The sequence below is a fragment of the Rosa chinensis genome, chromosome 2, assembly GCF_002994745.2.
Source record: "Rosa chinensis cultivar Old Blush chromosome 2, RchiOBHm-V2, whole genome shotgun sequence".
Classification (NCBI taxonomy): Eukaryota; Viridiplantae; Streptophyta; class Magnoliopsida; order Rosales; family Rosaceae; genus Rosa; species Rosa chinensis.
In genome coordinates, this window is record NC_037089.1 from 75,107,466 (window position 1) to 75,179,554 (window position 72,089).

Here is a 72,089-nt window from a genome sequence, read left to right on the forward strand (position 1 = left end):
TTTCCTTAGTCACCATTTCCTATACACATTCCTTCATCCATTCCATCTCCTTGTCTCTCCATTTCCTCTCCATATTTCTTTTCCATTCTCTAGTTTTCTTGTTCTTCATTTTCAAGCCAAGAAAAAGAGAAGCCATGCAATACATCAATTTCCCAACCGCCATCCACCCTTGTGTCGTCCCTAGAAGATTGCTTGCTTTCAAGGATCTTCAAGTTCTTCGTCTCAAGGCTTTATCATTCATCTTTCAAGGTGTATTATATCCTTTCTCTTGTTTTCTTTGTTTGATTTTGTAAAACTATGAATTCTAGTTAACAAATAATGTTAAGGGCAAAGTTTAAAGCCCGTTTTTATGTTTTGAGATAAAGTTGTGATTTCTATATGTTGATTTTTATGTTGCTTATGTGGGTTTGTTTAATTAAATTTGCATGATAGAAAACTTTTGTATTTTAATCTTATGTGGTTGCAAACACTTAGGGTTTTGATATAATTGGTGCTAGGTTTAAGAACATGAAATCGACTTTTCGTTTTGTGTAAACTTGAATCAAAGTAGTAAAGGTTTTGTGCAAAGACCGAATTTAATTAAAGAGGATTGCAATTAGGTGGACTTTTCCATACTAAGTTGTACACTTGAGTTGATAGCCTTTCTCTATGTCTAATGCGTTGAACATGTCATGATTGACTAGCTTTCTAGGGCTTGATTGCATGTTTGATAGGATTAATCTAGGTGCTTTCGCTTAGGTTAATTAGCATTGAAAAGTAAAATATGGGAAATCATTTGCTTTCGAATGTTTCACATGATCAACTCTTCTCTCATGACATTTAAAATCAACTATAGGAATTGTAATTGGATTTCTTACATATGGATGTGGTTTTGATCTTTGTTCCTTGCGATCCACCCTTGTATATATGTTTTTACATTTTCTTTATTTTATTTATCTTAATTTTCAATTCTATAATTCTTAAACCCCCCCCCTTTTTATTTTGTTACTTGTATATATTTATATTCTTTATTTTATTTTTGTAAATAATACTTTTCTTTATTTGTTTCACAATGACAGGTGTACCCTCAATCCCCGGAATAGAACGATCCCTACTTACTTATACTACTAACGATATTTTCAGGGTTAAATTATGCGCTTGCTAAGAGCGCATCAATTTTTGGCGCCGTTGCCGGGGATTGAAAAATCACTTGTTAAATTGTGTCATTTATTGTATATAAATTGTTTGAAACATAGTTTAAATTAACTAGGATGTTATTTATATTATTGAACACGAATTTTAATTGTAGGTTGTAAATTGAGAGGAATAGGTGAAGTCTCTTTTGTTAATATTGGCCTAAACCCCTTATTGGTACCTAGCTCAGGTCCCTTAAGGTTGAGGGCGGCCTTTATTAACACTTGTTGAGCTGTCTTCACACTAATGACCTTTCTCATCTTAGTAAGAAAGCCTATGTGAAATGGTGTCTAGGAAGGGGACAACGTTCATGACGGGTTTTTGAATCCAGAAGTGCTTGCAAATGGGCCTAAACCACTATGTGGGAGTAGCTCATGCCAAAATGGATTTTTCCTCTCGTGTTCGTCCTCCCCCACCTGGCCATTTCTGTAAGGTTGCCCAAACGATTTGAAAGGGAGTTTGTGTCTAGGCGACTATACTTGGGCCGCACGTCCACTTGATTTACCGCTTGGAATTTGATTCGATATCAATAATGTTTATAATAAAAGAAATACTTGTGAATACTCTATACGTGTAAATTATTTTGTTGTTTCACACTTCAAACTTGTAAAAATACTTTTCACGTTTTATACTCACTTGTATACTTAACTTGTGTCTTATGTACAATATACTTGTTAATTATACTTGTAGTTTGTAATTAATAGTTATACTTGTTTTTATTTTGTATTTCTTTGTTAATTATAGTTACTAACTTTATTTAATGTAGGTACCGTCTGGCTGCAAGACGTAAAATACAAGCGCTACTTGGGAGGCAACCCAATTCAGAATATAATCAGATTTGCTTTCTCTTTCCCTATTTCTTTTTATTTTTCATTTTTTCTCTATTGTTTTTATTTTAGGATTTGTTTTCGTAAATGTCTTCTATCTATGCTTACTTATTTCATTGCATGCTTTTAATTGATTACATTGAGGATAATGCAATATTTAAGTGTGGGGGAAGGGATTTATATTTTTGTCTTTCATTTTGAGTCCTATATATATTTATATTTGTCTTTTATTTTTTTGAGTCCTTTATAAAAAAAAATAATAATAAAATAAACTGCATTCATTCAGTCTTATTAAATTCAGCTATTTACAAAAAAAAAAAAAAAAAAAAAAAATTTAAAAAAAAAATAATAAAAATACTCTATACTAAGCTATGTCTGCATTTCCGTAGGAGTTGAGGCTGAGCTCAAGGGAAATGCGAGAGCCACCGCCATAACCGCTACCTCCCTCAAAAGTAGTCTTCATGTTGCCAAAGATGTCCTCACCATGCATGGGGAATAGTGGAAGGGTTTCAATCTCCTGGTGATATTCTCCTCGTTGTTCCATGATCGATCCATCAACACCATAGCCGACACGTGACCCAAAGTTTAGATCAATGGATCTACCATCATCAGTAGAACTAGTGGATCCAAAATTGAGATCGAGAGATCCACCAACCGGAACGTTCCGAAATTCCTTCAACTTCTGCCTCTCACGAGCCTTGAGGTTCTGGAACCAAAAGAAGACGTTCTTGTCCTCGATCTGCCCATACTGTTTCAGATGAAGGCAGATCTCTTGAATCTGCTCTGGAGTTGGGTACTTAAAACCCTTATCATAGTAAAGGCCCTTGAGGATTCTTAGTTGAGGCGGTGTGGGAGCCCACCGGTTACTACTCCCAGCTGCTTGGATGCTTCCTCCCTCCTCGGTTGGTTGCTGGGCTTGTAATTCCATTTGTTGCTGGGTTTGTAACCCCATTAATTGCAGAGTTCGTGGTTCCATGTTGATGAAGAAAAGATTTGAGTTTCGAAAGAAAGGCTGAAGGGTTGAGAGAGAAAGGCTGGAACTCGGAAGAATTTTCTTTTGGAGTGAACAGTCGCTCAGAATGCACCTATTTATAGAACGAGTGAGCAGATCTCCACAGTTGGATCGACGATCTCTGAGATTAAATCTACGCGTTGGATTAAAGTCACCCGAAAACACGGAAAAGTTGTTGGCTCGTGAAGGACACGTGGGGGAACCAAACTGATCTCGAGGAGCTGTGACAGATAAGCTACAGCCGAAAGCAGGTATGATTGCCGTAAATTAAGGAAAAGAAAGGACGCGTGGGGGAACCAAACGGTTCTCGAGGAGTTGTGACAGACAAGCTACAGCCGAAAGCAGACCTAATTGCCGTAAATCACGGAAAAGAAAGGAATATTTACGCGTGGGGGAGTTTTTCATGTGCATATGTGTTTCTTGGGCCGTGAACTGTCATAACTCTTCTCCTTCCCGGAGAAGCTTTGTTAAAACCCTGTGCTTGTTGAGATTTCTACCCTATTTTGTGCTTCATATATACATCCTTTTTTGTCTCCTCCAGATTTTACTAAGGTTTGTCTAAACGTGCAGTTTCAAATTCCTTCTACTTCCTCATGGCTCGAACCAAGGTTACCCCTCGCAGGGGCGTCAATCAACGCCGTGTTCTCTCTTTGGAAGAAGAAGGTCGTCAAGCGGCCACTAGAGCTGGGCTTACTCGTCCATGGGACCATCGTCCTATCCGTGAGCGTACCCGCAGTCCCCCTCCTCTGCCTCGTCGCTCTCCCAGACTGCATCCCGGAGAGTCTTCTTCCTCACCAGCTGCTCGTGCTCCTCGGCCTGTGGCCACCCTGGAAAGCTTGTCGGATTCAATTGATGATTTGCGCTCCTCTCTCCGCGATGGTATTATGGTGACAGATTGGAGAGTCAATTGCATGATCGATTACATCTCTGAGATGAACTGCTCTTTGATCCGCTGTCACACTGAAATAAACAAGCTTGCTCAGGAAGTCAATAACTTGCAGAGTTATCCTCCTGGGTTTCCTCGCAAGGACGCTACTGCATCACAACATGAGGACCCGCCTCCGAAGGCTGAAACCAGCAAGAGGGCTGCCACTCGCCCGCATACCGCTCCTCCAAAGGAGTAAATGGAGGTACAAGTCTAGGCTGAAAGACTTTAAACATTAAGCGCTGCATGGGAGGCAACCCATTTCAACTGTAGCTGTGGAGGAGCCATCAAACGCAGATTTGCTTTCTTGAACTCTTCCTTCTATTTTATTTTCATGAATTTTAGGTTGTTTTAGGTTTCGTTGTGTTAATTTTCTCTTCTATGCTTGATTTATGCTTTGCATGATTTATATTTGTTTATACATTGAGGACAATGCATGAATTAAGTATGGGGGACGGATTATTGCTTTATTGTGTTTTTAGTAGTTAGTATATAAAAAAAAAAAAAAAATAGTTGATGTTGGATTGTGTTTTTTGTGTTTTTAATTGATGTTGTGATACACTAAGGTATATTGGATTAAACATAGTCTTGAAAAAGGGTAGCTGTTTCAGTCCCATTGCACATCGAGACTCCCTGTTCCCGTACCTAAGTGTTGAAATTAAATTATTTAAAAAAAAAAAAAAATTTGGTTACTTTTGTTTTTGTTTTTGAGCCTTAGAATGCCCTTTCAACTGTCTAAGATGATTCTATATCTCTAAAATCATGATTAAAAGAGGATCACAAAATTGAGATGATTTTTAAAATGGTATTCTTTGGTTAATTGAGATATATGAAAAATGCATGCATGTGTAGTGGATATGGATTTCGTAACCTTGGTACAGAATATGAGCATGTTAGGATGAGTTTTGATTCATAAAAGCCCATGTGAGATATTTGAGCCATGTCCCTTTTTCTTGGAGTGATAATTGAAAAATATATTCTTAATTTCTTGGCGATGTTTTGATGATCTCATTATTCTTTCATTTGATTGATTGCTTGCCATAGATTAAGTTTGATGGACTAGAAAATGCTAGAATTCGCTCTTGTGCTTGTTGAGACGTTTGTCAATACATGGCCCTGATTCTGGAAGGGATAGAGGCAACCTAGGAATTACCACCATTGCTAAATAAGCATGTGTCCCTATTTGTGCCCGTCGTGGGACTCCCTTAGATAAACCCCTTTGAGCTTACATTAAGCATTTTCTTTCATCACCCTTAAATCCTTAACCCTGAACCTTAGTATAGCTACACTCCTACCCTTTGTTCTAAAAACTTAGCGGAGCTATATTTTGGGACTTTACTTGAGGATTTGGCATTGAGAAAGAAGATTGAGAAGAGGTGAAAGTTCAAGTGTGGGGGTAGACTTGTCCATGAGAAAAAAAAAAAAATTTATGTGAAAGCCGTGAAAAAAAAATGAAAAAAAAAAATTGTGTACGGCTAGAAAAGAAAAGAAAGAAAAATGTTTATGGATTTTAGTCCCCCATACTTAGTGATTTTGGAGTTTACTTTGAACTGAAGGCCCACTACAGAAAAATTTGGCCTTTGTCCAATTCACTAGTTCGAGGGAAGTTTAGAGTGAAGATTTGGCCCAACATGAAGACATTAGGCCCTTTCATAAAACCTCTATGGGATGTGACGTTTTGATATATCTTGGTGGATTTCTAGAAGTCTCTACATCTACATGAGCTCTGCTAGGTTTTTAGGACACTTTGTGAAATTCCTTACCTTTCGTTTCTTAAAACCTTGAGCCTTGGCCCCATTACAACCCTTAATAAGACCTTCTTGATCCTTAAGATGGGACAGCCTTTGATTTGTGGAGATGAGTTACAAGAGTTGAACATATGGCTTGGGTCCATCCGTGCAAGTAGTTGATATCCTTCATGAGATCTTTTCAAAAAAATTATATTCACAAAGTGCTTTTCGTTTCTTATATATGTGAGCTATTTGATTGCCTCAAAATATTTTCTCTCACATATAATTGAGTGATTATAAGCTTTTAAGCATGGTCTTGAATTCTGAGAGAAGAAAGAGTGGATATACCTTGTGAGGATATGAATCATACTTGTTCGAAGCATGCTTAACAGAAACCATCACCATTATTACAACCAAGTCCTACTTGTGTATGTGTGGATTATATGTTTTAATTAACTCTTGAATATCTACATATTGATTCTTGGTTGAGTGCTAATCTTGATGTTGTGAAAGTAGGAGATTTCTGAGACAAAAAGTTGAAGGGCAATAGAGTCATTGTTTTTGTAAAGTCTTTAATTTTCGTTGAGTCTTAGTGTGTGTCTTAGTGTGATTTTGCTAAGGGACTAGCAAAAGCTAAGTGTGGGGGAATTTGATAGGAGCATTTTAATGCGACGTTTTAACTGCATTTCCCTACATTTCTTACGTTATTTCCTTATTAAAATCCTGTTTAGGAAAGTTTCCATTCTTTGATTGGGAAAGTTCCTATTTGTAGAAAGTTTATATTTTTGTAGTTTCTATTTATCATTTTTAGTAAGTTGCCATTTTTCATTTTAGGAAAGTTTCTATTTTTCTTATTAGTTTCTATTTTTAGGACCTCCAAGCAAGTGGAAAATCTTGAGGAGGAAAATCAAAGTTGCAACCAAGTGGAAAATCTTGAGGAGGAAAATCAAAGTTGCAAGCAAGTGGAAAATCTTGAGGAGGAAAATCAAAGTTGCAACCAAGTGGAAAATCTTGAGGAGGAAAATCAATTCAAGTTGAACAAGTGATAAACAAGTGGGAAGATATTTTTTACAAATTTGTCTAACATATCTAGCCCTTCATTTATGTTCATCTCCACCCTCCATTCATCATTTTTTGGGCTATAAATACACTTCTCCTCTCACTCTCAAAATACATTCCTTCATCCATCTCATCTTCTTTGTCTCACCATTTCCTCTCCATTTTCCTTAGTCACCATTTCCTATACACATTCCTTCATCCATTCCATCTCCTTGTCTCTCCATTTCCTCTCCATATTTCTTTTCCATTCTCTAGTTTTCTTGTTCTTCATTTTCAAGCCAAGAAAAAGAGAAGCCATGCAATACATCAATTTCCCAACCGCCATCCACCCTTGTGTCGTCCCTAGAAGATTGCTTGCTTTCAAGGATCTTCAAGTTCTTCGTCTCAAGGCTTTATCATTCATCTTTCAAGGTGTATTATATCATTTCTCTTGTTTTCTTTGTTTGATTTTGTAAAACTATGAATTCTAGTTAACAAATAATGTTAAGGGCAAAGTTTAAAGCCCGTTTTTATGTTTTGAGATAAAGTTGTGATTTCTATATGTTGATTTTTATGTTGCTTATGTGGGTTTGTTTAATTAAATTTGCATGATAGAAAACTTTTGTATTTTAATCTTATGTGGTTGCAAACACTTAGGGTTTTGATATAATTGGTGCTAGGTTTAAGAACATGAAATCGACTTTTCGTTTTGTGTAAACTTGAATCAAAGTAGTAAAGGTTTTGTGCAAAGACCGAATTTAATTAAAGAGGATTGCAATTAGGTGGACTTTTCCATACTAAGTTGTACACTTGAGTTGATAGCCTTTCTCTATGTCTAATGCGTTGAACATGTCATGATTGACTAGCTTTCTAGGGCTTGATTGCATGTTTGATAGGATTAATCTAGGTGCTTTCGCTTAGGTTAATTAGCATTGAAAAGTAAAATATGGGAAATCATTTGCTTTCGAATGTTTCACATGATCAACTCTTCTCTCATGACATTTAAAATCAACTATAGGAATTGTAATTGGATTTCTTACATATGGATGTGGTTTTGATCTTTGTTCCTTGCGATCCACCCTTGTATATATGTTTTTACATTTTCTTTATTTTATTTATCTTAATTTTCAATTCTATAATTCTTAAACCCCCCCCCCCTTTTTATTTTGTTACTTGTATATATTTATATTCTTTATTTTATTTTTGTAAATAATACTTTTCTTTATTTGTTTCACAATGACAGGTGTACCCTCAATCCCCGGAATAGAACGATCCCTACTTACTTATACTACTAACGATATTTTCAGGGTTAAATTATGCGCTTGCTAAGAGCGCATCAGTACACCACTCCGTACACTCCACAACAAAATGGAGTTTCATAAAGAAGGAACATGACCTTGATTAACATGGTTAGAAGTATGATTTTGAGATCGGGTTTGCCAAAATTTCTGTGGGGAGAAGCATTGAAGACTGCTAACTACATTTGTAACAGAACTCTAAGCAAAGCAGTTTCTAAAACACCTTTTGAGTTGTGGTGTGGCTACAAACCAAGCTTGAATCATTTCCATGTATAGGGATGTAAGGCAGAAGCAAGAATGCATAGTGTTGAAGCTGGGAAATTTGATTCTCAAACTTTGAGTTCTTATTTTATTGGTTACTGTGACAAATCCAAAGGCTACAGATTTTATTGTCCAAGAAGAGGGACTAGGATTTTTGAATGTCACAGAGCTATTTTCTTTGATGAGTTGATTGATCAACAAGAAAATGTGGATGATGACATGGATACAACAAGTTTAGTCCATAGCAAATTTGAAGATTGGTTCATATATCCTACTTACTGTGATGATACTGAAAACAACAATATTGCTCAAATGGAATTATTTCCATTGCAAGAAATGCAAAATGATCAAGTCAGCATTGTGGGAGAAGTCCAAGGTGAAAATGCAGAAGTTGCTCAAGTTAATGCAGAACCTGAAATTGTAGAACCACTAATTCTGAGAAGATCAGGGAGAGAAAGAAGGTCAGCAATCCCTGATGACTATCATGTTTATCAAATAGATACAGAACCTGACATAGGAGCAAAAGATAATCCCACATCAGTTAAGCATGCAATGCAATCTGTAAACAGTGTCAAAAGGAGAGAAGCCATGGAGGATGAATTGCAAAGCATGTCAAAGAATGAAGTATGGTCCTTGGTGGATAAAACTGATGCATGTAAACCTATAGGCTGCAAATGGGTTTTCAAGAACAAAAGAGATGCAGATGGGAAAGTTGAACGGTTCAAGGCTAGACTAGTTGCTAAAGGCTATAATTAGAAAGAGAGAGTTGACTACAATGAGCATTGGGTTGCAAGTAAGAAGGTTTTAAGGTATTTGAAGAAAACCATAGATCATATGCTGGTTTACAGGAAAATTGAAGATGAAGTTTTTGAGATAAAAGCATATGCAGATGCTTCATACAAGTCTGATATGGATGATTTAAAATCCACTTCAGGCTATGTTTTTGTTTTGGCTAGAGGTGCAATTTCATGGAAAACTGCCAAGCAAAGTTTGACAGCAACTTCAACATTCCAAGCAGAATATATAGCTATTTTTGAAGCAACTGGTCATGCACTGTGGTTAAGGAATTTTGTATCTCAATTGAAGCTAGTGGAGTCTATTGAGAGACCTATGATCATCTATTGTGACAATGCATCTGCAGTGTTCTTCTCAAAGAACAATAAAAGATCATCTGGATTTAAGAACATAGATGTGAAGTATTTTGCTGTTAGAGAAAGTGTGAGAGATGGTGAAATAGAAGTGGTCAAAATTGGAACAAATGATCAACTAGTAGATCCTTTGACAAAGGCATTACCTGTGTCTGTTTTCATTGAGAACATCAAAACTATGGGAGTTTTGGGAAGGTTGGATGCTGATATGAACTAATCACATTGTATCTAATACTATGTGTTCTGGTTTTATTCATTAAGAGTGAGTGAAATATTGTAGTTCATTTACATTAATGTATTTAATGTGTTGTTTGCTGCAAAATAAAGTTGTACAACTGTGGATGCTGTTAATGTAACAGTATATTTACAGACGAATGATTTTAGTATGAAATAAATTCAGTCTTCAATGTATGTTGAAATTTTGGTAGGACTATATATATATATATGCTTAACTACAGATGATTGCTCAAGTTTAAGCATATATTCACTACTGTATTTTGAGGTAATTCATGTGGTTTTACTTGCTGCATTGTGGCTTTGGAAAGCTGGTGATTTACTAATTCACCAAGACATTCTTTGGTTCATTACAGTTTAAGTATAAATGACAGAATTTTGAGAACAAATTTGTGATGTGAATTGGATTCAAGTGCACACTCTAGGATGCTATGTCATATATATGTATATCTTAGTCTTAAACAATGTCTAGTTTAGTGGGAGATTGTTAGATGTCTTAAGAACAAGACATTGTATTAAGCTGGACATAGACATATATATATATATATATGTGTGTGTGTGTGTGTGTGTGTGACTGGTATGAAATTCAATTATCAAATTGAGATTGCAGACTTAATTAAATCATGTTAGTCCACCTCATTAATCTGTTTTGATTTTAAATTCAAATGAGTACAGTTATTAGGATAAATTTGATCAAGACAAATTTGAAAAAGCAGTTGAAATCGCATGACAGTTTCTTGATTGAAGAAACTGTCATGCATGGCTAAGCTTCATATATAATCAGGTTTTGGTCCCTGCTGATACACGTCCCTTTTCTCATTCATAAAATAGTCCCATCTACTTGTAGAGAATCATAAAGGTGCATGTAATAAGGAGAATATCAAAATGAATGAATCAAGTTCTTCAAGTAAGTATGCAGTTATTCTAGTTTTAATATTTTCTGGAAATCTGGGATTGATGATGCTGTATCTATCCTAGTTCTATTTTGCATAGAAATTTCTATCTACATGTATTCATTTGGATATAGATTTGTATTTATTTTCATGTACAGTTCTAACAATTTGGCTTGAGACGGACTCTAGCTAACACTGTGGTTCACTATTTTCCTTCACATTCTTCCCCTCTTTGTGTTTTTGGCTGTGTTGGGCAAATATTTCTCTTCAAAGGGAGTTTGTCTCTCATGTTTGTCACGACGGCATGTAATAGTTTGGCATATGTTTTGGCAAACTATGGAGCAAATTGTGATGGTTAGTTTTGGCAGACGACCGCGACAAAGATTCATGGCTTCTTTCTTCAGCCACAATCTTGGTTCCATGGCCTCATACAAGTTCTTCTAATGTTTTCCTGTATTATGGTTTGGATAATCTAGATATTTTAATTTTAGTTACCTTAGAAGTTTTTCTTAAAAAATCTGACATCAAGCTAGTGGATTTGAATTGACCATTTTCTTGACCAGAAAAAAGAAAAACACTAATAATTTATTTTCTATTAACGGCTGCAAAACTAGTTTGGAAATGAAGAACTTTTTTTTAACTATTAAGTTATTTTTTTTTTAAAACAGGCATGGGTCTCCCGCTAGGTTGGAGTAGTGGTGCTCCTCCCTATATTATTATTAATAAGAGTTTGAGAGTACATCGACGGGGACATAGAGCCTAGACCTCGTGAGAAAATACATATATCCTCAATTATTAAGTTAATTATACAGTGTAACTTTTCTGAAACATTTCATCGAATAATATATTTTTCCTACAATGGAGATCAAGAATTGAATTCTTACATTTTAGTCAGTAAAACAACAACCACTGAAGCTACAAGTCTTCACACTTCGAGCATCATCCATATATCAAGTACTTACTAAACTCACTGAAGTACTTCGCATACCAGCCTTCCAACATTCTTAGCAATTGAGGGTTCTTGAGTACCTGTTCTTTTTTTTTTTTTTTGATGACATTGAGTACCTGATCCTTACATTCTCCGACTGAATGTAGACGCAATTTAGTCGATATCAGCATCCATTACAGTATTGCTTCCCTCACCATGCATTGACTAGTTGGGCCAAAACGTCTAGCTCGTGGGATTCCTAATTTTCGTGGGTAGTTGAGGATTGGGTTGAAAACGACTTGTTGGTGCCGTTACATTTTACCAACAAATCAAACCTAGTGTGATTCACATCTACGACTCACATCGATTTGGTTGTTTGTGTATAGGGCTGAGATTTTTTAGTCCACAGATGTGGGACGGATCATATATATAGATTATACAGTAACAGAGCAAAAATAAAGGAGAACACTTCATTCTCACAGCCGAAAAGATAAGATGGGTAGTCTGATCAAAGCAGCTCTGGGAGATGCAGTTTTGACCTCCATGTGGGTTTTCAGCGCCCCATCCATGGGGGTTTTCACAACCATCATAGCATCGTTTCTTGGAGTCCAAGCAAGGTCCTTGATAGGCCTTTTCATCACCACCGTACTCGCCACAATTTTGGTATTGACTTTCAGCTTGATTGGCAAGCTCTTGGGTGGTGCCAGCTTCAATCCATCCACCACAGCAAGCTTCTACGCCGCCGGCCTCAGTCCGGCAACCTCCCTGATCTCGATGGCTGTCAGGTTCCCGGCTCAAGCGGCCGGCGGGGTAGGCGGCGCCAAGGCCATCCTGCAGGTGATGCCTGACAAGTTCAAGCATTTTGTCAAAGGGCCTTCTCTGAAAGTGGATGTGAAAAGTGGTGCCGTTGCTGAAGGGTTGTTCACTTTTTCTCTTTGCTTTGCTTTGCTTTGGATTATACTTAGGGGTCCTAAGAATCCAATATTGCAAATCTGGTTACTTTCTATGGCTACTGTGGGATTGGTTGTTGCGGGGAGTGGGTTCACAGGGCCTTCTATGAACCCTGCTAATGCTTATGGCTGGGCTTATGTCAATAACTGGCACAACACTTGGGAGCTTTTCTTTGTTTATTGGATTGGTCCTTTAATTGGAGCAATTTTGGCTGCTAGGGTCTTCAAGGTTTTGTTTCCTCCACCAGAACCAAAGGAGAAGAAAGCCTAAAAAAGATATTTGATTATGTGGCAGATATGTAGCTTAATTGTATCCATCTCTGATCTCTGTGTATCAATTCCTTAATTCAATGTTTTGGATCAAAATTAGATTTGGCCTGCAGAATTGGGAAAGGGTTGAGTTTGGGTTTTATGGTTCATTTGTTGCTACTTTTCTTTATGCAATTGCAGACCCATAACTCGTTGTGTACTGCGTTTGGTCCTTCATAATCATAGGTGCTTTTGCTTCCGATGCGGACCCACGATGGTGGAAACTGAGATCCTAGGTATTTTTTTAAGGAGAGAAACTTACGTACGGCACCGCACTACGTGGCTGTGCAGCGGCCCAATTAGTGCCTAAAGAGGTATTTTTTGTATTTCACATTAAAAATCAGGGGCAGTTTCAGAAAAGAGAAAAAAATTTATTTCTTTTGATTCGAGGCAGCCTCAATGCAAGAATTTCTCTTTCTGAAGTGATACAAGTCAATTAGGTTCTAAAATGAGCGTTATATTTGGCTTCAGTTCACTGTCTTTTCCTCACATTTTTCCCTTGTTCGTTGGCGTCTTAGAGCGGCATGGACACTCCCAAGACATTTGGTGAATACTTTAGTGAACTATGGAGCTAAACAATTAATTTTGGTGGTCGACGGTTATGAGACTCTTGGATTCCTCTTCTGTGCATTCGTGTAGATTCTCCATAGTATTAGTATCTTCTAATACTTTTAATCTTCTATGCAAGAGAAATGTCAAACATAAACTAACAATACTGTTAATTTCATTATATGTGTCATTGCACTCTCTAATTTAATTAATCAATCATGAAGTGAAGCAAACTCTTATAGTACCATATTATCAATCAATAAATAATTTGACGGAGTTAACAGATGAATTAATTGATTAATTTCGAACGTGCAAAACAATATATGATAAAAAAAAAAAGAGTATGTTGATTCCACATGTATGTGGTTGTTTGTTAGTGTAGGAGTGTAGGACGGTTGAGACGTGTGGGACATATCACACATACCAGACAAAGCAGAGCACTGCATTCTGAGAGGCCAGAAAAATAGGATGAAGATAGGTAGTTTGTTCAAAGCAGCTGTAGGAGATGCAATTTTGACTTCCATGTTCGTTTTCATTGGCCCAATCATGCGTGTTTTCACATCCATCATAGCTTCATTTCTTGGTTTCCAAGCTAGGTCCTTGGTTGGCCGTTTCATCACCACCATACATGCCACAGTTCTGGTCCTGATATTCAGCATGGTTGGCAAGCTCTTGGGTGGTGCCAGCTTCAATCCCTCCACCACTGTCAGTTTGTACGCCGCCGGCCTCAACCCGGGAACTTCCCTGATCTCAATGTGTAAATACAAGGATGTATAAACTCCAGATAGAGTGGCAGATTATAATCTCTACATAAACAAGAACAGAGAATATGCATAACACAACAACATTGGTCACGCAGTGAAAACCTCAATTGAGATCAAAAACACTGCGGGGCTCTAACTCTTGAGAACCCAATGATTCACTAATCAAAACAGATTACACATTAACTCTGGGATTGCAATGACTGCTGCAATCCTTACTGGACAGACACACCAGTTGTTTTACAAACTGTTTTCAACATGGAACAAAACAGAGCAACAAAGAGACGACTCTTTTACAACCAAATGATTGAAACTCAAAGCTGTTTCAAAAAAAAAGAAGAACCACAGAACTTGTATATTTATACAAGAAAGAAATCAGCAAGAATGCTTCAGCTTGGTTCAAGTAAGATCACCAGATGTAGATGCACTTACTTTCATCTTAGACAGCAAAGACTTCATGATTGCATCGAGTGGACAGCAAGACGAGATGGGAACCAATTGCTTCCCACTTCCGTGTTCATGATTGGACAGCAAGGCGAGATCGAAATCAATACAGCTGCTTCCTCCTTTTCTTATTCTTTGACAGCAAGGTTGTGAAGATGGAAAACGTAGCTGCTATTTTCTTCTTATTCTTTTTCGACCGTGAGGATGTGTAAAATGAAAGAGAGCACATGACTGAAAGGAAGAAGACTAAAAGAGAACCTGCAATTTTCTTCAGCTTTTGGTATTTTGAAGAACCGATCTGATTTTGATGTTCATGCTTAAAAAGCATGTCTCCCACCTCTCCTCTTTTCGAGTCTTTGCTTAGAGCAACAGAAACCAAAGATAGCAAGCTTTCTCTTGGTTCACGCCTTGACAGCAAGACCACTATATGATGTTTAATTAATCCTCCATGCTGTTGAGGCTCTTTGACCGCATTATCTTCATAAAGTAATTAAAACAATTTATGCATGTTTGGTCTCCGAGTGCATGATGAAAAAGCAAAGCAACACACATGCTTTCAACAGCTTTTCTCAAGGAATTAAATAAAGTACTTTTGAACTTCACACATGGTTAATGTGGTAGAGTTTTGTGGCCGGTGGAATGCCAATACTTTAATACTAACAATCTCCCCCTTTGGCATTCCTAACCAAAACTCTACATCGCTGACAAGCTCCCCCTCAAGAAGTACTTGGAGAATCCTTAGTTCCTGAAACATTTTTTTTTTTTACTCAACAAGAAGTGCAAACATTAGTTCAACCCATTAACATGTCTAGCAATATTGTCCTTAACAAAGATCATGATCCCAAACAACTTTCTCCCCCGTTTTGGGATAGGGATGCCAAAGGTCGAGTGCGCAGCGGAAGCTATGTAGAAGAAAGATTACTATATTCCGAATCAGATAGAGCACATCAAAATGTCTTAAGTACCGGAACTCCCCCTCAATTTATCATGTTATGAAGAATTCAATAATGAAATGCAAACACACAATGAGTGGGTTCATATCCAAGAGTTAAGAACAGATTCAATTTGCATAGCTTTTCAGACAAGAGTACGACCACAAATCCTTAATCATGAAAGCAACAAGATAAGGTCACATGAGTAAACCATTTTTGACAACCACAAGGTAAACTGGAAGATGATCGAGTATTCTATACCTTTGTAGTGTGAGTGAACATAACTCAAAGTGGAGTGTGTAGCATCATTAGAATCCTTGAAATCAGAACACACACACGACGAGAATAAATGAACCACATAGATATTCCCCCTTATATCTCCGTGTGGGCACAATTTTTTTTTTTTTAATTTTTCTTTTGCCTTTTCACACAACATCAAGTTTTGCACAAGTAAACTAAGACTCATGTAACGAGTTTTATGCCAGCAGCTCCCAAGTCAGATGACTTTAGGGTACTAGATGTAACAAGGACATCCCAAAGGACATATCAACTCGAGTCAATAATTTTACATTCCACCGGGGTGGCCAAACCATTCCCTTTTCTTCCCAAAACCTCATATCGTTCGTCACGACCAAGACCTGTTTACTTTGGGAATAGCCTGGCCATGCTCCAAAAATATTATACCTTTTTAGCGAGGAGCAATAATAACATTTTAACAACTTCGTATGTGTGAACTAAGAACAAGTCAACCAAAAATGTTACTTACCACCACAAGGAGTATGTGTGCATGTGATCATACAAAGTGATAGAGAATATTTTGATCATGCTCAAGATTACAGAGTGATGTAAGAATAAGTTCAAAACATGCTAATCATCTCATCACACTCATATTTAAGGAAGGGAGTAGAAACCTTATCAATCTAAGTTCAAATGAAACTGATAGACACTACGGGATACAAACCACACATGCAATCAATGCACCTATACAAATATGTCAAACAATGTGAATGCATGCCAAGATATAGTTAAATCAGGGGAGAGTTGCAGAACTTAGAACACCAATTGCGCTTCTAAGTGATTCAAAACGAGCAGTATCCAAGGGTTTGGTGAATAAATCAGCTAATTGATGCTCAGTTGGAACAAATGCTAATTCAAGTAAATTCCTTTCAACCAAATCTCGAATAAAATGATATCTCATGTCAATGTGCTTAGTGCGTGAGTGTTGCACTGGATTCTTGGAAATATTTATAGCACTTGAGTTATCACATAAGATAGTCAACTTACCTTGAGAAAACCCATAATCTCGAAGCATTTGCTTCATCCAAAGCATTTGAGTACAACAGCTTCCTGCAGCTACATATTCGGCTTCAGCTGTGGAGAGAGATATACAGTTTTGCTTTTTGCTATGCCAGGCTACCATGTTGTTTCCAATGAAAAAGCAACCTCCAGAAGTGCTTTTTCGATCCTTCAAATTTCCTCCCCAATCTGCATCAGAATACCCAGCAATCTCAATATTAGAATCAAATGTAAAATAGACACCACAAGTGGCAGTGCCTGAGACATATCTTATGATACGCTTAACAGCTTCCAAATGAGATTCTTTAGGATTTGCCTGAAAACGAGCACAAACTCCTACACTATAAGATATGTCAGGTCTACTAGCAGTGAGATACAGTAGGCTACCAATCATACTTCTGTAAAGAGTTTGATCAACAGACTTACCTGTTAGATCCTCAGTAAGTTTGACACTTGTACTCATAGGATTTGTCACAGCTTTGGCATATTCAAGTCCAAATTTCTTAACAAGATTCTCAGCATATTTAGTTTGACATAGGAACATACCTGTCTTCAGTTGACGAACTTGAAGTCCAAGAAAGTAATTTAGCTCTCCACACATGCTCATCTCAAATTCACTTTCCATGATGTTAGTGAATTCTTTAACATAAGAATCAGAAGTGGAGCCAAATATGATATCATCAACATAAACTTGTGCAATCATGACATGTTTGTTGTCTCTTTTAATAAACAAAGTTTTATCAATTGAACCTTGAATATATCCTTTGCTTACTAGATGAGTAGACAAACGCTCATACCAGGCTCTTGGAGCCTGTTTCAATCCATACAGGGCCCTTTTGAGTTTGTACACATGATCAGGATTGCTAGGATCTTTGAATCCTTGAGGCTGTTCAACATATACTTCTTCTTGTAACACACCATTTAGAAAGGCACTTTTAACATCCATTTGATATAATGTAAAGTGAAGATGACAAGCAATTGCAAGAAGAAGTCTAACAGATTCAAGTCTAGCAACAGGAGCAAAAGTTTCATCAAAATCAAGTCCTTCAACTTGTTTATATCCTTGGGCAACAAGTCTAGCTTTGTTCCTAGTAACATTACCATGCTCATCACTCTTATTCCGAAAAATCCATTTTGTACCTATTACATTGAATTCACTGAGCCTAGGCACAAGATACCACACATCATTCCTAGCAAATTGATTCAATTCATCATGCATGGCATTTATCCATTCATCATCATTCAAGGCCTCCTTAACATTCTTTGGTTCAATAAGTGACACAAAACCACAATGAGAAATTATGTTAATGTTCACTTCATTTTCAGTCAAGAAGCATGCAAGAGCAGAATCAGTACTAACCTTGGTTGCAACTTGTCTGCGGGTTTGAATCCCTTCATGTACGTTCCCAATGACGTCCTGAGTAGAATGATCTTTTTGAACTTGCTTGAAGCCCGTTCTTAGAACTGGTGGATGATCAAAAATAGGATCATTTGAGGAATCATCCGTTTCTTCATTCAGTCCCACATTTACTCGGCTTCCTGAGGGTTGATCCTCATCTGGATTAACCTGAACATTACTCACAGCACAATCATCAATAGATACATTATAGGATTCCATTACAGACATGGTTCGCTTGTTGTACACCCTGTAAGCTCTACTATCCAAAGAATAACCAAGAAATATGCCTTTATCGCTCCTAGCATCAAATTTACCAAGATATTCTCTATCTCTATAAATATAGCAAGGAGATCCAAAAACACGAAGATGACTTACATTGGGTTTCTTACCTTTCCATAGCTCATATGGAGTTTTGTTAGTACCTGGTCTCAAGAATGCACGGTTTGCAGTATAGCAAGCAGTGCTAATCGCTTCGGCCCAAAGGTTTGGAGTAAGTCCAGCTGAGTGTAGCATCACTCTTCCCATGTCTAGCAATACCCTGTTCTTTCTCTCAACTACACCATTCTGTTGTGGGGTAATTGGAGCTGAAAACTCATGTGAAATTCCATACTCAAGAAAAAAATTAGCAAACAAAGCATTCTTAAATTCAGTTCCATTATCAGTCCTAACTCTAACAATGCATAAGTTTGAGGAATGTTTTTCATTTGTTATTCTTTTACACAATCCCTTAAAGCTTTCAAAAGTATCACTCTTCTCTCTAAGGAAATTCACCCAAGTAAAACGTGATAAATCATCAACTACAACCAAAATGTATTTCTTACCACCCATGCTTTCGGTTTGTGAAGGTCCAACAAGGTCCATATGCATAAGTTCCAATGGATGAGTTGTAGTGGATGAATTAATTGCTCCATGTGAGGCACGAGTTTGCTTACCTACCTTGCAACCATCACACATCTTGTCTGGCTTACCACTCAGAAAAGGCATACCTCTTACACTTTCCTTGTGTGAGAGTTTCAGCAAGTCTTGAAAGTTTACATGCCCCAGACGCCTATGCCAAAGTTCAAGAACATCATCCGATGTCTTGGCTTTCAAACATGTCTGCACTTCAACAGATTTATTAGCACGTACATGATAACAATTATCTTTTGAACGCAAACCACCCATAATATTTTTGCCATTGTTATCAGTTACAATACATCTTGTTTTATTAAAATTTACATCCTCATAATCATCGGTTAATTGACTAACACTTATGAGATTTGCATGAAGCCCTTCAACAAACAAGACATTTTGGAGATTAGGAATACCTGGTGTATTTACCGTTCCCTTACCCATTACCTTGGCCTTTTTCCCATCTCCAAACGTGACTGATCCGGTTGTGAATTCGCTTGAAAAAGACACAAACCAACTCTTTTCACCGGTCATATGTCTTGAGCACCCACTATCAACATACCAGACATCACCTTTCTTATCAGCGAGTGCAGTCAAGGCCACGAGACAAGTAGCTTCCACATATTCAAATTCATTTCTAGAGCTGCAAGAGGAAAGCAAACACGTGGCATCAATGTATTCAGAAGGTATGTCACAATTATCAATCTTAGCTGAGAAGCATTTGGGTCCTTTCTTGACCCAAGTTGATTTTGTCTTTGTTTCCAGATCCACGGGGATTGAAGCCAGCTTTGCAATCCTGGCGATTAGATTCAGACCTTCTTTCAACTCAGCTTGCAATGAGGCATGTGAGTTAATACCCATCGTTTTCCTCTGATTCTGAGTAACACTACGAAGCATATTGCACCTAGGACGTATGTGTCCTAATTTTCCACAATAATGACAAGTAGGAACAAAAAATTTTGAGTTATGAGTATACCTGGGCTGACGCACAGAGGTGTGCATGTCAGAACTTACCGAAAAACCTTTCTGATGTGATTGAATGGCTTCATGAGGTTCTGGTCTTACAGTCAATTTGGTGGCAGACTTGTTGTCACTAGTGCTTTGTGCCTGACTTGAGAAATTTTCACCTCCCACACTTTTACAAACACCAAGGGTTTGCAGGACTCACCATTATAACCTAATCCTTCTTTATTACCATGAGCTTTGCCAATTCCCATCATCTTAGAAACCTTTTCTGACCCTATAGAGAATTTGTTGAAACTTTCCTTGACTTTAAGTAGCTCATCCTGCAATTTCTCATTTTCAAAAGTTAGTGAAACATTTAAACTACACTGAGCTTTGACTTCAACCTGCAAGATTTTAATTTTGTTAATAAGATCATCATGCTCCTTGTCCCAATCTTGACTCTTGACCTCATTCTGCGAAACTTGAATCTTATCAACGAAGTTAGAACGTTCTTTGTCCCATTCTCTTAAAGAATTTTCAAATTTTTGCTCAAGTTTTTCTTTTTCCAATCTTAAGAATGTAATTTCTTCTTCAAGTTTGTAATTTTTCGAAGAACAATTTTTGAAGCATCATACAATTGCTTACACTTTTTATTAGTTTCTTCATCAAGATCCTCATCTTCTAAATCAGAATTATCAGACAAATCAGTATGAATAGAGGAAGTAAGAGCAAGATTTACCTCTTCAGAATCCGATTGAGATCCTTCATCACTATCACTCCATGTGGATTTTAAAGCTTTGTTATCACGTGAATTATATCTCCTGTTACCACAGTTAGCAGCAATATGTCCAATTCCACCACATTCATAACATTTAGGTTTGTCAGGAAAACTTTTCTTTTGAGCAATTTTGACAAATTTTGAATTTTTGTCAAAACGATTATCAGATATTTGACCTCTTTTTGAGTCAGAAAAGTTCTTTGAATTATTTCCAGAAGAGTTTTTATATTTCAGAAAGTTTTTGAACTCTTTTGTTAATAAAGCTAAATCCACAGAATTATCAATAATATCATCTTTATTTTTAACGGAAGAAAAAGCAACATCTTTTACCTTTTTATTCGGTTTGAGTCTCATCTCAAAAGTTTTGAGATTTCCCACCAGTTCATCAAGAGAGTAGATATCTAGATCCTGAGCCTCCTCAATAGCAATTTGTTTGGCCTGGAATTTTGGAGGAAGAGATCTAAGAAACTTCTTGACAATTCGGTGCTCCTCAACTGGATCATCCAAGCTCCGACATTGACTAGTTACATTGAGAAGCCGAGCATGAAAGTCGTCAATTGATTCATCTTCAGCCATTGACATATTCTCAAATTCCAAGACTAGCCGTTGAAGTTTCTGCCCTCTAACTTTTTTATTTCCTTCATAGGTGACTTGGAGAAGATCCCATGCTTGTTTGGCAGTGTCACAGTGGCTAATTCTCATTCTCTCCTTCTTGGATAGAGCTGTGAATAATGAATTTCGTGCCTTGAAATCACAATTTCTGTCACGAACCTCCTCCTCAGTCCATTCCTTTCTAGGCTTAGGAATTCTTGTAGAACTCACATCTGCTTCTTTCTTGGAGTCTTCTGCCTTGGTTGGATGTTCCCAACCAATTTCCACTATATTCCACATATTTTCATCTTGAGAGTAGAGAAACGCCCTCATCATAATCTTCCATTGTGAGTAATCTTCTCCATCAAACAAAGGTGGACAATTAATGGAGCTAGAGGCTCTGTCACGTTGATGTTCCATCCTTGATCACGGATCAACTAAAACTCTTTAGAACCCGCTCTGATGCCAAATGTAAATACAAGGATGTATAAACTCCAGATAGAGTGGCAGATTATAATCTCTACATAAACAAGAACAGAGAATATGCATAACACAACAACATTGGTCACGCAGTGAAAACCTCAATTGAGATCAAAAACACTGCGGGGCTCTAACTCTTGAGAACCCAATGATTCACTAATCAAAACAGATTACACATTAACTCTGGGATTGCAATGACTGCTGCAATCCTTACTGGACAGACACACCAGTTGTTTTACAAACTGTTTTCAACATGGAACAAAACAGAGCAACAAAGAGACGACTCTTTTACAACCAAATGATTGAAACTCAAAGCTGTTTCAAAAAAAAAGAAGAACCACAGAACTTGTATATTTATACAAGAAAGAAATCAGCAAGAATGCTTCAGCTTGGTTCAAGTAAGATCACCAGATGTAGATGCACTTACTTTCATCTTAGACAGCAAAGACTTCATGATTGCATCGAGTGGACAGCAAGACGAGATGGGAACCAATTGCTTCCCACTTCCGTGTTCATGATTGGACAGCAAGGCGAGATCGAAATCAATACAGCTGCTTCCTCCTTTTCTTATTCTTTGACAGCAAGGTTGTGAAGATGGAAAACGTAGCTGCTATTTTCTTCTTATTCTTTTTCGACCGTGAGGATGTGTAAAATGAAAGAGAGCACATGACTGAAAGGAAGAAGACTAAAAGAGAACCTGCAATTTTCTTCAGCTTTTGGTATTTTGAAGAACCGATCTGATTTTGATGTTCATGCTTAAAAAGCATGTCTCCCACCTCTCCTCTTTTCGAGTCTTTGCTTAGAGCAACAGAAACCAAAGATAGCAAGCTTTCTCTTGGTTCACGCCTTGACAGCAAGACCACTATATGATGTTTAATTAATCCTCCATGCTGTTGAGGCTCTTTGACCGCATTATCTTCATAAAGTAATTAAAACAATTTATGCATGTTTGGTCTCCGAGTGCATGATGAAAAAGCAAAGCAACACACATGCTTTCAACAGCTTTTCTCAAGGAATTAAATAAAGTACTTTTGAACTTCACACATGGTTAATGTGGTAGAGTTTTGTGGCCGGTGGAATGCCAATACTTTAATACTAACACAATGGCAGTCCAGTTCCCGGCTCAGGCGGCCGGCGGAGCAGGTGGCGCCAAGGCCATCCTGCAAGTGATGCCTAAAAAGTATGAACATTTTGTCAAAGGGCCTTCTCTGAAAGTGGATGTGAAAAGTGGTGCTATTGCTGAAGGGTTGTTCACTTTTTCTCTTTGCTTTTCTCTGCTTTGGGTTATGCTTAGGGGTCCTAAGAATCTTTTTCTGCAAATATGGTTGGTTAAAGTGGCCACTGTGGGATTGGCTATTGTGGGAAGTGGGTACACAGGGCCTTCTATGAACCCTGCTAATGCTTTTGGCTGGGCTTATGTTGATAACTGGCACAATACTTGGGAGCTGTTCTATGTTTATTGGGTTGGTCCTTTAATTGGAGCAGCTTTGGCTGCTAGGGTCTTCAAGATTTTGTTTCCTCCACCAGAAACAAAGGAGAAGAAAGCCTGAAAGGAGTTTGAATATGTAATTCAATAGCAGATGTATGAATCTCTGATTTCTGCATATGAATGTTGTGCATTCAATTAAGGAAATGAATGTTTTAGATCAAAATTAGATGCCTTTTGTTCTAGTTCTCATTGCCTTGCTGCAGTATTGGGAACAGACTTTAGCTTGTAAAAAAAGTTTGGTTTTTTATGCAATTGCAGATCTAGAACTTATCTTAATTGAAAGGGATGAAGAAACTATCTAAGTTATGTAAAAGGATGATCAGGGAAGAAGAAGAATCTGGTTCCTTAAATTATTGGGTTTGGTGGGTGGTGTTTGTCAGAGTATGAATCTGGTCCTCAGATATTTGTTCCTTTGCATTATTTGGTATTAGTACAAATAAAGTGGCTCTTTATCTGCCCAACACGCCTCAAACTCAAAGGCTTTTCAGTAGGGTAGGTTCAACTTTCCAGGAGGCAACGGCCAAGGCTATAGACTTGTTAAATATAGCAGGTTAGTGTTCATGCAGGGCAGCACATCTGAGGCCTGAGGGCATCGCAAACCTGCTATTGCTTTAGACATCAATGACTAATGTGGCCAAAATCACTCTAAGAAGCTGTTCGCGAAGGGTGGGTTACCTCCCAATAGGCTTGTCGTTTATGTTATAATGTCCGAAACACGGTTTACCGCAGTAATTATATTAATTTTCACCCAAGTTTTCTGTTTAAAATTTGTCTATTCGGCCATTTCCGAGGTCTACTAGCTAGTGAAGACACAGGCTTAGATACACTGTACGTAGAGTCTCCTAGTTTGAGTCACCATAAGAAACTCCACTGCAAACTTCATTATATTATGTCGGCATCTGACAATCTACGAAAAATGGCTATGGCATGGGTTGTGATTCAAATCTGCAATTCTAATATGAATCACAGAAGTCTCATTTGTTTTGGACAGAAAACATATGACACCCCAGATTTGTGTATGTGTTTCATATCTGCCAGAAGCAATGTTCAGTTAGTTTCGAATGGGATTTGTAGTGCAAAGGACGGGTTTACTGAGCTTAAAATTACAAAAAAGTGAAAATTGTTACCCCATTCTGTAAATATATTTTGAATGTTCAACTGAGATACAGAGAATTATTGATAGTACACACTTTAATAATACAGAAGTGAAGGAATCTCAGAACTCAAAAGAAAAGTCTCTCTCTAAATTGCAAAGCAAATACAAAATATATTGCAAATTGAAGCATAAAATCAAACAAATTCTTGCTTACTACTACAAAAGCTATAAAATTGACATGTAAAAAGTCTGCCCATCATATTGCTTCTGACATTTTTGATCATCAGGACAATAGGGGCAGACAGTAGTGTGGTCAAGAATGACCACAAATGACTTGAAGTTGCAAAGGGGAACTCTTCTCAGTGACAACAAGGTCATACGAAGTGAGAGATCTAAGAACATTGATGACCATGATTATATGGCACCGAATAAAAACTCATCAAAAGACCTGTGAGGACCCTCTCAGAGAAGTACTCGATGGATCTGTAGGAGTGAAATTACACAAAGAGGTTCTATATGGAAGACAATCTATGCTGCAGTTCTTGCTTTGCCATGTGAAGTCACCATCTGGCCTCATTATGAGTTTGCCCAACTTGATCTGACCAGTTCCTACCATCTGTGGTACTCTTTCACCCAATTTAACATGTGATTCATACTTGGCCTAAAAAAAATTGAAACTAGAAATAATTAATCCATGTGAAAAGAGATCTAAATGTACCATATTATTAGACAAGAAGTACTAAACTACTAGCTTACCAGGCAAAGTTGGCACCAATGATTGTAGAGCAAATCAAACCGTGTTGGTGCAGATGAGTTGTCTGATAACATGAGCAGATTCTCTATGAAGCTTAAGCCATCACTTCCAATTTGATATCCAACTCCAGTACTAGAATCATGAGAATGATGATTCATGGCTTCAAGTGATGAGTTCCAAAATTGGTACAATATTTCTTGGCCACCCATGTTTGCTATTTTGTTTATCAAGTTCCTCACCATCACCAGGTCTTCACACAAAGGCACATTACTATTCAATTACTCAAATTGAAAGCGCAGCTTCTCAGCGGCACCAGTGATCGGGAACGGGGGATCTAGAACCATTTTGTACAATAACTCGATCAAGGTGATGACATTCCTCACCTCCACTGTACAAAACCAGATGATACGCATATAAATGTAATCGAACTATTCATATTGTGACATATTTTTACAAAACTTCTTCTTAATGTTTAAACATGAGAAAATAAGCAACACAGAAGACATATAACAAGAAAAAACACATATTATTCCATTTTTAAACCATAAGCATATATATTAATTGCCTTTTGAGGAAATTGGAGGAATAATGTCCTTTAAAGCCCCTTAAAGAACACCCTCAACAATATACTATAATATTCACTGATAGCTAGGCTTAGTGCAAATCTCATCTTCCATTGGAGCAATCTGAATATCCATGGAATCATACAAAACAAAACAAGAGGAAACAATAGAATATATGTGCATTAAAAGACAAAAACTTAACCAGAAAGAATCGAAATTGAGGAAAGCTACCATGGAGCTAGAGGAATCAAACAGATTGAAGATGAAGATGGTGAAGCAGTTATATAGAAGAGGGTAGCTGGAGGAGCACTGGATCGGGTTAAGAACGAGAAGGTTCAGACAAGGCCATGATGATGAACACTGCTCTAAAAAAACCTCACATCGCTGTATAACTTGACGTCCATTCCGACCATGAACAGAGCTTAAATAATAATCAGCACAACCAAAAAGTAGGTAATGGTTTTTGAGATTCATTGAACCTGGCCAAATAGTGAGGATTGCAATTTCTTCTAAAAGCCTAACTTGGCTTTGCTTAGCTAAAAGCCTAAAATGGAATAATTATCTATGAACCATGCATATTCCCCTTTTTATGTAATAACACTAACACTAATACTCGAAAAGATTAATTGATATGTTAGTAGGCCAGGATTGCTTATACATAGGGCTAAAGGGGCTTCCAATCGTATTCGTAGATGATTTTATTTCGATCACACTTCTTACTCTTTTTTATATGTCAATTTGAACATAAAACATACATACGTAAATAAATCGGTAACAATGCTACTTTCTAATTATCTTGTTAATCATCCTATTTTGAAAAGAGAAATTTTAAATACACACCCCTAATTACTTAATACACATTCCTATTATTTTATATTTCAAATCAAATTTTATAGGTAGGTTAAATGTCCAAAACAAACATCTATATATTAGAAGGAAAAAAAAATTGAATCACGCCTATATTCTTTTTTACGTCTCTTCTTTTAAACCCTAGACACTGTAATACATTTTTCTTCTCCATACTTCATCATATCAATTTTGACCATTGACATGGATTCTTAAAACCTCGCTCAACAATCTTCAATTATGTCGAGTTTGGATGAAATAATTATAAATTCTTGAGAAATTTTAAAACTATGGAATCTACCACTCCATCAATTAGAATACCATAAATGGAAATTTCCATTATTTGGTTCTATTTATTCAGAATTTGGAATGTGTAATAAATTAAGAAGATTTAAAACAAGTTAAAATATTGAAAACAAAAATGACCTTGTTTTGGAAACTAATAAGGTAAGAGAACTAAACTTTTGTAAGGAAATTCGAAATTATACATATTTTGATGGAAATTGAAGTGAAGAATTCGGACAATCAATTCATTCATTTCTTTCCATAGAGAAATTCATAATTTTCAAGTACAGGATGTCAAACGAGATAATTCATGTAAAGAAGTTATGAACTGCTTAATTATTTTCATTTTAAATATCATCTCTTTTTCCTTCATCCAAACACACTGTTGAGGTGTGTGTTCTTCGATCATCTTGTTTATTATTCTCATGTTTAAAGATTTGAAGGAAACAATAATAAATCTTTAAGAATTTCCCAATATTTAACACAAGTAATCAATTTGGCCATTTACAAAACGTCAACATATACCGATCATACTAAATAGTAGCCTTAATATAGTCAAATAACAGAATATTTCATAATTATTGAGATTAAGGGTATTTTAGGTACTTTGGGTTGTGTATTTAGTAAAATATTAGAATGATAAATTAAATGAGTGGTGTATTGAGAATGGTTGTGTATTAAGTAATTTGGGGCTCAGGGGGTGTGTATTTAGTAAAATGTTTTTGAAAATTCTCATCAATAATTTTTTTTTTTTAAAGGAGAGGTTTATGGGTCCAAATATTATACATTAAATTAACTTGCTCGCAGTATAATAAACCTAACAAATTAATTGTTGAATATGGTCCCAGGTCTTGGAACTCATAAGTATGGAAAAGAAAGTGGAATATTGTCCTATATTGAGAGGTCTGTTTAAATTTCCTCTTCTCTAATGCCAAACTATTTCTTGGAAGTGAATGATTGTATCTACCCATAATTATAGTCTAGATTGAGTGGATGAGAGATGATAATACAATATTAATGTATTGTCAATGTATTATAGCGATCTATAATGTTACATTATTTTCAAGAAAAAGACAAGACCACATGACAAAATCTAAACAAGGGTACTATACATATGGGAGCCCTTCTAATGAGAACCACTAAAATGAAGACTAGTTGAAGACTTTCTAATCAACCGTTCATAAGATCAACTTTTTGATCACATTACAACAAATCAACTGTTAGATATTTATGTATGCATGACTAGATCACTTCTGAAAATTTTCTTCCAAATTACTAATCGGTAAGGTATCGAACTAAATCAAATCAATGGATGAACCAAATCTGTCAAACATAAACCGTTTATATTCATAATTGATAAATCACGATTATGAATGTCTTAACGATTTTCACTGAACGCGGGCTTAGTGACCTAATGTGGGGGCAATAAGTTGTTGTGGAAGGTTTCCGAGAGGATTGCATTTCATTGAAGAACTTAAGGAACCTGCCAATCTTTGGCTAGAAGATTAGATGAGAGAGCTAGAAGATTGTTCTCTCTAGGGTTGGGCAAGGTCCCAGACCGGCACCCTTTTTTCGGGGACCGAGACCGGAAACTGCATCACTAGTTCAGGCCGGGCCTTCACTTTTAGGTATTATGGACCGGACTTAGCCCAGACCGCTGTTAAACAGGCCGGATTTTGGGCTTTCAGGCGCAACCTGTCCTTAGGAAAAAAAAAACAGATGTGCAGATCCCAATACTCCATCGCGCTCTCATCCTCTATGCATTGAGATCTTTGGCTTTGAAACACAGATATGAGAGAGGAAGGGCGGGAGTGAGAATGAGAGTAGAGAAGCATATGTGAGAGACGGAGAGGTTTGAGGCGTCGCTCTGAGAGTTGGGAGATCTTGAAGACGGTGACTTAACCATTTACGTCTGGAACCTCAACCAGTTTTCAAGCTGGGTTGGGTTTGGAGACTGCTTCCAGCAAGAGAGAAGAGGAATTAAGGAAGAAATGGAAGAGGAACTGATGAAGAAGAGGGAAAAAAAAAGCAGTCGAACTCCCTGAAGAAGAAGATTGTGTAAAGAGAAAAAATAATAGATAAGAATTTGAAGATTTTTCTTTGATGACAAATACGAATCTGAGGATGAGTACTAAAGAGAAGAAGAAAGAGAGAGAACTCGAGAAGAACAAGGGGCAGAGAAGAAAATCTGGAGAAGACCCATGGAGACTGGAGAGAGAAGGAGGAAAATGATGGTTAATGATTAAGAAAAAAATAAAGATAAGAAGAATATTTTAATGGGGCACTAGAACTTTGATATTACAACAGTATATTGATCCCACGCTTTGACATGATTTTCAAAAAGAAACACACGTTTGGGACTTGGGAGGATTAGTGATATAAAAATTGAGTGTTGTCACCATCAATCAAAACGTGGTGGTAAAATGGTATCCAAAGCCTACTTTTGTGCAGTGAAGTTCGGGTTTTTCGGTCCAAGTGGTCAGCAGAAGTCAAGGACCCGGATCGGAAGGCCAAATCTGAGTCCTGGGACCGAACCGGACCAAATGCAGTCATTTTCAGAGTAAACCTCGCCCGGACCGGCAGGTCAGGATATGTTCCTTCCGGTTTTTCGATCTTTCGGTCATTTATGCCCACCCCTAGTTCTCTTTAGATGGGCACGTTTGCATAGAGGAGCGCTTAGCAACTGACTAGCCTGATAGCATGTTGTCTTCTCAGAGCAGCTTGATTCCTCCCCAGTCACTTAAGTCGCTCCTCTTCAACCAACTTTCACCTTTTTTTCTCAAGAATTTTCCCTAGGGATAGGAATGCCCTTAATTTACCAACTCCTACTAGGGATAAGAAAATTCAAAGTTAGATTTAGAAGTTATTTATGGTTATATATTTCTTATACAAAAATAAGTTTATATAAAATAATAAAAAGATGCACGGATCTGTTCTTTGAAAAATTATAGAGTACCCTACGTCCAAAACCAACAGAGGAGCTGAGCAACTACTTATTCAGAAACCAGAGTGTCTTATTCAAGATGGGTCTCAAATTGATGACTATCATGGCGATATTCATGTTCTTATTGTTAGCAGCTACAGCTAAAGCCCAACCCTGTGTAGTCTTTGAAGTGACGAGTGCAAAATATGGTGGAAAAACTAACTATGATATTACAGACTCCTTAGCACAAGCTTGGACAGATGCTTGTGTTTCTGTATGGTCGAGTAAACTCGTTGTTCCAAGCGGCACATATTGGTTAAGAGGAGCAACTTTTATAGGTCCTTGCAAGGCTCCTATCAAGGTGCAAATCCAAGGAAAGTTGAAAGATCCCGAAGATGGCCACCAACTCGTGAACTCGGATTTTTGGGTTGCTTTTCGGTACATTGACAGGCTCTACTTATCAGGTGGTGGAACTTTTGATGGCCAAGGAGCCCTTGGTTGGAATACTTATCGTGCTATTAACGTGAGGTTCGACTACATCTCCAACTCCATAATTCAGGACATAACTTCCCTTAACAGCATAAGTTTCCATATTAACGTTTGTGCATGCCATGATGTTACATTCCAGGGTGTAACTATCGTAGCGAGAGTTCTAATACAGATGGAATCCACATTGCATATTCGTGGAGGATCAACGTAACGGATGCAAACATCGAAACTAGAGATTATTGTATTTCTATCGGTAATGGCACTTCGCAACTCACAGTAACCAATGTTAATTGTGGACCGGGACATGGAATAAGCATAGGAAGTCTTGGAAAGTATCTTGATGAAAAACCGGTATATGGCCTCATCATTAAGAACTGCACCCTCACGAACACAACAAACGGTGTGAGAATCAAGACATGGCCTAGTTCTCCCAGTGCTCGTTTTGCCTCACACATATACTTTGAGGATATTATCATGAATAATGTGAAGAACCCCATCATTATAGACCAAAACTACTGCCCCAGGCATCGTTGCAAACAACAGGCTCAGTTGAACACTAAGATTAGTAATGTCAGCTTCAAGAACATTAGAGGCTCATCTGCATCACAAGTTGCCATCAATATTGCATGTAGTGGGAGCTTACCATGTGAGAATGTAGAATTGATAGGCATTGATCTAGAATACAGTGGAGATGGCGATCGACCTATTACATCTTGATGCTCTAATGTCATCAAGCTCACAATTATTAACGTGATTGAGGCTCTTGCTTGTAGACCCTATCCAATAAATTAGAATGACTGAATGAGACAACAAAGAATGAACCAACATTAGCGTTTTCCCTAATTAGTCACACCAATATAATTAAGGTGGCTAGCCACAGTGCAGGTACTGATTTAGGGTTTGTGGCTTCTTCATGGATTGCTGTTATAGTTGTCTTGTCATGCTTATTTTTATTGTGCAGAAAAGACATGGGTTTTTACTTCTCCAGAGTCGGTCTTTATGAATTCCTTCCTTTTGCTTGTTGGACTGAATCGAAGTAGAAAATACTAATATTCTTTTTGGTGTCTAATGTTAACATAGCATCTATGGAAGCAAAAGATTAAGAGTCAAGAAGAAGAAGACGAAGCTTACCAAAAGCCAGAGAGAGAAGCTGAGAAAATATCTTAACGATCTTTGCAATAATGAAAGTCTAAGTCATAATTATTACAAGTGACTTGATGCATATACTCTCGCAAGAGCACGAATTGTGTCAAGATAGGGAAGTATTAAGCCCAAAATTATCATACCACAGGGATTAGTGGTTAACCCACAATCCTTGGATAGTCAGAACTAAAGTCACTACGCAAATAAAGGAAAATAAAACAAATAAAAATGTTAATCTAAGGCACCAAAGCTTAGCAATGCTCGGCTTTAATTTTCACCAAAGCCTAATCAAAACTAAGAGTCTAGTGATGGTTATTTACAATGAATAGGAGTTCAATATTTTGAGAGTTGATTTTAGGTTAACAAAAAGTAGTAAAATGTAAAGCAACTAATAAAAATGCAAAGAAATTAATAAAAGTGTAACCAAATAAATGGGAATGTCGGGTGCTAGGGAGGTTCCTTCACCCAAACTCTATGTATCTTAAGCTAATCTAATATAAATGCAAATTTCCTACTTTGGTTGTAGTCGGCTGTAGTCGTATCCAATGCGGTTCAAGGCTCAAGGACCAAAATTCTCTTTCATGATATTCCTACTCCTGTTCAAGGGTCGTAGGAACTCACTTGACATAAATTAGAGCCGGTTCAAAGGTCCCTAATTCACATCAAGAGGCCTAGAGATAGAGGAATTAGACTACTAAGCGACCCGCCCGCTCAATCACGCAATGAGTGTAAATCACCATGCTTATAACCCCTCGAATACAAAATTGTGAGTTTCTAGCTTAGGAATTAGATGAGGTCAAGTCTCTAACTCCGTCCTAGACATGCTCAAAATACACACTATAGAATTGACTAGGCTCCTAGATATGCATTTTAAGGGTTTTTATCAGAGGTGGGGTCTGAACTATGTCTGACCGGACTGAATGATATCTGGACTTTTAAAATAATCAAATAGGTACCTGAACTTCCAAAACCACATCATTAAGGTACTTCCGTCTATTTTCCGTTAATCCTCCGTTAATTGCAGGGATAAATCAGACATTTCACCCAAATTGACCACTAAAATGACTGTTATAACCTCATCTGACATTTTGTCCATTTCCCTCCTTTCTATCTTAATTTCCCTCCAAAAAAATTGACTCTTCCCCCAACACTATTCATGTAAAACTTTTCATCAAATTTTATCTCCAATTATTGTCTTTCGATAAATAATAATCAACATCTCAACATCAAGTTTTCTTGAATAATTTTTATTGTTCTTCAAAAATTGGCCTAACATAATGAAATACCAAATTATTCAAGTTTTACCTCCAATTATTGTCTGTCGATAATAAAATTAGCCTAACATAATGAAATACCAAAATAATTTTATTGTCTTTCGATAAATAATAATCAACATCTCAACATCAAGTTTTCTTGAATAATTTTTATTGTTCTTCAAAAATTAGCCTAACATAAAAATTATTTTGGTATTTCATTATGTTAGGCTAATTTTTGAAGAACAATAAAAATTATTCAAGAAAACTTGATGTTGAGATGTTGATTATTATTTATCGAAAGACAATAATTGGAGGTAAAATTTGATGAAAAGTTTTACATGAATAGTGTTGGGGGAAGAGTCAATTTTTTTGGAGGGAAATTAAGATAGAAAGGAGGGAAATGGACAAAATGTCAGATGAGGTTATAACAGTCATTTTAGTGGTCAATTTGAGTGAAATGTCTGATTTATCCCTGCAATTAACGAAGGATTAACGGAATATAGACGGAAGTACCTTAATGATGTAGTTTTGGAAGTTCAGGTACCTATTTGATCATTTTAAAAGTCCAGGTACCATTCAGTCCGGTCAGACATAGTTCAGACCTCACCTATGATAAAAACCCGCATTTTAACCAAAATATATATAAGCATCCATCATATGAAAATTGCATCATTACATTAAATTAAACATCTTTTACACAAAATTTGGGTTAGGGCACACAACGCTAACCCCCAACGAGGAAATTACTTACAACCCATAATTATGAACATGAAAGATACAAAATTCAAAGAGAAAAGATAAGACAAGTGTAGGAGAAAGCAAGAATAGTCACAAATAGCTAAAAAGTTAGCATGACTAGCCTTAAATTACAACTCATACAATTATCCAAGTCTTAAATCTTATAGAGGAGATGACTTTGATGAATCCTTGAAGTTTTGGGTGAGTAATCCCTCAAATTCTTAAAATAAAATTAAAGAAAATTATGGAAAAAGGAGGAGGAGGAGACGGAAAGAGAGCACCCCAAAGGGTTGCCTTTGTTTTGTGGTGCGGCTATGTGCTAGGGTGAGGTGAAAGGAGATTGGGTCGTGGTCTGTATATATCCCAAGAGAGGAGAGAATGGGTTGATTAGAAATCGACGGTCTTGATTGCAAGAGAGGACAACAATGAGTGGGTAGGGTGACACGTGATTGGCTTGAGAGAGAATATAAGTCTGATGCCATGCACAACCCACGTGCTTGCCTGGGGGTAGAGAAAAAGACAAAAAGGTTTGAGATTAACTAGAGCTTAATTAAAGCTATAGCCATGCCGTTGTAATAATTTAATATGTAATCAAACCATTCTTCAATTAAGCCCATGCTTAATTAATTTAATTTAATCTGCTCTCGTTTCTTTCTTGCTCTAACTTGCATTGATCATAGTTAACCGGGCGCCAATTTCATCTCTTTGTCGATAATTCCAATTAGCTCTATTTTTGCACAACTTCTTCCGAATTCACAACTCCGCTAATTCACAATAAAATAAATAAAAATATATTAATTACATATTTATTGACTTGAAGATTAGCCTAATTATCTTGTTTTAGATACAATTACATGCATCAAAATGCATGTAATCAACAAGCCAACTATTTATAGTAGTCAACCGAAATCAAACCCTTACTAACTTTCCTAACTACGTAATCTATTACAGGCTGTAAAATTTTCATGACCATGAATAAATCCACATCAACATAGCGACTACAACAGCTGCCAACTTTAACTAGAAAAACTAGCAGAAATGGTTGACTCGGTTAACATCTAATATGTTAGGTGTGAGTTGATGATTAGCTAGGTCATTCGGTATTGTGTGAAACAACCTTGATCTATCTAATTAGTGATGAATATCCTAATTGATAAAGATCCTAAATTAGTGCATGTGGCTTAAATTCACATATACATTTCTTTTTAATCTCAGGTTGATCTATTTAAGTTGTAAATTTAATTATTTTGGGCCAAGAATATTCAGTTTCTTACTTGTTTAACAAATCCAACAAATAGCAATGGAGAAAGAGAGAAAGATGAATAGGTTCTCTATAATTGGGATTGAGGAGAGAGGAACAGTTGTATTTGGGTTTTTTCTTTTATCAGAACCATCTTCAGCCTTGTTATTTATTTTTTTTCATATTTTTTTTAAAAATGATATCGTTTTGACATATCATTAATTATTAAATGAAGAGCACAAACCAACGTTTTTTGGCTATTATAAATTAAAATAGCATTTTCCCACACATGATCTGCATGTAAGTTATTATTATTTTTTTTTCAGAAAAAAAAAAAGTTAGTTATTGCAAAGAAAAGATAATGTGGAGAAAAATGTGGATTGTGGATACTTTTTTTGTTTATTTTTTAAATAAAAATATATTTTGTAAATGTCTTAATTATCCTTCTTATTTAATTAATCTTCTAGGGTCATTTATGTCAGAATTCTAGATTTTCGCTAACAAACCCTCTTCTCTTAATAATAGTATAGATAAAAAGAAGACACACGTTGTACTCATGATTTTTTTCCCTTTTCTACCATTTTTGCATAAATTTGATATTCCTAACTGATATAATCTAAGCTTAACTCAAAAATTTCAGGTTGGGCCAGTGCTTAATCTCACCCCTATCTTAAACCCACCCATGTGCATTGGGGGGGGATAGCTCGTCCAATTTCTTTACATTTTCTAAAAAGAAAAAAAAATTCGAAACCAACATTCAAATGAATATATCCTCAGTTTTACAGGAGATCAGTGAAGGGTTGTTGTCATTCCTTAACAAACGAAGTAGAGAAAGAGTATTAATCGGTCCCCAAAAATTGTATAGGTAATTTTAGAAAATCTCTTGAAAACCACAACTTCAAAGGCTGCAATGAAAAAAATGAATCAAATTTTTTTTTTTGGGGTATATATTCATTTGAAACTTTCCTATTTGGAAGTAACAAATTAGTGAAAGCTCTGGAACAAGCTTGAAGAAACCGAGAGAAAAGTAGAAACTTTGTATGTATATGATGTAATTAACCGACTTGGTTACAATGTAATTAGGATGAGGTATTTATAGTAAACCCAATCAGCTAACTATTGTAACAGAATTACTACAAGGCTACTATCATATAGCCACGTGTTAGGATGAGCTGAAGCATATGCATATACTGTGACAACCTAAAGGTAAGGGTAAAAAGTCAACCGTAACTATGTGACTATGGTCGTATAAGCTAAAACCCCTCCTCAGCTGGACGAGCTGAAGTGAAGAGGTGGAGGGAACTGGAGATAAGCGAAGAGGGCCGAACATGAGATTATTGCAAAGATACACATGCTGCGGAGAACATAATCCTTTGATAAAGAGATCAACAAGTTGCTCAAAAGTGGAGACAAACTGTAGTCGAATAGAGTCATCTTTCACTTTGTCTCGTGTAAAATGAACGTCGACTTCAATATGTTTGAGTTTTGAGTGGTGAATTGGTCGCAGCAAGTGCTAAGGCCGAAATGTTGTCACAATGCAAGGTAGGAATAGCAGTGAGATTGATACGCAAATCTGTAAGAAGATGCTTAAGCCATTGTAACTTTGAAATAGTATCGGCCATGCTTCGATATTCGGCCTCGGTAGAGGAGCGAGAGACAACCGTTTGCTTTTTGCTACTCCAAGAAACATGTAAGTCATTAAGCATAATAACGAATCCTATAGTAGACTTCCTATCGTTTGGGTCCCCTGCCCAATCCGCATCACAATAGGCCTGCAGAGAAATTGGAGGACCAGAAGAATCAAGAGAACCCCTCCTAAAGGTGATACCGAAATCAACAGTACCCTTTACATATTTGAGAATACGTTTAGCAGAGGCAAGATGAAGATCAGTGGGGCAATGAAGAAATTGGCAGACCGAGTTGACACAGTAAGCTAGGTCAGGCCTTGTGAAGGTGAGGTACTGAAGGCAACCAACAAGACTATGAAAGAGAGAATTTTCACCTAAAGTTAATGGAGTGCCCTGATCATTGAACAACTTAGTACTTGATTGGCAAGGAGTCAAATGATAGTGGCAATCCTCCAAACCAGCCTTGTGAATAAGTTCTTTGGCATATTTATGTTGAGAAACAAAGAGACTAGTGGGCAAGCATTGAATTTCCAGGCAAGAGAATAATGAAGGGCACCTAAGTCTTTCATGTCAAACTCATGTTGTAGAGCAATCTTAATTTCAGAAATCAAAGCTTCACTATTTCCAGTGAGAATTATATCATCGACATATAATAACAAATAGGCCTTGGAGGAGCCCGAGACTAGGACAAAGAGAAATGGATCAGCATGAGAAGGACAAAAACCAAGGGAAGGAAGAAAAGCAATAAACCTTTCATTCCAGGCACATGGGGATTATTTAAGGCCATACAAGGACTTGTGAAGCTTACAGACATGAGTAGGGCAAGTAGGATCAACAAAGCCAGCAGGTTGAGCCATATATACCTCCTCATTCAACAGACCATGCAAAAAAGCATTTTTGACGTCAAGTTGGTGAAGTTTCCAGCCATAAGTAGCAGATAATCCAAGAATAAGTCGAACAGTTGTATGTCGAACAACAGGAGAAAAGGTTTCATCATAGTCGATGCCATACTCTTGGCTAAACCCCAGGGCAACCAATCGAGCTTTATGCCTAGCCGCTGAGCCATCTGCATTTCTTTTGCGTTTAAAAATCTAAGTTTTTATCTGGTGGAAGTGGAACAAGTGTCCAAGTACGTTGATTGATCAAGGAATCATACTCTTCTTGCATAGCAGACTTCCATGCAGGGATTTTGAGAGCATTTTTATAAGAATATGGCTCGATGGCAGCAAGATCACAAGATGAAGAGTGAACAGAAAAAAATGCCTTTTTCTTAAAGATACCGCGCTTTGCTCGAGTAAGCATACTGTGATCATTAGATGGAACATGAGCAAGACCTTCAATCGGATGAAGGATATTGCATTTCGAGACTTGACTAGATTGTCTAGTTGGAGAACGTACATTCAAGAACCACAGATATTCCAATACCAGGTTGAGAGCTAACATTGACCGAGCCATTAGTTTCATAAAAACAAATGAGTGTATGCAAGGCTGGATCAAACGCATTACCTGATGGACTAGAAATAGTAGGGCTAGAAATAATGGGGGACTGAGATGTAACATTGGGCAGTAAGAGAGTAACATTAGGTATGGCAGTAGCAGTAGGAACATTGGAATGATCAATATGAGTGTGAAGGGAGTAATCACTAAAGACAGGATGCGACTGACCTGTAGAAGGAGATGTAGTAGTTGTTGTGATATGTAGGACCGGCGTTGAAGAAGGATTATGCGTGTGGGACTGAGTATGATGTAGACAAGGCTGAGGAACCACTAGAGCATACTGTAGCATAGTTGGCTTGCACTGTGAATAAGGAAAACTCGATTCATCAAAGAAAACGTGCCTTGATACAATGTATTTGCCAGTCTTCAGATTGTAGCAGATATACCCTTTATATCCGACAGCAAAGCCAATGAACACACACTTGCTAGTCTTTGGTTGGAGTTTATCAGTTATATACAGTGTCATAAAAGGGTAACAAGAGCATCCAAAAACCCGAAGTATCTTAACTGATGGAACTTGATGATATAGTTTCTCAAATGGTGAACACATTTGCAAGTTTGAGGTTGGAATCCTATTGATGAGATATGTAGCAAATGCACAAGCATGATACCAAAAGGAAGATGGAAGAGAGGCAGCTTGCAACAAAGTAACGGCAGTTTCCTGGATGTGTCTATTCTTTGGTTCAGAGGTACCATTCTGCTTTGGGGTGTAGGGACAAGATTTTTGATGACAAATGCTATTTGTAGTCAAGAAAGACTGAAAGTCCTTGCCAATATACTCCCCTCCCCCAGCACTGCGCAAAGTCTTAATTGAGGTAGAGAATTGATTTTTGACAAAGGCATATAGAGTTTTGAAGTATGAGAGAACCTCATATTTATTTTTCATGGGAAACATCCATGTATATCGAGTACAATCATCAATGAAAATTACAAAATATTTGAATCCATCAATAGAAAAATGAGGGGCTAGCCCCCAAACATCTGAATGAACAAGCTGAAAAAGTGTTTCACTCCTAGTAATAGAGGTAGGAATAGTTAACTTGTGGAATTTTCCAAGGAGGCAAGCTTCACAAACAAAAGGCTCAACCAAGGTCTCACTAGGTAGATTACACTTATTTAGCATAGCTTTAACTACTTCATTAGAAGAATGCCCAAACCTCTGATGCCAAAGATTATTCTTGATATGCTTTCCAACAAATGCTGATTTTGGAGTAGACTTAACCAAACCAGAAGAGGTTGCAGATCTAAGCTTGAGTGGAAAATCAAAGGGAATGGGATACAAGCCTTGTCTACTCAGATCCTGGTATAGAATTCTTCCCAACACCTTGTCCTGTATAACACACATAAATTCATCAAACCAAACTGAGCAATTATTCTGTTTACACAATTGATAAATGGATAAAAGATCAACAGCAAGCTCAGGAATCAATAAAACATTGTCAAGTTGAAGGAGGCCAAGAATAGCATTGCCAATGTGAGTGATATTTAACCGGTTACCATTACCAACTTGAACTGTGTTTGAGGCAGAATAAGGAGCAACATTGTTCAAAAGCTGGAGTTCACTAGTCATATGATTAGTAGCTCCCGAATCTGCAAGCCAAAACTGAGGGGAAGATGTGGAAGCAAACATTGCAGCATTGGTGAAGGGAGTTTGCTGTTGTTGATTTGGAAAAGCAATGACGTGATAACACCGATCTGCAGTGTGGTTCTTCCTCTTGCAATATTGGCACTCAACACCAGCAACACTTGTAGGAGATCCTTGATTAAGTTGTTGAAGATTTGGATATTGGCTAAGTGTCCTGCATGTTCGTGCACCATGACCAATTCGTCCACAAAGTTGACAAGAAAGAGCATTACTGGAAGCCATAGTTTTGTCAGTAAAGTCACCAGTGTTATACTCATTGTGAGAGACACTCATGCCACTACCTCTTCCACCATTAAAGACAAAGGTTCTCCCAGCATTAGTCTGGCCTCTCCCTCTGCCAGCATAGAAACTAGCTGCTCCAAAGGATGGATCAAAGGGCGAGTAGGCTGGAAATGGTGAGAAACCATAAGGTATAGGAACATAAGTGGCCTGAGATGAAACCAGTGTGACAGGAGTCACAGGACTAGAGGGAGCCGGAGATAGAGGGCTGAAACCAGGAGGAACAAAGGATGAGGAACACTGAGAAGAAGTGGGAGTGGAAATAGGTGTTGCAGGTGGTGATGTGAGAGTGGAGCTGTGAGCAACCATAGCAGTGAACGGCACAGATTGAGTTTCAGTTTCAATATCAATTTCAGCAGCCTTGAGTAGTGTCTTCAATTCCCCCATAAAGCAACTCACAAACTGAGCACGAATAATTGTTTTGATAACAGCAAACTCAGCATGTATTCAATACTACAACACCACCACAAACCGCAAACCAGAAGAGTGAGCTAGAATCAAGAATCGAGATGAAGAACCAAAATCACCAAGGCTTTGATACCATGAAAGCTCTAGAACAAACTTGAAGAAACTAAGAGAAACCGAGAGAAAAAGAGAGAGAAAAGTAGAAACTTTGTATGTATATGATGTAATTAACCGACTTGGTTACAATGTAATTAGGACGAGGTATTTATAGTAAACCCAATCAGCTAACTATAGTAACAAAATTACTACAAGGCCACTATCATATAGCCACGTGTCAGACGCACATGCATATACTATGACAACCTAAAGGTAAGGGTAAAAAGTCAAGTGTAATTATGTGACTATAGTCGTATAGGCTAACAATTAGCACCATTAGACTCGGCCATTTCTCACCGCCAAGGGACATATGGGCACATGAAAAATGACGGCCCAGTAAAGTAGTTAGCTGGTTTGCAAGAGGAAATAGCATGTTGGCTTGGGCCTACGACTAGCCTGAGAATAGACCTCGCCAGTTTGATAAACTCCAAAGAAGTCCAGATTACGCAAAAATTATAAATTACATACTTAATCACCAAAGAATGCTATACAGATATCCGTCTAAAAATGGACAAAGGGTTGGGTGGTAGTCGCAGAATCTGGCTGGCCCTGAGTAAAAGGAAAGTGAATACTAGAAGTCCAGAAAATCACTCCTTACTTCAACAACAAATAATCTTCCCTAGGGTTGATTATGCAAAGATCGATCTCTTACCCCTCTTGCGACATATAAGAGCCATGGAGCGACAAGCAAAGGTAACGCATGCACAATATACCAGAGAACAGCTTACCGGTGGAAGTTTGTGATTCACAATATATATTACCATTTGAATTAGCACTACCAAGTATAGAGATTACTATAAAGAAACGTTTTCTTGTTGGGCGGTCTGATAAATTTCAATTATTGATAAAGTCAGTAGCGGATCCAGGATTCAAACCTTGGGCGCGCTTGGGTTTCTTAACAATTTTTTTTTTTTTTTGGTGCTGGCACTACTGGAATACACTAATTCAATGAAGGATTCAACAACCAAACTATAATTAAACAAAAGAAATTAAACGAAAGAATACTAACAGCTCATACAGCTGGACCAGCAATGTTGTTAAACAAATTAATCAAACTATAATTGAGCAAACATTATACACAATTGCATCACCGAAGTGTCCTTATACTATAAAATCTACATACTAAAACACCAACAAGTATTTATCAGATGCCATCAATAGCATTTTATTGATTACCACCAATCAGTGACATAAGAGGTCCTCCATAGATCCTCTACTCTGGAATTTTAAGTCAAAGCTCTTTATCCCATCACTGCTTCCAACACCAGTTCCATACCCGTTTCTCTTTTTCTTCTCATAGCTCAATGACTAACTCCATTAAATCAAACTAAGGTTAGACATCTTTTAATCTAATAAATCAAACTATAATGAATTAATCAAACTATCAAACCAACTAACCAAGCTCGGAGCCTCAGTCATCTTCTAATCAAAAGAACAACATAGCGCCACAGTCATCAATTAATCAAAGTATCTAAGTATCAAACCAGGTAACACAAGAACAAGAGTAGCAAAACTGCAGAACCCAAGTAACAAAAGAAAATCCCAAAGAAAAAGAGTTTACCCCTTTAGCATGAACCATGACTCTATGAAGGTAAATGATATGCGATTGAAGAAACAATTATGATTGTCTATGCCCAAGGCTTGGCTCATGTGTATGAGATTTGCCCCAAATTGAATTCGACATCAATTCTTAACCCTAAAATTTGCCCCAAATTCAATTGATTGAATTGAACACATACTTACAATTTCAGGAATTAAAACAGATTGTATTTGAGTATGGAATTAAGGCCTCTTAAGAAGAAGAAGAGTAGAAGACAAAGAGATGGACCGATTAAGGTCTGAGTCTCTGAGAGAACGTGAGAGGCTGAGAGCTAAAAAATTTGACTGAGAGTTCAGGAGTTTCAAGCTTGGTACTTTCAGGTGGGCTTGACAATGCCAATATACAATTCTCTCAAAAATCTCGGACGGGCTTGAGCCCGCCCCAGTCTGTACCTAGATCCGCCCCTGGATAAAGTCGTGATTATTTGTGTAATTGGAATTCACAGTTGTGCAACACAAGCTTATATATATTAATGAAAAGTTCTCTAACAAGAAACCTAATAATAATGCTAGAGTACTCGTCTCATGTACAAGAAATTAAACATTACTTGATAAATCTAGGAGAGTCCTACTCAGTACATCAAGGAGCAGGGTGATTTTATCTTATTTTTTCTATCACTTTCGCATGCAAGTATAGTGCTAGCAGGTAATTGTGAACTAACAAAATCACTTCCCGTTTTAGTTGAGAAGCTTTTCAAAAGAATTGCGTGGTGCATATGTGATGTATATGCCTGATCGAGCTATTACGGTCTGCAACGTAGAGCACTAGGTTCACATCCAGAGTGCAAGTAGTGCTGCTAAACTCGATAGCACTATGAATTAAGAATTATGGTTTGGTCTTCTATAATTTTGTTGGATAATATCGCATACCTCCAATATTTGTCTTCAAAATCTTAATAGCTAGGTCTATCGCCATTCACCAGCAACGCTTGGAAGAATTTATCTGTTCTCTGGAATCTGGACTTCTATCTATAATTCCAACTAGAGAAATTCTTGCATAGGGACTGCCGCATCACGTGGCGGTGCAGCCCTCCAATCAGAAAAAAAGAAATTTTTCTCTCTTTTCCGAAACTGTCCCTATTTTTTAATGTGAAATACCCAAAATATCTCCCTACTTGGGCACTGATCCGGCAGCCCCACTGCCACGTGGTGCGGGTGTCGTACGTAAGTCTCTCTCTTCCAACTGAACAATGAGGATTTAGTGCACCGACGTGCACTTGCACCGACATAAATAGATGATTATATTATATTAAATAGGGTTAAATACTGTTTACTCCCTAAACTTTTGCCCGAAAAACACTTCAGTCCCTGACCTTCTAATTTCACACATTTAGTCCTTGTACTCTTGAATTTTGAACCAATAGGTCCAATCCATTACTATCCATCCAAAACCTCCGTTAAATTGCTTATGTGGCATTTTTTCTGCATCAAAATGTCTATTATACCCTCACTTTTTTTCTTTTAATTAATTTTTTCTCTCCGTTCTTTTTTTTCCCTTTTCTTTTTCTGTTTATCTCTTCTTCTCTCTCACTTCCAGAAATCTCAACACAACCACAACCCCCTCCATCTCCAACCCCTTCGCCGCGCTCGCCAACCGGATTGAACACCATCAACTGCACATTGATTCCAACTTGCTCAATGCCATCAGTTCTATGTAAATAAAAAAAACCAAGCCAACAACAACAACTTCTGTCAATAACAACAACCATTTCTCAAAGCTCGAATCTTTCTAATCCCGATCACCAAATACCAAATGATCACAACTTATTTGTACACTATATCAAACATTTCCTCCACTAATTTCTTCAAATTTTCATCAAATGATTCAATTCTCTTATTCTTTGCTCCACAATTTTCAGAGGCATCTCAAATTCAACATCAGCAGCAATAAATTCAATCAATTAGGAACAATTTGATAAAGAATGAGGATTTGGGTTTGGAATCTGAATTACCAGAAGCTACTTCGTCTTCTTTGAGTGCAGAGCCTCATTTGGCCATCTCTTCTTCCCGACCTTTGCCGAACCCTAAGCTTTTCTCCTCCTCTTGTTCTTCTTCTTCAAGCTGCGTCTCCTCCACTCCTCGCTTCACCAAGATCCCCTCTCTCTCTCACTGTTCTCAGCAACCAAAATTACCCAAAACGTCGTTTCGGTTTTCCAATCCAAAGCTTCAAGCACCAAGGTCTCCGCCTTGAGACACTACATCGTCTCCCTCCCCGCCTGCACCTAAGGCCTCCTCCCCCTCGACCCGCCACCGCCACCCACTTGCTCTACCTCCTTCGAACTCAATTGAAGAATCTGGGAAGCGCAACGGAGGGTCTGGGAAGGGTGACAGAGGGACAAGATTTGATCTTGTTTTGGGGAACAAGGTTTTGGGCTGCGGAGCAGCGGCGTTAGTGATGGCGGTGGGGATTGGGGCATGGATTCGGAGCCGGCAGTAGTGGAGGGTGAGTAGGGAGTCGTGGAAGGGTTTTCTGAGATCGAACTCTTCTCTCTCTCTTGCAGAATTGACGGAGAGGGGTTTGGGGATTGGAGATTTGCAGACGGAGACCAAATGGGAGTGCTCATCGTCCGGCTAAGCCAAGCAAGAATCTGCCTCCGATTTGTTGGGATTAAAGATGAGATTTTTCCAAACAATTAAAGATGGGTTTTCTTCCTGAAAAATTTGACATAGGGTTTTTGTTGGTTTGAAGGAGAAGGGAAAGGTTGCAGAGATGACGGAGGGGGTTGGGGTTGAGTCAACCCTTTCTGGAGGTGAGAGAGAAGAAGAGAAAAACAGAAAAAGAAAAGGGAAAAAAGAAAAAGAAAAAATTAATTAAAAAAAGAGTGAGGGTATAATCGACATTTTGATGCAGAAAAAATGTCATGTCAGCAATTTAACTGAGGTTTTGGACGGAGAGTAACGGATTGGACCTATTGGTTCAAAATTTGAGAGTACATGGACTAAACGTGTGAAATTAGAAGGTCAGGGACTGAAGTGTTTTTCGGGCAAAAGTTCAAGGAGTAAACAGTATTTAACCCTATTAAATACACTCTTAGGTTATTAATAAAAATATTAATTATAAATATCAAGGGTTGAGATCATCTTATAAGTGTTGGGTCATTTGCACCGTCGGTGCATAGAATAATTTCCACATGTACAATTAGAATAATGGGTCTATGTAAGGCTTTCGCACATAGCCTTTTCACTATGGACCCTACCCTCTTCACCTCTATTTTCCACGTCCCTTTTTGTTGATCTAAGGCCATGTTTGGTTGGTGGAAAAGAAATGAATCATTTTCCTTTCCATTGGGAAAGTGAATCCTGAGGGGAGGGGGATGAACCAATTTCCTCCACTTTTTCCTTTCCTTTGGGAACCAATTTCCCTTCCTTGGCTGTCCCAAACGCAGGAAATGAAACACTTTCCTATCCCAATGCCCAGATTCTAGGAAACAAACATGGCTTAAAAGTAATTATTCTATGATACCAGATTACCACGTAGCATTGTCATGTGATGGTCTAAGTCAATAGTATCATTCGAATTTAATGGGAATTTGCAGGAAGTAAAAATAAAATAAAAAATTTAAGAGACGAATCAGAAATAAGTACAACTTATGTGGATCAATGACATCATTCCGGACCACAACATGTATCTATAGTCTGAATTTGGCTTTTCACTGAGCCATGCCATTGTTTAGAAAAGACCTTGTGAAGCGATGATGCATGTCGTTGATAAATTAAAACCTTACTCAGCCAGGACTTTGTTTATAAAGCCTCAATAACTCAATAAGCCTTGCCATGCCATTATTCGAAGGACCTTCTCAATCCACCATGACCTTGTCATGGAAATCCTAGCTAGTTAAGCCACTACATTTTATATTGATCCAACGAAATTAGAATGATTATTGATGGAGCTATGACACTATATTAGATTTTTTTATTTTTATTTTCCGATGATACACTATATTAGAAATTAATTTTGTTGATTTATTACATCTTTAAGAAAGCATTAATAATTATCGGTTTGTAGATGATCGACTTATTGAGTATCTGAAACGATCACGGTAGGAGGTATGAATTTGAATCTGACTGTAGCTATGACGACAGGTGAAAAGATAGATTATGTTGATTTGTCGATCATATGATTCATGAGAAATTCCTAGGTGGGAGTTTCCCCACCACATGGCTTTAGGGTCACCCAATCAGAAGAAAGAAATTTTTTTCTCTTTTCTGAAACTGCCCCTGCTCCCTAAATGTACAATACCAAAAAAACCCTCTACTAGGCAGTAATTGATCTGCCGCACCACATGACGGTGCAGGTGCCCCAGACAAGTCTTTCTCATGATTCATATAAGTCTAACTAGTACATGGACCATGGAGCAAGTAAATTAATAATATATTATATTAATTTGTGGATGATATCAATGCGTTGGACGAAGAGCACACACTAAATGTAAGTAGTAACACTACAAGAGAAAATGTCATCGGCGACAACCCAAAGTTGTCGTAAAAAGTCTAAATTTCTCGCTGAACTGAAAATACGACGACTTTGGGTTGTCGCAACCAGTTGTCGCCTTATGTGTTTTACTGATTGTCAAAAGCGATGAAATTACACGGTTCTCGCTTTTTCAATATGCAACGAAATTGGTTCCTCGCATATCACAAATTGTGAGACACACAAGTGCGTTACCAAAAACTATATGCGAGACTTTATATTTGTTATTATTTTTAATATACGAGGTTTCGTTTATGTCGCATATTTCATCTGCGGGGCTTGTATGTTTGTCGCATTTTCAATAAGCGACGCAATTTGTTCCTCGCATATGACATCTCGCAAGATATGTAAGTGTGTTATAGAATACTATACGCGAGACTTTATGTTTGTTACAATTTCTAATATACGAGACTTCGTTTACATTACATATTCTGTCTGCAAGGCTTATATGTTTGATAAAAAATTTATATGCGAGACTTTTTTTTGTTGCAAAAAATAACTGCGAGGTTTCATTTTTGTTGCATATATTAATATGTGACACATATGTATTTATTGTAGAAAATTATATGCGAGACTTCTTTTTTGTTTTCTATAATTTCATCGAGGAACTAATTGCGTCGCATATTGAAAAAGAGACAATTGTGTAACTTCGTCACTTTTGACAATCAGTAAAACACATTATGCGACAATCGGTTGCGACAACCCAAAGTCATTGCATTTTCAATTAAGCGAGAAATGTAGACTTTTTACGACAGCTTTATAAAAATATAGACGCGGTCGCATATAATTATTCACAACATATACAAATAGTTCCTTAATTGCAAATCAAAGAGGATATACAACATCTTAGAAGCTGTTTAAGGACATTAGTTCCTTCACCACATGTGCAAAAGAAATTTCCTATATAGTAGCTCATGAACAACAATGAGCTAGTGTGTGTTGAGGTGATGGTGTTGCACCCGGGGTGGAGGAAGTTTGAACTTAGCTTTCATAATCTTTTTCCTCGGGTTGGTGGCAATTGAGATGCCATCTGCATAGCACTGATAGCATCTAACATGAACTATTAGATAAGTCAGTTCCAGTGCTTTATATGTAGATAAGTTAGTTCTATCTAACATAGTAATGATAGCATATAACAGGAAAATTAGACAAGTCAGTGAAGAGTACCGTACCGTATGAAAACTTTCACAAGTGAGTGTCTAGTGTTAAGAGATAATTAATCTTTGCACCAAAGGACGACTACAAAAGACACACTAACTGCAAATGTATTTGTTAACAATAGAAAGACATAAAAACCAAATAGTATATCATAGCTATCAAATTGAAACTCAAATTGAACTGAACTTAGATACCCATCAAGTTTAATTGCATTATCTACCACATTACAATGTCAAGAAAATGATTTTCATATATATGATATGAACTTGATATAAGAAGTTAATGTGGCGAAAATCTGCATTTCTATTCCCACATCAAATACAAATATGTCTACTATTACCTACTAAACTCAAGCTTGACCATTGTCACCTTCCTTAGATAACCAGTTAAAAACCAATTTCAATCATCTAATCAAATGCAGAGAACCAAAACTATAAATCCTCTAAAATATATTAAAAATTATACCTGAATGAGTGAGCATTTTGATCACCCCAGTATTTTTCCTTCTTGCATGCTAACATATAGGAGGTCTGAGTTTACAAGCTGAAATCTATAGAACTCAAGCAAGAGCGCATAAACACCAGGTATGTGAATATTAAATAAGCTTAAAATTATGGATTCCTCAATCTGACCAAATAGAGAAACAGCTTACTTGTTTGTCTCTCCGCCAACTTTGCCATATATTGGAGGCTGGATATCTGTATATGCTGCAAACAAGAACAAACAAAAGCAGGTGAATCAAAAGTTTTCAAATACAAATTAAGGAATACAAAACTGAGGGGTGACCGAAAGGCCAGAATTGATCTCCTCAAATATTCGAATATTTGAAATTATGAGCCAACAAGCTAGTCATATATTGAGGACGTTAAGAATATATGCAGAAGATAAAAAGCTTGGCCCTTTTTGGCCAAAAAGCTTCATTGAAGCAGAACTACAAATACAAAACTAATACAATACGTAATTTAATAAGGAAAGTTTCATATATAAGATCGAGCACACATATATTTTCCCCAAAATTTAAGTATCTAAAAGTCCTTCTATGTTGGACTGCTTATAAAATCTCAAAATGGTGAACAGAAAAAAGAATATATATACTTAACAAAAATTGGAAATGAATTCTTTTAAGCAAAACAATTAAAAAACAAGATTGCTGAAGTATATACCAGTTTGAAGAAATACAAAAGGAAGCTTCGGCCTCCAATTTTGTATGACTCTTCCTGCACATAGAAGAAGAAATACTTAATTAATTAGCACTATTTTGTTAGAACCGAGGAAAATTTCAAAGAAATCAAAAAATAAACACATATGCAAGGGACGAATTAATAGAAGATGAAATTCATATAAAATCTGCAACAAGGCTAGGTAACGAAACAAGATATCTAAATTCTTTCTCTTTATTGAAAAAGAACCAAGATATCAAATCAAACATGATTTCAAAGCCCCCTCACTCTGTAGTTATACCTAAAGAAATATGATATCAATAATAATAGTTGTAAGATTAATTAAGTTGAACAATTTGAAATAGAATACGGAAAAATTGTAAGCAATTACGAAGAAGGAGCTAGGCCACAGCGCAGCGGCGAGTAGAGAGAATATATGAGATCGAAGAGTTTTTAGGGTTTGAGCGTGGAGTACGTAGGGATAAGGTAAGTTTTTATTTTTACCTAAAGGGATAAGGTAAGATTTTTTTTTTTTTTTTAATTTCAATCTAATGGAGGGAATATGAAGTGTGAAGTGGGATGTAAAGGCGGGGATATTTTCTTTTTTCTTCATATAAGAGGCATTCATTAGAATAATTTTTTATATGATTTTTATATTAGTTTAAAATAGCATAACATATATTCAATTCGTCCTTATTACATGGTTATTCTTTCGTTTATGGTTATAAGGAGGTCTTAAAAAGACCCAAAACAACAAAAAGAAAAAGTATCTAACAAATTATTTATGTCTAGAAACTTCATAAAGATCATCAAGAAAAGCAGTAGTAGCTTGGGGAAATGAAAAAAAAAAAAATTCTTTGAAACCTTCATATGATTGAGGGAATTTCTCCTTAGTCAAATTTCTCTCAAGACGATTACTTCTTACTCAGATTTGTTTTGAGGAGATTTATCTTTGCTCGGATTTCCTTCGAGGGAATTTCTCTTCACCTAGATTCCACTTAAGGATTACTTCTCACCCATATTCGTCTTTAAGGACTTCTCCTCACACATATTCACCTTGAGGGAATTATGCCTCACTCAAATCTGCCTTAAGAGGTTTCACCTCACCCAGATTCGGCTTGAGGGGGTTTCACCTCACCCAGATCTGCCTTGAGAGATTTAACCTTGAGAAATGTTTTCCAAATAGATTGTGTTGCCTCTCTATTACGCCATTTCCTTACTAGAAACCATTCTTAAATTTTACGCCATTTCCTTACTAGAAACCATTCTTAAATTTTACACCACACATAACCTCCATACTCCATACTATATATTTCTCTATGAATAATCGAGTAACTTTTTATTTTTTCTCTTCTCACATTTTATGCGGATATATCCCAAATATCTAATATATCATAAATATTTGACTATATTGGAGAAAATTTACAAAAACGGTAGAAGATAAGATATATTTCCTCTATAATATATCAGTCCCTCCAAAAATATATATATATATATATATATATTGGGATATTCTAATCCTTGTCCTATACCTATTTATTTGATCGCTTGATTTCATTTATACAATAAAATGATGATTTTGTACTTGTTATTGGTCCTCAATAAGATTTTAGACATTCCTCCTAAAATAAATAAAAGTTGACTAAGATTAGAATCATAATCCAATAATATATTACCTAATCAAACTAGTTTAAGTAATATAATTTAACTAGAAAAGAAAATTTTCATGTCGACAAGAAGTTACAAATAATATGCGGTTAAGTTCTAATAGCTGCACAAATAATAAATGACAATTCATGATATATGTCGTCATCTAATTGGTTTTCGGCGAGGAAGTTCCAATTGTCACATCATTATTAAGCGACAACCCATAGAAGTCGTCACCTAATTGGTATTTTATGAGAAAATTAAAGTTGTCACATAAACATTAATCAACAACTCGTACAAGTAGTCGTCTAATTGGTTTTCAAAGAGAAAATTCAAGTTGTCACATAAACATTATGTGACAAAATGTAGAAGTCGTCACCTTATTGGTCTTTTGCAGAAAAATTAAAGTTGTCACATAAACATTAACCGACAACTGAAATAAGTCGTTGCCTAATTGGTTTTTAGCGAGGAACTTCAAGTTGTCACATAAACATTAAGTGACAACTCATTGAGGTCATCGCCTAATTGGCCTTTTGAGAGAAAATTAAAATTTTCATATAAACATTAACTGACAACTCGTAAAAGTCGTCGCCTAATTGGTTTTCAGTGGGGAAGTTCAAATTGTCACATAACCATTAAGCGATAACCTGTAGAAGTCGTCGCCTAATTGGGCTTTTGGGAGAAAATTATAGTTGTCACATAAACATTAACCGACAACTCGTAGAAGGTGTCGCCTAATTAGTTTTCAGTGAGGAAGTTCAAATTGTCACATAAACATTAAGCGACAACCCATTAAAGTTGTCGTCCAATTGATTTTTAGTGAGGAAGTTAAGGTTGTCATATAAACATGAACCGACAACTCATAGCAATTGTCGCTAAATCAGTCTTTAACGACAAATATCTAGTTGTCACATAAACATTAAGCAACAATTCAAAGAACTTGTCACCTGATTAATCTTTTGTGAGGAAGTTAAAGTTGTCACAAAAACATTAACTGACAATTTGTAGAAATTGTCGCATAATTGACATTTTGCGAGGAATTAGGTGTCGCATAATGTCATATGGGCAACAATTGTTAATTTCTCGCAAATACTTACTTTATGCGACAAATTGGTTGTTGCGGAAAGGATCATGTGCGACAACTGAAATTTTCTCGTATTTGCCAAGCTTTTGCGACGAATTTTGGGTTGTCACAATGAAATTCCTCGCTTTTACTATTTTCTCTTGTAGTGTAACTAGCTACTTGTTTATTTTAAAATGAAGTTCTTGACGGCAACAAATTACTCACTCAAGCCAAATGTCTCGTGTGTTTGTATAGTCAAATTCAAGTTTTTGATCATCAAGGCTAATTATTGACCCAAAAAAAAAAAACATAATCATCAAGGCTACCTAAAATGCAGAGAAGCTTTATCTTAGACAACGTTTTGCATAATAAAATCCTGTTGGGACACCTACTCACACCTACCTCTAGTAATCTGGTATACTTGGATTTGGCTTTAAGACTTCACACACACACACATATATATATATATATATATATATATATATGGTCCTTGGACAAAAAGTTGGTCCAATTAGTCGATCCGGTCGGTAACAACCTCCTTTCCTTTTTGTCAATGATTATATATGTGAAATTGTGAATGCCGTCTACGCGTACATTTGCTTCTAGATCGTCCCAATGCTAGCTTTTCAGATTGGCAATATTCCACAAGGTACTTCATGCAGTAGCCTTGGGCAATCCTAGCTACTCTCATTGTTCATCATAAATTCATATATAATGTCAGAGAATTAGTAATATATTTTTTTAAATTCTCCTAGTTGTACGTAGAGCATGATTTTTAAAACTTAGAGCGTGTGGTCGAAAAATGAATGTCATAAATTTTTAGCTAAATTAATAATCATTAATGTATTGAACTAGATCAAATCAATGAATAAACTAATTTTATCTAACATGAACCATTCATGTTCAAAATGGTAAATCAAGATAATGAATACCTTAGAGCATCTTTAGCACACTCTTTATTATGGCTCTTTAACTATTTTGGAGAGCATGTTTAGCTTTTTATCTATTTTAGCTACTGCACCAGATTCCTATGTGACTCTCTATTATAACTTTTAGCTATCTTGCTCCTAAATATAGAGAGAGGGATGAGGCTCTCTATAATTTAAAATATTTCTTTTAAGTTATTTTATGTAATTTATAAATACATTTAAACTATTTAATATTAATTTTAAAAATAATATAAATTCAAAACTAGCTAAAATAGATAGCATTGATGCAGACGTAATTCTAAAGTGGTTAGCTAACTTTTTAGCTACTTTAGGTAAAATTTGACTCAAAAATGGCTAGCATTGTTAAAGATGTTCTTAACGATTATCAATTTGACTTAAAATTTGCATAAATGATCTATTCATGGATACCTAAAAATTGAACTGTCGAGATGTCAATATGTGATAAAAAAAAAAAAAGTGAGTCTCACAAGTGAACCCTCAAAATGACTAAACAAAAAAAGAATTCCTCACTAGAAGGGCTCTCTGTGTGTAGGCCTATTCTAGAAATGACCTTCTTGAATTTAAAATTTGAGATTTTTTTTCTTTCTATTTTTCACTAGTATATGACCCAATTTAACGATTTCACCCATTGATCCCTTATATTCCTATGCTAGAATTATGTCTACAAAACGTCAATAAAATTCATCATTATTTGGTCATTGAAAATATGTAAACATATGTAGTCCATTAGATAAAATTAGAAAGAATAATTAAATGGTTACACGTTTTTCGATTTGGCTAGTTTTTTGTAGAATTCATATGTTGTATATGTAACTATAAAATCAGGCTACATGCTAAAAATATAAACATCCTAAAATTTCAAGTTTAAGGTGGTCCTCTCTAAAACCTCCTTCTTTGTGTGTGTGTCTGTGTGTGAGAGTCCTCTACAATAATTATTTTATGATAAAGACTCATTGCCTTTTAAGTTGAGTTTTGCATAAATTGTACATTAGTTATGGACAACTGCCCATATTATCACCTTAACAAAATACCATAAAAAACCTCTACAACAAAGTTGGTTTTTAACAAATAACTTTTATCTATGACTTTCGATGTCTTCTCGCTTCCCCTCTTTAGCAGTGGGTTTTCTTGCCCAAGCCCTTGCATCTTCTCCTGATGGCGGCGGTAAGCACTGTTATAGCAACCTCAGCTGGTCTCAAGCATCTAGGTGGCCTTAGCTACCCTTTCTTCCTCAATCTCTACCTGAGGTTCATGGACGTAAGACTACGAGAGAGGGTTTTGATTCTAGTGGGATCGGGATCTTCTTACTCGCCTCAGGCCATTTTGCTGGGGGCGGATCTTGTGGATTTATATCCATGTGGTGGCGCTGGAAGTTTTTCATATTCCTCTTTTGGCGGTAGGGGACTGGTTGTATGGTGGTATGCTGATGGGGTCGTTGTCTTTGACAGAGACGCCATGGTTCAAGGGCTACGTATTTGGTCGTACGATGCTGAGGCAGCATCTATTGGCCGCGGTTTTAGCAATGCTAGTAGTGGTCCAGGCAATGGCGACGGTGAATGTGACTAATGCTGCTTGAAGAAAGTGGCTCCAAGTTGGGCTCATTGGGCTAGGGTGTTTTTCAAGTTTATAGGCTGGAGCTACAAACTCATATTATTATTTTTGTTTTGTTAGATGTGTTTGGGCCTACTATTGGGCCTGTTCTGCTCTATCTCGGGCCATATGACCTATTAGTTACTGTAAGGGATACCCCTTCTGCGTAAGGTTGTCCTACGGGTTTATGAATAAATTAGGGTTGGAGTTTGAATTGCTCGACGATAACGCTAATAGTGTTAGGTTACTAATTAAAGAGCTTACCATCTAAAGTAGCTTTTGTCTAGGTAGACAATAATAAAAATCTGTCCTGCCTTTTATGGGGGGTCATTATGTATTATTACTTATTTTTATGTTTAATGGATTGACACCCAAATTCTGATTAAAAAAACAATATACCATCAATTTTGTTTTTCAAAATTGTGGTATATCAGCACTCAAATTAATTTGATGATTTGCCACTTAACATAATAAAATAAAGTATTTAGCACACCTAGTAAGGCGTACCAAACTACACAAGTCTAATGAGATGATTATAAATTTTTTTTTTTAAAAGAGATGATTATAAAAGAAATGTAAAAGTAAAATTGGGATTGGAATTGGTCTCCTCATTTCATTTCATAAGCCCTTTATATAGGGAGAGAATTACAATGGAAAGAACAATTACAATGATGACAATAACTACTGATTGGTCCGTAATCCATGCTGATTGATGTTAATTGATAATTGCTTGATTCCCTCTTCGTCTGTTTCTTTGACGAAGGCACATAATGTGTTTTTCCTTTAACACTCCCCCTTGTTCCAAGTCAAAGACGAAATGGTGCATAAGTTGTTACCTCACTAAACACCTTGCCAAGTAACAATAAAATCCTGTGGGACAAAAATATACCTTGGTCGAAGGAAAAGAGCACAACGCACATTCTACATTTGAGAATGACATGTGTGTGTTAGACTCCCCTGACGTCTAAACCTCCCCCTGATCTTTACATTAATCAAGTGATTTTGGAAAGTCTTCGCATTCCTATGCTTTTCACATGTTTCTCAACTGTGGCCTTAGGTAGTGATTTGGTGAACAAATCTGCCACATTCTCCTCAGACCTTACTTGATTCACTTGAATCTTGAGGAGGGTCTGTTGTTGCTGATTGTAGGAAAACTTTGGCGATATATGTTTTGTATTATCCCCTTGATATATCTTAGCTTTATCTGTTCGATGCAAGCTGCATTATCTTCATAAATGCAAGTAGTATCTTCAGTGGTAGAACTCAAACCACTAGTCCCTCGAATATGTATAATGATAGCTCTTAACCATACACACTCACGAACCATCTCAAGTAGAGCAATGATCTCTGAGTGGTTCGAGGAGGTAGCCACAAGGGTTTGCTTGGTTGATCTCCAAGATATTGCCGTGTTCCCAATGGTGAGTACATAACCATTTTGGGAACGACCTTTATGTGGGTCATAGAGGTACCCAGTATTAGCAAACCAACCAAAACATCATTTGGTGTTTCAGTGTAGTGAGTGGCGCTTTCGCCACCAACATTTCCTTTAGGGATTGCAGTTCTATATGCGGTCCCTCTTGTCTCTCTGTAGGGAAAGAACAGTCTCAAGTCAATAGTCCCTTTTAGGTATCGAAGATGTTCTTGATACCATTCCAGTGACGCTGTGTTGGCACTGAGCTAAATCTAGCTAACAAGTTCACTGAGAATGTAATGTCTGGTCGAGTAAATTGGGCTAAGTACAATAATGCGCCTATTGCATTTAGATAGGGAATTTCAGCTCCCAACACCTTTTCGTCATCTTCCTTTGGACGAAATGGATCTTTCCTTGCATCCAAACTTCAACCGATCATGGGAGTGCTAGCAGGATGTGCTTTGTCCATGTTATTTATCCTGACTTTTGGACAAACGCAGACTGGTGGATTAGTATTCCACGAACTCGGTGTTCTAGTTTAAGGCCTAGAGAGAATCGAGTTTTCCCAAGATCTTTCATCTCAAATTCGGATTTCAAGTATCTCGCGGTTTCTCTTATTTCATCAAGAGTACCTATTATGTTCATATCATCGACATATACAGCTACAATTACAAATCCGGAACTTGTTTTTTTTATGAATACGCAGGGGCATACTTCATCGTTCTTATATCCCTTCCCAATCAAGTAACTATAATCAGAGACAATCTCATGGGAGAGATTCTATACATTGATGATTGGTTTGTGCCTTACTCACCCTCTTCTTCCTTGGGTGAGTGTCAATCGAACCAAGTGACCTCCCCCTCTTCCTTGGGGAGTCACGGCCTCAACCACACCTCCACTAAGTGTGGTTGCAGTGCCTCTATTTGCGGCACCGTGTCCCTTGTTGGGGACTTCTAACCTTGCAGACACATTTGCAGCTGGTATATGTGATCTTGTCACTTTTACAATATCAGTAAACGCATCAGGCATCGAATCTGCTACGTTCTGAAGATCGATTATTCTTTTCACTTCACTTTCACTTTGTGAAGTGCGGGGATCAAAATGAGACAGAGTGGGGACAAACCACGACAATTCCTGTCGTTCCCCTAACGACGGGAAGACTGTCTCATCAAAGTGACAATCCTCAAATCTAGCGGTAGAGAGATCGCCTGTCAAGGGTTCCAAATAGCGGATAATTGTTGGGGATTTGTATGCAACATAAATACTTAATCGTCTTTGAGGACCCATTTTGGTGCGCTGTGGGGGCGCAATAGGCATATATACTGCTCAACCAAATATGCGTAAGTGTGAAGTGTCAGGCTCATATCCAGTTACCAACTGGTACGCAGAAAATGGTTGGCTAGCTGTGGGTCTTAAACGAATAAGTAAAGCTGCGTGCAATATTGCATAACCCCATGCAGATATAGGCAGGTTGGTGATCATAACCAATGCCCTAGCCACCATCTATAGCCTTTTGATGGTGGCTTCGGCTAGACCATTTTGTGTATGCATATGGGGTACAGGATGCTCTACATCGATCCAAATAGAAATGCAATAATCATCAAATGCTTTTGATCTAAACTCTCCAGCATTATCAAGCCTTATAGACTTGATAGGGTGATCGGGGTGGTGAGCCCTTAAACTTATAATATGTGCTAGGAGTATTGCAGCATTTCTTGTGGACAATAAAATGACATGTGACCAGATTGTTGAAGCATCCACCAGAACCATAAAGTACTTGAATGGTCCGCATTCTGGATGGATAGGTCCACATACATCTCTTTGTATCCTTTGTAAGAATGGAATGTTTTGTTTTGTATCTTTAGCGTAGGAAGGTCTCGATCCTGTTTTTTCTAAAGAGCAGGCTTTGCAAAAACGAGTGATGTGCCATTGAAATAGTCAATGAGGCATAATGGGAGGGAGGTAGTGCTTCTGGTACTTCAGAAAGCAATGACTGCATTTGAGCAATTCTAGAACCGACACCTTGCAGTCTAAAGGATTTTTGTCCCATTTTATTTTTCACTCGAAAGAAGGGATGTCCATATGATTTATTTAAAATACGGATCATCATTTCACGGCCGGAGTGCCCTAGGCGGTGATGCCAAAGCCTGTATGAGTCAGTGTCCCACATTTCATTGTTGGTGACAGTATAGGATTCAATGATCTGAATCGTAGTGAGGTACAGTCCACTAGAGTGACTCATAAGTTTCTCTAAGATGTGTTTCATTCCACAGTCATTTAGATGTAATATCAAGGTATTCAGTTCCATTCTCACGGTGTGTTTTTACATGATAACCATTGGCACAAATAGCTTTGAAACTTTAACAAGGTTCGATTAGCTCTTGGTGCATATAGAGCGTCTGTGACTTTAAGTGTTGTGCCATTAGGCAGCAAAAATTTGACAGTTCCTCGCCCTTTTATTAGTTGTGATAATCCAATCATCGTAGTCACAAAGGAATTATAAGCTATTAGTTCAATGAATAATTGCCTATTTCTTAATATTATGTGGGTAGTTCCACTATCATCTAAGCACTCAAGTTCTCCTCCATTCATTCCTACAAATAAATGAGAGGTATTTAGAAAATATAACTCATATTCTTTAGAGTATTTCTATTTGCATAGAATGGTATTCTTTTCATTCTAATAATTTTTCTTTTTTCTAGATATATTGCTTTACAGCTTTATAGTGCTATTTCGAACCATGTAAATATGTGTATAGAAATAAATTTGAATAAATTCAGTGCTTCAAAATAAAATTCGAAATTTATTAATAAGCCAACGATAAGCAAATCAAGGTCTTGTTCAGAAATCTTATTCATCAATCCATGATTGAAAATAAACTTTAAGACCAAACAATAGTCTAATTAAAAATGAGGCATTATGCCTTCACAACTATATTTGGAAAATAAAATGAATAAAGCAGATCAGTTAAGATTGAGAGCATCCATTGACTTAGCAAGTTCCTCTTTGTCATTGAAGTCTGCAACTGTAAGGTTGACGTCTAGGTCATGACCTCCTTCTTCCATATAGTGAGCATCTTGTTCTTTAGACTCTCTATACCTCTTGTAATTGGCTGCTACTCTGTTGTTTGCTTGGCAGTTCTTGTACCATTGCCCAATGAATCCACACCTATAGCATGGTTCATTGTCAACTCTTTCCTTTTGCATCTTGTTTCCATGATCCCCATGTCCCTTTCCACGTGGTGCATTGTTGTCACGTGGGTAGGGATCAGTACGTCTAAACCCCTTGCATTGGAGTTATTTCCACCTTTCATTTTGCCATAATTAGTCTCGGGAATTTTTTTTGTCCTAGTGGGCCTGACATTGTTATTCAAGAGAATCTCATTTTGTCTCTCAGCCACTTGCAGTAGGCTTATCAACTTATTGAAGGTTGTGATTCTTTTGTTGTCATAATCCAACTGATACTGGTTCGCTAGTATAAAAGCTGAATTAGGAAAGGTGGTAAGAGTCTTGTAGATCATATCATCTTCTGTGATTTCCCTTCCACAGAAATTGAGACGTGCCTTTAAGCGCAACATGTCCTTGTTGAAGTCATTGACCTTTTTATAGTCAAGCAAGCGAATTTCATTCCACTGAACAGCCAGTCCTGGGAGCAAAGTATCGTGAATGTTCCCAAAACGTCCTTTAAGGGCATCCCACAGTGCTTTGGGTGTCTTCAACTGAAGGTACTCCCAGCGTAGGCTAGGATCAATATGTCGCCTCAGAAAAATTAAGGCATCTGCTTTTATCTTATTAGATAGTTCATCATCTTTGGGATCAGTAATGGTGGCAGTGTAGTCTTTTGCCACAAAGGCAGTTTCCATATCGGAAATCCAACAATGGTACTCAAGTCCTTTTGAGTCCAAGATGTCAAACTCAGGTCGAGTTGGATCAGCCATCTACATAAAACAAGAGAGAAGATATAAATTACGCAGTCATAAAGACATCCACGTAAATTATTTTCCAAATATATGAATTAGATTTCAAGACCAAGATTCGTAAGGGTCACATTTTTTCGATGCTATGTGAAAATACTTTATCACAGTAAGTGTGTATAATGCGCATAAAGTTTCATTATCATGGCAAAATGGAATTTATATGTTGCATTACAAAAATAACTATAACACATTTAACAATAAATAAAACATAGCATATATAAAAATAAATCACATGACATGCTCAAATTGCACAAATATACAACAAAATATATGCTACATATATCATGCATAAAACATAATATAAAGACATGCTAAGAAATAATTATATAAGCGTAAATAAGATAAACCATGCTCAAAATTTCACAATAAAATATAAAGCATGCTTAAATTTCTACGAATACTAATAAAACATATATAAATTAACAAGACATGTTTAAAAATCAATATTACCTAACTAAACATGCTCAATAGCAAATTAACAATAAAGTATAAAGCATGCTTAAAAAAATAGAAAACATAAAATTCACATGCTATGTTAAAATCATAAATTAAAATAAGGAAAACATACTTGATTTCGAGAAAAGAAAACAATCCTAGCGCACGCGCGTGTTGATGCAAGCGTGCGTAGCGATTTTTTTTTCGAGTTCTGTTGGGCTGAGAATTGGCACTTTTTTCTTCTTCTTCTTTTTCTTCTAGGCTGCAGGGCGTATTTTGGTTTAATTTTTTCTTTTTGGGCCGGACCAGGCTTTTTCTTTTGTTTTTTTTTTCTCTGACCCTTTTTATTTTATGGGCTCGCCCTTTTTCTTTTCTGGGCCTACCTTTTTTTCTTCTTTCTTTTTTTTTTCAGTCCTTTTCTTTGGCCAGGTCAACCCGCCCTTTTTTTTTTTTTTTTCTCTTCCTCTTTTTTTCTTCTCTACTTCCTCTCTTTTTCTCTCTTCCTCTTCTTCTTTGTTCTGGTTTTCTGGTGTGGAGGCAGCGATGCGCTGGGCTGGACGCGGTTGTGCGGGCGGTAGCGCGGAGATCGGGGTGGGGGCTCCGGGACGCAGGTCGGCGGGAATGCGAGGCCGGGCGCGCTGTTGCTGGGATCTGCTGGTATCAGTGGCGTAGGCGCGGAGGTTGCAGGGGTCGTGCGTGCTCCGGCGTGCTTGGAGAAGGCTGGGTGCTGCTGTGTGAGGGCAGGGAGGCGGGATATGCGGGCAGAGAGTAGGCGTGGGTGGGCACGGCACTGGGTTGTGGTGGATGTGCGCTGCTGCTGCAGGCGGGTGGGGTTCGCTGGCTGTGAGGCAGGCCGGTTGTAGGAGGCTGCAAGGCGCACTGGGGATGCTCGGCCGGTGAAGGGTGCTGCGCTGCTGGGCTGGGGCTGCTCGGCCGGTGAAGGATGTTGGGGCTGCTCGGGTGTGGCAGCTTGCAGACGGCAACGCTGAAGGAGGGGGGGCCGATCTGGGCAAGATTTTTTTTTTTTGGGATTGCGACAGAAAAAAAAAATGGAAGAGAGTTTTTTTTCTTCTAGGGTTTGAGTGTTTTTAACTAAAAATTGGTTATTGGCTCTGAGCGTGCTGATAACGTGTAAAAGTAAAATTGGGATTGAAATTGGTCTACTCATTTCACTTCATAACCCCTTTATATAGGGAGAGAATTACAATGGAAAGAACAATTACAATGATGACAATAACTACTGATTGATCCGTAATCCATGCTGATTGATGTTAATTGGTAATTGCTTGATTCCCTCTTCGTCTGTTTCTTTGACGAATGCACATAATGTGCTTTTCCTTTATCAAGAAAAAAAATATTGTCATAAAAAAAATACAATACGTTTTTAAGCACCTTCGTACCAAACCTTGTAACCGGTGCAATTACCTCCCGCAAGAAAGGTGTGTGACCCGGCCATCTAATGAGAGATGATTGCAATAGGACATCCGGGATTCCGGCCGCCTCACTAAAAATCTTTCTACACTACCTCGCAAGAAGTTAAATGGTTGAGTTCACCAACGTGGAATCCTGGTGGGATGAGAGGATAGGCAGAAAGAACTATTAAATTAAGTGGGCAGTCAAGTTGGCAAACGTACATATACACAAAACTGTTTCAACTTTCAACTGGTGGTTTCGGTTTTATGACCATTGGCCTTTTGCCTCCCTGTAGGCAGCAAATGATGTGTGGAAAGGCCAAAAGCTTGCGAAGTCAATATTAATTATATAAGGCAGGTCTAAACAAGAAAAGTCCATATATCATACTAAACGGGTTTCAGAGTTTATATAAATTAAGCATAGACATCCTTTCAGAGCAAACTGCGGGTAATAGGTATGAGGATTCCCCTCTCAAAATTGGGTGACCCACTTTCCTCCCGTCTGACTTCTAAGAAAGTTAGGGATATATGCAGTATATTTCTATCTCTCTCTCTCTCTCTCTCTCTCTCTCTGAGCTGCAGGTAGCGGTTGAAGCAGTTTTGGGGAAGAAGATGGATCGAGAAGCAGGCTCCAGGTTTAGAGTTACAGGCTTCAGAGATGAAGAAGGTGTAAATATATACAATAACGTAGGTATTGGCGCGCCTCAATTTGAAGACACGGCTATCAAGGGGTTTTAGTCTTGTGTTTTGATTGAGCCGCGTCAATATCTCCTTTTGCACCTCTCTCTCCATCTTAATTATAAGCCAGAAGCATCATCACGGATTCACGGTATGTCTCTTATCGATTCTGTTTCTCTTAATATTTTCAGTCCGTTTCATGTGATAGATATACTCTGGGTTAAGTACTATGCAAACCACCTGCAAATAGTTCTTTAATTGTGTGTATGTACATATTTACCATCGAGATAATTCAGATATACTTGCATGCAAGCTTCTTATTAGATCAATCCACATATGTAAATTAAAATCTTCAAATCAGGAGCTTTTGTTTTGTTTAATTTGTATTATTTTCTTCATAAAAAAACTTTTGGAAGATGATCAAACCGAATTCTTGTCGTGAATGTAATGTAAGCTAACGCTAATTATTTATCCTTAAAAAATTTCAGAGAGCTTTATTTGATAATTAATTACCTTGGAAAGTTTGAGAGCACATTATATATTTACATTAAGTTATCTTAATTCTTGACTAATATCTTCAAGACTGTATTAACGATACTCATGCTTTTCTCACCTCAAGAGTAATTACTCATATCTTCAAGACTATATTAACTATACTCATTCTCACCTCAAGAGTAATTATTTAAAACGTATGTTTAATCATCGAGGAGACTAATTATACCCATGCTTTTCTCACCTCAAGAGTAATTATTCAAAACGTACGTTTAATTCATCAAGAAGACAAAGCCACGTAGTAATTAAGACATTCATATAAGGTGGTATACAAAAAAGTGGTTCACCTAGCATTATTATTTAACTAAGAGTAACGTTAAATGAACCATCTTTTTGGGTATCACCTGTGTGACTGTATCCCAACTTACGTGATAGCTGATGTAGCAAAAAATCTAACATATCACATAATTTCATATCACATAATTTCATTAAATAATGTGACTATACCACATTAGCTGTCCCATAAGGTGAGATGCAAGTAGTACACAAAAATGTAGTTTATCTAGCATTATTCTTCAACTAAAAACCAAACCAATTGACAATCAATGAAAAATTTCAAAATCTTATATATAACGTTAAATTTAAAAATTACAGACGTGATATAACGCTAAACTTACAAATTATTTACGTGAAATTCAATATACGTTTACAAATTTTGTCTTTTTTGAGTAGCACTTCTCTCCTCTCATGGGATTTGCCTTCCACGAGTTCTATGAAACGTTTGTAAAAGAAGATTTGAGAGGTCTAGATCAATGAAAGGCCCTCGGAGTCTCCGACATATATCCTCGCTCCGACGCTACGGTTCAGTCCTATCTCGTGAGAAAGTTAGAGAGGAGGAGCATTATTTGGCAATTTATTATCAAGGTGAGAAAAGCATGATGTTGTTGATTGTCATCAAGAGAGTAGGTAGGAAATAAGAGCTACCTTATCTCCACTAGCATTGTTTATACTCAATTATTTTGTCTATGAAATTAAAAGAGGATCCCTCAAAATTGTTTTAAAATGAAAAAGATGGAAATTAAAGCATAAAGAATAGCACGTTCGTATGATGCTAACACAAAGATATCGATCTATATATATGAAAGTAGGCAATATACCTACACACATTAATTAACACAAAAATCTTGCAGGAACGACCTTCTAAATAATGATAATAAAAAATCAGTTCTTTAATTTGAAAAGCAATTGAAGAAAAGATCGAAATGGAAAACATGTTCCATATTATGCTCATCAAATGTCGGTCTGGTCAACTGAAGATACAGGCTTGAAGGTTGTGTGCCTAATTAATTCGTTACTCATCAAGCTTATAGTGATTTCTGCATGCACAGTATATCGAAACCTATATAGGACCAGTGATGTATAGATTGTACCAGATTTTGGCTATTACCAGGTCATTCATACGTTTTATCCAGAAACAGAAGAAGAAAAATTACACAAAAATCAAAGGAACATTAAATTGATAGAGACTGGAAGAGAATCGAACACAGACAGCATGTCATTATGGTCCAAGGCTAGCTAGCTATGCAGACCAATGGAGAAGCGAACTGGTGAAGGGGGAACCATAACTGCAAGGTCATCAGTAGGGTCGGCCTCCGACCCTTTGCTTTCAACTGGGGGATTGCATCAAACATTTCCACCATCTGTCTGTTTCCATTATTTGCTAGCCAAAACCCTAGAGCTATAGGAAGTTTCTCCAATGGATGCTCTAGGAATAAATGTGTCTAATCGATCACAATTACAGCCTTACAGGGTTCTCGAGGACATACGATGAGGGTAGAGCTATAAACTCAAAACGTACGTGGAAACTCGTATGGTACTGGTATAGTATTTGCGTATAAAACTATAAATATAAGAATGAACATATATTTATGTATTTTTGAGATGGTACTAATTAAAAGACTATGCTCTCGTCTCTTTCTCTTATGAACGTTGAAACCAGGGCTCAGTCATGGCGATGGTTCTCTGCATATGTGATCCGTTCCGGACTCGTAGAAGGGAAACAAGGCATCGCCATCTCCAATATCGCGATCCCTCTGTCATCTTTGCACATTAAGGAATAGGGACAAGCTAACAAGCATCGTCAAGACTTGTGCTTGTTTACTATGTATTTCTAATTTAATAAGAAAAAAAGTTACACCATTATTATTATAATAATATTTTTATATTATTATACCATACAATATTTTTACAATAAAGAACAATATTTTATATATAAAAAGAAATACAATTTATTTTTCTTATTATACCATACAAAACATGTACTTAAACTTCATTTTAAATCTCTTATTACTCATTGATCATTGAACCCTAACACTTTCTTTCTTAGCAATCATCCTCTCCAGTCGTTCTCATGTTGTGCTAACAACTCTTATGCTTCAAAATATATAGTACTAACGCTAATGGAGTCTAGAAACATTTACTTGGAGACTAATTTACTGAGAGATATGAGGAAGAAGCCAAAAAAACTAAGAGACACGCGGAAGAAGCCAAATAAATAAAGAATTCGTGTTAAACTCTATGTTGGAAAATGATTTTTTGGGTAATGTAATTGGGTAAGCAAAGTAAATTTAAAATTCAAAAATTATATGTAAAGTGAACAGAAATTATAAGATGAACAAAATAATTAATAAAATAGCAATAGCCGCATCCTTATAAATAATTTTCAGAATTTGGATACACTAACCAAAACAAACACACTGAGCATATAGGAGTAGTCTGGTTATGGATTGATGTCATAAAAGCATCATAATTGCCTCAGAAGCTGCTAGAGGAGGTAACTTTGCCAGTGTTGTGTGGTTAGGTGGGTATGAGTCAAAAAAAAAAAAAATAGAGAGCTGTTAGATTTATGTGCCTATTTGACAAAGACCTATTGGCTATGGGCCATTTTCGATGCTTTGATGATTTGATTGTACTTTACTTTTTCTGCTCCATTTGTCTCTATTTCTAACAAAATCAAAATCAGAGTCCCACTTAGGAGATATGTTTGGATTTGAAGCAAAATTCATGGGCATTATTTATTTTTTAACCTTTACTTTTCCTTTCCTTTCAAGAGTCTTTGATTGACTTTTATAACAATTTTCAAAGTACCATTTCTAATAGAAAACCAATAATCGCTTCTTCAAAACTTTTTCAAAGAAACTTATTGTTGTAGCCGTCTTGTTCATTCCAAGAATCCAAACAAAAAATCTCCTAGTTTAATAATATATGTTAAGCGAAAATAGTAGATGATTTGAAGAAAACAATCATTCTCATAGCAAGGTCAACTGTTGGTAACAGCTTCAAAAGATAATTAATAAAGGGGGCTGAAATTTGCGCACCATTTTTTACATTTTACACTACCTTTAATACTTCTTATCAATTCAATAATATTTTTCTTCCAAAACTACCATTCTCTCTCTCTCTCTCCCTCTCTCTCTCTTCACAGAATTGTGCTGCGTAGTGGCCTTGCACGTACAAATATGAAAACCCCATGGACAAAATCTCTAATTAACAACCTGTAAAATACTTTGGTCATTCCTCCCGAACTGATCATACAAGAAACTGAGAAAGACGACGATATAACCCCATCCAAAATGAATTCAACCACTACATCGAAATCCAATCCCAAATTATCCTTACACCATTAAATTAAATTTATTAATCTGTTGAACAAAATATAAGTTTAATTTCTTTCAATTAGAGTGGAACAATTTAGAAATTGAATGGATCTTTTTCTCCATAAACAAAGAAACGAAAATGGATGGGTAGAGAAGCGAGGAGTCTGAAGAAGAGTGGGGCAAGCTGCTCCGATTTAGTCTGGCTCCACTTGCAAAAGTTGCGCAAATCGGCGAGGACAGCGATGACGAAGTCGTACCGCAGAACATTAAGGCCGAGGTCCTTAAACACATCTCAAACACATCCCCATTTCTTCCACTCGAATTCGAACTCCTCAAATTTGCCTCCCTTAGAATCTTGCAGAGGTCTCTCCTCCCTTCCCTCATTGCCTGAACCATCTTCTCCGCAGTGTCCAAGTCTCTGAAACCAACATAAGCTGCAACCAGGGAATTCAATGTAGTCATACACACCGCGATCCCTTGCTCCAAAATCCTCTCCAACACAAAAACAAGCAAGTCCTTCCTTTTAAAAAAAAAAAAAAAAGTCCTTCCTTCCAATTCTAGCACAAAGCTTGATCATCACATTGTAACTAAGCACATCTGGCTCGGCACCTGACTCAGGTATTTCTTTGAATAGCTTCATGCATTCAGCGAGTAGAAGAGCTTGAGCGCTTCGGAAGGGCCGTCGTCGCTGGAAGCAGCAAGGCGGCTAACGACGGCGCTCGAGGAAGCCAAAGCGGAGCATGGACTTGACTATGGAGGTGGCGTAGCAGGTCGGCGGGTCTGGCTGGCCTTGGCGGCAGCGACGGCTAGGAGGCCGTGGGAGTTGGCGCTCATTGCGGAGGCATGTGATGATGGATTGGGCGCGCGTGAGGCTGGTGCAAGTGTTCTGGTAGGACAAATGGGAGAGCAAGCGGCTGAGGCAAGTGGGATTGGGGAGGCAGGAGGATTGGGTGTAGAGAATCTAAGCCTCTTCTGTCTTTCTCTAGCGAAGGAGGATTATAAGCTTCTGGTCTTCATTATATATTGGTGGCTCATCGCCGTCGGCGGCGGCGGCAGTTATGAGAGTTAAGTCTACTGTGGGGTTGGTGATGGTGGCGTGGAGGCGAAATGGGCGCGTGGGTTTGGAAATGGCGGAGGGAAAAGGCGGGGGAGAGACCCAGTGGACTGGAGAGTGAGGGTGTGGGTTAGAGGGAGTGGGTTTTAATTGGTGGGTAATGGTGAAGATGGTGGAGGCGGTTTGAATTTCATGGTCCATTTGGGAAGAAAAGTGGAGGGTTTAATTAAGTTTGTGGAAGAAGAGATAATCAAATTGGGTTATGAAGGGGAGGGAGATGGAGATGGTTTGAGTTTGTGTTGAGTGGCAGAGGGAGAGAGAGAGAGATAGGAGTGTTTTAGTTGCAGGCTGTGGAAGGGATAGGATGAGAGAGATAAGTATAGGGGAGCTTTGGTAAAAGCAGCACAAGGGGTATGCAGAAAGTAAAATTGGGTGTGCAAATTTCAGCCCCCTTAATAAAAATGTTGTCTTTACTGTTTTCATATCCATTCAATGCACATGTGGTTGGAACTTGGAAGAGGTTTTTCAATTGTCACTCACTTCTTTAAATATTTCGTATTTACGTTTTTCTGCTCTTTTTTATTTTATTAAAATAATTATTTAGATGATTTCATATGAGTATTTGTTTGGGGCCGTGACCACTTACCCAATTTTAGACTAAAAATTGCCTACTTACTCCAGTAAGAGTTTGTTAACCCCATTTACCCAATCTAACCTCTAGTGACAGTTTTGCCCCATATAATAACTCTCTCTCTCTCTCTCTCTCTGTGCTGCGCACCACCTCCGGCTTCGATCTCTCTCTCTCTATCTCTCTGCACCATGGCTGCTCCGGCGCCCCACCTCCCGCTTCGGGCCACCACCTCCATCAAGTCTCCACCTCCATCAGAGACGATCTCAACCGTCATGGGTCCCCCAAGCCAGCCCCAAGATCGGAGCACTGCATCCGAATTCGAAACTCAACCCCCGAGCGCGCCGTCACCCGAACCAGACTCTCTCTCCCCCAAACTCTCTCTCTCTCTCTCTTACTGCCATGGCTGATCCGGCACCCCACTTTCTGCTTCAGGCCAACACCTCTATAAATCCATCTCCGGCGTCACCAACAACCAAACCAAAGATCCACCGATCCAAAGGCCCACAGCCATAACTAAGCCCCTAACTCCGATCCAGCTCCGAACACAGCCGAAACGACTCCGTTCCAACGTCGCCGTCACCCTAAAACACATTCCGAGGACTCCTGCATCTGCCTCACAGTCCGGTGGGTGCCCAGATCAATTCCTGGGTGCCGAGAGGAGTTTTTTTTTTTTTTGGTATAATGAGATTTTTTTATTTTTTATATTTGTAATGTATTAATTTTGGTTCATTTGAGGGCAATAATATGATTATTGGATGGTACTAATATGATTATTGGGGCAATAATATGATTATTAGGAGGCAATAATATGATTATTGGGGGATAATAATATGATAATAAATTGATCAATTGTGCCTGTAGTGTGTTCATTTTGGTTTTGGGAGTTCATACAATTCACTGGACGACAAAAATATGATTATTGGAGGCAATAATATGATTTTTGGGAGGCAATAATATGATTATCGGGGGGCAATAATATAATTACTGGGGGAATAATATGATTACTGGGTATTATTGGGGGGGGGGGTAATAAAATCAGACGCAGGAATCCGGTCACCGGTCAGGTAGCCGGATTAGGGATTCCGGTCACCAATCGCCGGATTCCGGTAATCGATCGCCAGATTTAGATCACCGGTCACCGGTCGCCAGAGTCCGCTGCCGGCCACTAGTCACCGGAGCACAGCATGGTGGAGGATGAATTTTCTCTCTAAGTGAGAAAGAAGGAGAGGGCAAAAAAGTCCTAAAAATAAATAAAAAGAATAAAAAAAGAATTAATTGGGTAGTAGGGATATAATCCCTTAGAGTGTTTTGGGTAAATGGAGTTAAAAAACTGTTAGTGGAGCAAGTGGGCAATTTTGTTGTTAAAATTGGGTAAACGATCATTTCCCCTATTTGTTTTCTAGACTAAAGGGTATTTTGCTCTATTCAAATTGTCATCTTTCGTGATCTCACCATGACTAAAGCATGATCATTAGAATGTGTTCTAATTGACAAACTACCGAAATCTTCAATGGATATTTTTCTTATGATTTTTCAAAGTCGAAAAGTAAGAAAGTTTATAATATATATATATATATATATATAATATATATGTGTGTGTGTGTGTGTGTGTGTGTGTGATATATTTTAGTGTTCTGCAAGTTTAGACATATTATAAAATGGATTAAATACTTGTTACTCCTCAAATTTTTGTCTGAAAAACAGTTTAGTCCCTCGCCTTTCAAATTAAACTGGATAGTCCTTATTCTTTCTAATTCTCACACAACATGTCCAAAACAGGTATAAAATGACTATTCTACCCCTAATTTTCTATTTTTATTATTATTTTTTCTATTTTTTTAATTTTTCTCCCCTTTTTTATACTATCTCTCTCTCTCTCTCTCTCCGTTAAGAAAACGGCGATGATTCCTGCAGTTACTTGGTCACCGTCGAGATCAGCAACCCCGGCGCAGAACTGACCGTCGGCAAATCTCCTGGCTCTGGCTCTTAAAACTCCAACAAATCGCCGCCTCCTTCGCCTCCGTCACCAATTCCTTTGTCGGCCTCGTCCGCATCGCCTCGCCCGATTCTCCGGCCGACTCCGCCTCACCGCGGCTCTACCGAGTCATCAAGGGGTTCCTGATCTTCGTGCTCTTGCTGCTTTGCGTTGAGCTAGTCGCCTACTTTAAGGGCTGGCATTTCAGTCCGCCGAGGTCATCGGAATTGTATATGCGAATTGGCTCCATGTCAGAGTCAATTACAGTCGGTGGACCGCGTCATTCTGGTGCTCGGATGCTTCTAGATCAAGTTCCGACGAGTAAAGCCCAAGGCCGCCATGGAGCACAAAACGACGCCGTCCAGTGAGGAGGAGGGTGGAACTGAGAATGTGGAGGATTATCCCATGGTGTTGTTGCAGATCCCTATGTGCAATGAGAGGGAGGTAAGATGATGTAGGTTTCTAATTCCCTTATATAGTTAGTCATAACCAAAGCTTCCATTTTTACTGCTACTGTGTATGAAAGTGTTGAAAATGTGATTGCATTGGGAGAGAGAGAATGACGCGAGCCTGAGAAGAGAGAAAGGGAGAGTTTAGGTTTTTGGTGAGATGGTGGCTGGAAGTGGTGGTCTCCGGTGATGGCAGAGGAAGAGAAGAAGAAGAGAGGTCGAGGGAGAGAGAGAGGTCGTGCGGCCAGGAGAGAGGGAGAATGGGAGGGAGGGGGAGAGAGAGACAGAGAGAGAGAATAAAAAAAGGGGGAGAAAAATTAAAAAAAAAGGAAAAAAATTTAAAAAAAAAAAAGAGGGGCATAATAGTCATTTCGGATCATTTTGGACTTGTTATACGAGAATTAGAGAGAATAAGGACTATCCAGTTTAATTTGAAAGGCGAGGGACTAAACTGTTTTTCAAGCAAAAGTTTGAGGAGTAACAAATATTTAATCCTTATAAAATTCATGCTCTACAAATATTAAGCTCATGGCAAAGGTGAATTTCCAATGACACTGTAATACCCTGAAAAATCCAAATTAAATTCCGTGGATTTTTAGAATTGATTTCGCGGTATTAAGAGCGAGTACGAAGCTTGGAGAAGTTGTGGAAGTAGTTCGAACGATTTTATTTTCGAAATCGAACGTTATTTAGGGGCACGCGAAAGTTGACTTTTTATACGTTCGGAATTTGGGAAAAATTCCTTCATGAACGTTGTAGAGCTTGTCGATACGATCGCGTGCATATGTGGAACGCAATATTCGGAGTTCGTATGAATAAGTTATGAATATTTGAAATTTGGAAATTTTCTATAAATATGGGAAATTTTCGGAAATTTTCATTAAGGACGAAAATTTCCTATTTTTGCTAAACAGTCCCCCAGCATCTCCGATTCTCTCTCTCTGTTTCCCTTCAGACCCGGCGGGTTTTCGCCGACCCGACCCGGAATTTTCTCTCTCCTCCGGCGTCTTCCAGCCACGACCCGGCCTTGCCCGAGCTCACGGTCGCACTCACAACCTCCCTCTGTTGTCGCCTTGCCCCACCACTGTCCCTATCCCCGGATCGAAGCCACCTAGCCTCCGATCGGTGACCCGACTGGAAAACCCATTTTCCGGCATCCCCTCGGCCGATCCTTCCCATTTTCGTGATCTCCTCATTCCCCTGATCATCCTCATATCCTCCTTGCTCGACGATTTTGAGTGTGGAGTGAAAGATCACGAGTTGAAGATTTCGACGTCCCTGATTCAATCTGGAATCTGGTCAGACGCACCAGATTAATCCAAACTTCAAAGCTTGATCTAGGACGATTTAGGCCGAACCAGGCTTAGCTCCAGGTATGAAAGTTGATCACCCTTTTATTCTGAAAAAGTTTGTAGTTGACGACTTTTGCATCGGAGGTGGTTGACCGCCGCGTTGACCGCCCTGTTGACCACCGCTTGTGGCGGCGCGTCGGACCATATTTTGAGTTTATATTATCTGGACGATGATCTACGCATCCATACGAGCGTTTTGATATATTACAAGGTTATTTTAGAAAAAGTTGATAAATAGTGGATTTACGTTTTAACGTTTTATCTTCGGTTTACGATCTGTGAAGATCAGACCATCGGTTTTACTTCAAATTTTAATATGTTGATCGTATGACTGTCCCGGTGACTTTGTGAGGTCACGGGCGAAGATCCGACCGTTGGATCTTCGTATAATTGTGAAATAGTGATTCGGAAGGCGATTCGTGAGAATCCGACTGTCGGATTTTCATGAAATTTTGTGGAGATGTTTATAAGGACGATTCAGGAAGATCTGACCGTTTGATCTTCTTGATAATTTTGGAGGATGATCCTAAGGGCGATCCGTGAGGATCTGACCGTTGGATCATCATATAATTTCGATCCGACCGTTGGATCACCTTTATTTTAGAATCTGACCGTTGGATCGTCGTTTAAGTTTATTTCTTGTTTCGTTTACTAAGCAAAGACCATACTTGATTAGGTACTTGACGGTTTGAGTTGACGAGCGTTT

At 37.6% G+C, this 72,089-nt stretch overlaps 4 protein-coding genes and 1 long non-coding RNA gene across 5 annotated transcripts; 3 read left to right on the forward strand and 2 right to left on the reverse strand.

The window, feature by feature from the left end:
• Nucleotides 1-11,896: 11,896 nt before the first annotated feature.
• LOC112186813 (aquaporin SIP1-1) lies at nucleotides 11,897-12,802 on the forward strand. The gene has a single exon (XM_024325340.2). The coding sequence runs from the start codon at nucleotides 11,963-11,965 to the stop codon at nucleotides 12,686-12,688; it is 726 nt and encodes a 241-aa protein (XP_024181108.1). The 5' UTR covers nucleotides 11,897-11,962; the 3' UTR covers nucleotides 12,689-12,802.
• A 7,263-nt stretch (nucleotides 12,803-20,065) lies between these two features.
• Nucleotides 20,066-22,891, reverse strand: LOC121051335. The gene is made up of 3 exons (XM_040513589.1): nucleotides 22,220-22,891; nucleotides 20,683-21,733; nucleotides 20,066-20,284 (listed from the first exon to the last, which is right to left on the reverse strand). The coding sequence occupies exons 2-3, from the start codon at nucleotides 21,730-21,732 to the stop codon at nucleotides 20,066-20,068; spliced, it is 1,269 nt and encodes a 422-aa protein (XP_040369523.1). The 5' UTR covers nucleotide 21,733; nucleotides 22,220-22,891.
• Nucleotides 22,892-22,895: 4 nt separating this feature from the next.
• LOC112185000 (aquaporin SIP1-1) lies at nucleotides 22,896-23,342 on the forward strand. Its single transcript, XM_024323217.1, has one exon. It carries the CDS (start codon nucleotides 22,896-22,898, stop codon nucleotides 23,340-23,342), a length of 447 nt encoding a protein of 148 aa, XP_024178985.1.
• A 1,059-nt stretch (nucleotides 23,343-24,401) lies between these two features.
• On the reverse strand, nucleotides 24,402-26,142 carry LOC112190977. Its single transcript, XR_002932732.2, has 3 exons — nucleotides 25,926-26,142; nucleotides 25,134-25,519; nucleotides 24,402-25,038 (listed from the first exon to the last, which is right to left on the reverse strand). It is a non-coding gene; the product is annotated as an uncharacterized LOC112190977 (long non-coding RNA).
• A 3,730-nt stretch (nucleotides 26,143-29,872) lies between these two features.
• On the forward strand, nucleotides 29,873-30,954 carry LOC112185001 (polygalacturonase). Its single transcript, XM_024323218.1, has 2 exons — nucleotides 29,873-30,332; nucleotides 30,377-30,954. The coding sequence occupies exons 1-2, from the start codon at nucleotides 29,873-29,875 to the stop codon at nucleotides 30,952-30,954; spliced, it is 1,038 nt and encodes a 345-aa protein (XP_024178986.1).
• Nucleotides 30,955-72,089: the final 41,135 nt, after the last annotated feature.

Excerpts from the sequence above, each read along its gene's own strand:
- LOC112186813 (XM_024325340.2), top strand. The coding sequence starts at position 11,963 with ATGGGTAGTCTGATCAAAGCAGCTCTGGGAGATGCAGTTTTGACCTCC.
- LOC121051335 (XM_040513589.1), bottom strand. The coding sequence starts at position 21,732 with ATGGAACATCAACGTGACAGAGCCTCTAGCTCCATTAATTGTCCACCT. Across the intron at positions 20,285-20,682 it reads CTCAATCGGATTCTGAAGAG|GATGAGCTACTTAAAGTCAA; the intron begins GTAAATCTTGCT and ends GAGAAATTGCAG.
- LOC112185000 (XM_024323217.1), top strand. The coding sequence starts at position 22,896 with ATGGCAGTCCAGTTCCCGGCTCAGGCGGCCGGCGGAGCAGGTGGCGCC.
- LOC112185001 (XM_024323218.1), top strand. The coding sequence starts at position 29,873 with ATGGCGATATTCATGTTCTTATTGTTAGCAGCTACAGCTAAAGCCCAA. Across the intron at positions 30,333-30,376 it reads AACTTCCCTTAACAGCATAA|GGTGTAACTATCGTAGCGAG; the intron begins GTTTCCATATTA and ends GTTACATTCCAG.